The sequence below is a fragment of the Indicator indicator genome, chromosome 10 (assembly GCF_027791375.1).
Source record: "Indicator indicator isolate 239-I01 chromosome 10, UM_Iind_1.1, whole genome shotgun sequence".
Lineage (NCBI taxonomy): Eukaryota > Metazoa > Chordata > Aves > Piciformes > Indicatoridae > Indicator > Indicator indicator.
The window spans coordinates 28,227,245-28,295,746 of record NC_072019.1 but is presented as its reverse complement, the minus strand read 5'-3'; the positions used below and the strand labels follow the sequence as shown (position 1 = coordinate 28,295,746).

General features: G+C 50.6%; 2 protein-coding genes across 5 annotated transcripts; one reads left to right on the top strand and one right to left on the bottom strand.

Annotated features, from left to right (window-relative positions):
- Window positions 1-18,766: 18,766 nt before the first annotated feature.
- Window positions 18,767-39,779, top strand: SERBP1 (SERPINE1 mRNA binding protein 1). 4 transcript variants are annotated; one of them, XM_054384056.1, is made up of 9 exons: window positions 18,767-19,230; window positions 22,173-22,326; window positions 24,870-25,007; window positions 25,183-25,254; window positions 25,849-25,923; window positions 27,851-28,028; window positions 35,295-35,468; window positions 37,870-37,908; window positions 39,599-39,779. In XM_054384056.1, the coding sequence occupies exons 1-9, from the start codon at window positions 18,840-18,842 to the stop codon at window positions 39,653-39,655; spliced, it is 1,278 nt and encodes a 425-aa protein (XP_054240031.1). In that variant the 5' UTR covers window positions 18,767-18,839; the 3' UTR covers window positions 39,656-39,779. The 4 variants fall into 4 exon arrangements, with proteins under 4 accessions (XP_054240031.1, XP_054240030.1, XP_054240034.1 ...); XM_054384055.1 differs by having other exon boundaries at window positions 25,165-25,254; XM_054384059.1 differs by lacking the exon at window positions 37,870-37,908.
- Window positions 39,780-46,909: 7,130 nt separating this feature from the next.
- Window positions 46,910-65,936, bottom strand: IL12RB2 (interleukin 12 receptor subunit beta 2). The gene is made up of 15 exons (XM_054384484.1): window positions 65,879-65,936; window positions 64,578-64,910; window positions 62,642-62,756; window positions 61,819-61,994; window positions 61,175-61,314; window positions 59,043-59,187; window positions 55,086-55,165; window positions 54,052-54,268; window positions 52,814-53,014; window positions 51,802-51,903; window positions 51,584-51,730; window positions 50,420-50,554; window positions 49,408-49,495; window positions 48,169-48,268; window positions 46,910-47,401 (listed from the first exon to the last, which is right to left on the bottom strand). Exons 1-15 carry the CDS (start codon window positions 65,934-65,936, stop codon window positions 46,910-46,912), a joined length of 2,529 nt encoding a protein of 842 aa, XP_054240459.1.
- Window positions 65,937-68,502: the final 2,566 nt, after the last annotated feature.

The window sequence follows — 68,502 nt, the reverse complement described above, 5'->3', positions numbered from 1 at the left end:
CATCAGGAATGTGACATGGTGACACACTGACTGTGATGCTATCAATGCACAGGTGAGGCCACATCTCTAATACTGGGTTGAGTTTTGGGGCCCTCACTCCAAGAAGGACATTGAGGTGCTGGAGCAGGTCCTGAGAAGGGCAACAAAGCTGGTAAAGGGTCTGAAGAACAGGAGGCTGAGGGGAGACCTTCTGGTCCTCTACGATGCCCTGAAAGGAGGTTGGACACAGGTGGGGATTGATCTCTTCTCCCTAGTAACAAGTGACAGGACAAGAGGAAACGGTCTCAAGTTGCCCCAGGGGAGGTTTAGGTTGGACATGAGGAACAATTTCTTCAGCTTGGGGATTGTCAAGGGCTGGGCCAGGCTGCCCAGGGCAGTGGTGGAGTCCCCATCCCTGGAAGGGTTTCAAAGCTGTGTAGATGTGGTGCTGAGGGCTATGGTTTAGTGGTGACCTGGCAGTGCTGGGTTAGGGGTTGGAGTTGTTGATCTTAAAGGTCTCCTCCAATGCAAATGATTTGATGATGTTATCTTGGCCAGAGACCACTCTGCAGCTGGCTCTGCAGCTCAAGCTTGCTCTGCTGATGCTGACTTAGCTAAACCATGAATGTCTGAGCCTGGTGGAGGAGACCTGCTCCCCCAGCCCCTCCTGGGCCAGCTGCGTGCCGGGGGGGTTGGGCAGCACCTCACCAGGCCCTCCACAGGGTTTCCAAGTGAACTTGGTGTTTCCCCAGGAACTCAATTCTGCTGCCATATGGCCTGTCTCAGCCCAGGAGACCTCCGGGGAGGATTCCTTCTAATGGGAGCCATGTCAAAGATCACGCTTGCTCAGCTGTCACACCTAAAAGCCTCAGCAAAGTGCCAAAACCCAGCCCAGTTTGCAAGCTGGCACAGTCCCACCATGGCTCCAGGGCTGCAGACAGGACCCTTGGTGGTCCCTGATGGGGAGCTTTTGGCAGGGTGTGCTGTTAAAGTTTGCTTGTGTTGGCATTTTCCTTCTGCTCCTCAAGAGCTGCTGCCCAAGGTGATGTTTGCTGGTGAGGACAGCTGAGGGATGAGGAGCAGTCACAGAATCACAGAGTCATTTGTGCTGGAAGAGACCATCAAAATCAGTGAGTCCAAACATTAAGCCAGCACTGCAAAGTCTGCCCCTAAACCACAGAACCAGAGAATGGCAGCATAGTTTTGGCTGGAAAAAACCTTCCAGACCATGGAGTCCAACCATGCTGTAACTCTACCAAGTCTGGTGCTAAGCCGTGTCCCTCAGCACCACATCTACACCTCTTACATACCTCCAGGCACGGTCACTTCATCAGTCAGCAGAAAACAAGCTCTGGGTACAAAACCGTTTTCCAGAGTGGAATACCGGCATCAATTCCAGCAGCCCCATGGTCGTGTTGGCCACAGCAAAGAAAGCTTCCCAAAGTTTGCAGGCGTTCCTCAGCTCAGCTCTTGCTGCCCATTGTCCTGCTGCTGCAGCCCTGATAAGATCTGGCAGGACTTAACCAGCCCCACGGTGCGGGGAGGGCAGGGGGTGGGGGTGGAAAAAAAGCCTCTTTTGCAGCAGGTAGAGGGGTGGCAGATGGCAGGAGCAGGTGGGACCATTGTGTGGTGACCCTCCCAATTAAGTGCGGTTAATTTGCTGTCTCTGTTGGCAACTAAAGTCTGCGGCTCGGCTGGAGTGCTCAGATTGTATCTCGCAGCCGGTCTGGCCGCACGGCCCCATCTGCGGCCAGATCTGGCTTGGAGGCGACTGCAAAGCAGCTGAAGGCTCCTTTCTGTCTCTTCTGCAGCACCTCCTCAGCAGCAGCATTACCTTGCTAATGACAGGAGGTGATGGTCCCCCTCTGCTCTGTCCTGGTGAGGCTGCAGCTGGAGCACTGGGTCCACTTCTGGGCTCCCCAGTTCAAGAGAGACAGGGAACTGCTGGAGACAGTCCAGGGGAGGGCACAAAAACGCTGAGGGGCCTGGAGCATCTCTGTGACCTGGGGCTGTTGAGGCTGGAGAAGAGCAGCCTGAGAAGGGATCTGCTCAATGCTCAGCAAGAGCTAAAGGATCTCTATGGGGGTCAAGAGGATGGGGCCAGACTCTTCCCAGTGGTGCCCAGGGACAGGACAAGTGGCAATGGGCACAAACTGGAACCCAGGAGGTTCCATCTGAACAGGAGGAGAAACTTCTTTGTTGTGAGGGTGCTGGAGCCCTGGAGCAGGCTGCCCAGAGAGGTTATGGACTTTCCCTATCTGGAGAGCTTCCAAAGCCCCCTGGCCATTGTGATGCTGGGCAAGCTGGTGTGGGTGTCCCTGCTTTAGCAGAGGGCTCGGAGTGGATGGCCTCCAGAGGCTCCCTTCCAATCCCACCATTCTGGGATTCTATGCAAACTTCATTCTCCCCACAAATTTCCTGGCTGGGCTCAGTTTCCCATCCCTCCCTTGGCACAGAGAAGCAGCAGGGATGCTCAGGAAGCCCATGAATCTGTCCCAGAGAAGGTGGCCATGTTTGGGATGCACCATGGCTGCCATCCCAGGAAGCCTGGGATGGAGCTGGACCCACAGTTGTTCCTCTGCCAGCTCCCAGCTGGCAGCTGCTGCTAACCCTTCCTTTCATCACCTGCCAAAAGCCAACAGGGTGTTTTGTGCCCCCCTCCTCTGCCCTTTAATCCTTACTTTCATAATACACCAGGCTGATGCCTTCAACCCCCTCCATGATCAGCACCGTGGAGATGAGGAGCCCAGGAGTTACCTCAGGCTTGGGATGAGGGGGCCTGGCCCTTCCCCTCAATGCTGGCAGGGCCCCAGACATTCTCTGGGGCAGCAGGGTTTAGGTGCTTGGTGGTTCAAGGTGGCTTAGGTTAACAAAGATGGGTTTAGGAGATCCCACTCGAGTCCTGCCCGTGGTTTGGTGGGAGCTGCCACCAGGAGAGGACATTCTCTGCCAGCTGGAGACATGTTTCCTGCACCTAGGAGCACCGAGTTGTTTAGCTCAAGTGTTTGGGAAGGAGAGCAAACATCAAACGTGTCAAAGAGGTGACTAAGCCCTGTCCCTGCCAAAGGGGCTGGCAGCTGGCCAAGCCCTTTCCTGGAGGGGTGCCCACTGGGTGGTCTCAGCCACCAGTGATGCACCAGCGTGGTGCTGGGGGCCTTTCATCTCCCATTTCACTCAGATCCATGTTATCTCCGTGCTCATGTGCCTCCGTTTTCATTCTCAGACATGTCCCTGACTGCTCCCTCCATCCCCTGCCTTGCTGTTGTCCCATGTGGGACCCTCCAACAGCTCCATCAGCCCTCCTGGCCACCTTATTGCTGTGTGCAGGTCCCATGTGGGCCTGATGATCTTGAAGGTCTCTTCCAACCGAAATGATTCCATGACCCTTTGGCAGCTTCTCTGCCCCCTCAGCCATCCCATTGCTAGGTGAAGGTGCTGGGTGGGTGCCTCAGCTCAGCAGCCTCGCAGGCTCAGGCTGCCTGCAGCAGGGGGCCCCGCGGTGCTCCCAGCCCTGCCCTGCGCTCCGGGGCAGCGTTCCCACTTGGATAACGACGGCAGTGATCCCAAAGCAAACACCAGCTTGCACATTCCTGGGCTGGCCTCTGGTCCAACAGTCACCGCCTTTTCCCAGTGGCACCCAGTCCCAGGGCGCTGAGCCCACCCCAGTGCCCCAGCTGGCCCCACTGTTTCCAGCCAGCTCAGCATCCATGTTCACCTTCCTGGGTTGGGTTGTCCCTGCCTGTCCCACTCTGGATCCCTGCAGGAGCACAGCTCCAGCCTTCAATGCTCAGCAGACCAGGGTTGCTCTTCTCTGGAGAGATCCTAAAGCCAGCTGGGCATTGTGATGCTGGGCACGCTGCTGTGGGTGCCCCTGCTTTAACAGGAGGGTTGTGCTGGATGATCTCCAGAGGTCTCTTGTATGCTGGGATTCTGGGATTCTGTATGAGACAAAAAATCCATTTCTCCTCACTGGAGGAGTTTCTCCATCCAAAAGTGGGCTTCAGCTGAAGCAATCTCCTCTGACACTTGGGGTTTGGCTTTGGCTGCTGTCTGGCAGTGTGCAGGGCAGCCTGGGCTGGGTTTGGCTCTGGAGCTGGGTGCTGTGCCAATGGCTTTCCCAACCACTGAGGTCATGGGAATCCAGCTGAAAGCCCAGCTTGGTGGCACTTTGAGGGCAGCACAGAGCAGGGATGGGTCTTTCCTGGCAGGGGTGTTTGCCTTTCCCAATGGGTATGACCATCCTGGCCCAAGATAACAAACATGTCCCCTCCCCAGAGCCTGGGGGTTGGGCTCTGCAGATGCAGGTAGTGGGATCAATCGCCTCCAAAATCCCAAATCCCAACCCTAGAAGAACTTTCATCAGTAAGGTGGAAACCAGGGGCAGCAAAGAGATGACAGAGGCAAGGAGGCTTTGGGTGAGCTCTGGCTGTACCTCTGTGACCTCACCTGCATCCATGAAAGAAGTTGGGATGTAGGACCCCATGGTTGGGATAACACTGCATGGCCAGCTGCAAGCTCCTGACCTGGGGGTGCCAGGGATTTTGGGCTAGCAGGAATCCTGCAAATTGGGAAACCAAGTGGCAACCCTGGGAGTGCTTCAGCTTTATGCCACCACCCTGGGTTCCTGCTTTGATGTCTTTTTATTCCTCAGCAGAAGCCCAGCAGCCTCAGCAAGGTTCTGCTCCTGGTGCCTGTTGAACAGCTCCTGGTTTCTGGAGCATCTCTGTGAGGAGGAAAGGCTGGGGGACCTGGGGCTGTCTAGCCTGCAGAAGAGCAGCCTGAGAGGTCATCTTCTCAACAGCTGAAGGGTCAAGAGGATCAGGCCAGACGCTTCTCAGTGGGGCCCAGGGACAAGACAACAGGCACAAGCCGGAACCCAGGAGGTTCCATCTGACCAGGAAGAGAAACTTGTTTGGTGTGAGGGTGCTGGAGGCCTGGAGCAGGCTGCCCAGAGAGGTTGTGGAGTCTCCTTGTGTGGAGAGCTTCCAAAGCCATCTGGGCATTGTGATCCTGGGCAAGCTGCTGTGGGTGCCCCTGCTTTAGCAGAGGGGTTGGACTGGATGATCTCCAGGGGTCCCTTCCCACCCCACCATGCTGGGATTCTGTGTAATTCAGGGCAGCAGAAACTGGTGCTGCTCCCTGAAAGATGCTGAAGAGGCTGCTGCTGCTCCTGGCAGGGATACTCCCTCTGCCCAGTACCGGTGCCATCTCTACATCCTTTCTCTCTGGATGTGGAATTTTTTCCCCACCCTGCTTCCCACCTTCACAGATGCTCCCAGAACCTGTGTCTGTGCTGCAGCTGTGGGCCACAGCAGCCTGGGCTGTGGTGCCAGCAGCCTGTCACACGCAACAGCCTCAGCCACTTGCGTGATCTCTCCTGCCTGGCTTGGAGCCCAAGGCTGGGCAGCGCCGGGCAAAGTCCAGAAGCTGGGACACCCCCTGGCACTGCCACTCCTCTGATAAAGCTGCAGTCAAAGGCCAAGCCAAACTTTGTCCCATTTAATAACCACGTGGAGTCATAAAAAGAGCTTTTGCATGAGTAAACATTCTCCTTTCTCCACTTGGAATTCATGAAGTCATGGAATTGTTCTGGTTGGAAAAGACCTCCAAGATCATCCAGTCCAACCAGCAGCCCAACACCACCATGGCCATTAAACCATGTCCCAAAGGCCCATGTCCACACATTTCTTGAACAGCTCCAGGGATGGTGACTCCACCACCTAAGGGAAACCCTGGGAGCCATCAACTCACTGCCAATCCTGCTTCCCACTGGGATCCTTCCCTCTTCTGGGCACTTTGCTTTGCCCCTTGCCAACAGGAAAGTCCCAGAGCACCAGAAAACAGAGAACGGGGTTTATTCACCCTTGTAGGTTGCTGCTGGTGTAGGTTATGTGGGGACAGGATGGGAGTTTGGTTTCATTTCATTTAATTTTATCTGATCCACAGGGCTGGATGGGGAAAACATTGAGAAATAAGATGGAAGGGATCTTGAAGTGAAGCCCTGAGTCTGATGAAGCCCCTGCTGAGGACCATGAGATGTGTTTGGAAGCAGATATTAAAGCATAAATCCCAGTTGTCTCATCCTCCACATCAACCAGCCACTCGAAAGGATCATCAGGCACTGGAACAGGCTGCCCAGGGAGGTGGTGGAGTCACCATCCCTGGAGGGGTTCAAAAGACCTTTAGGTGAGTAGCTTAGGGACACCATGGCCAAGAATGCCTGCTCCTGTCTCCTCCTACCTGCAAACCCTGCCTATTCCTGCCTGCAAAACCTCTCTGCTCCTGCCTGCAAACCTTGCCTGTTCCTGCCTGTAAAACCTGCCTTCTCCTGCTCCTGCCTGCTCCTGGCTGCAAATCCCGTGTGCTCCTACCTGCCAGCCCTGCCTGTTCCTGCCTTCTCCTACCTGCCAGCCCTGCCTGTTCCTGCCTCCTCCTACCTGCAAACCCTGCTTGCAGCCCCTGCCCGCCTTTGCCTGGAGGCCAGACCCGGGGGCGTGGCCATGCGCGGGTGGGCGGAGCCTGGTTGGAGGCCCGTCTCTGCGGCGCCCCCTGGCGGCCCGGCGGGGCAGCGCATTGCACCGCCCCACTGCCACCAGCAGAAGGCCTCTCTGGAGCCTTCTCGTCTGCAGGCTGAACAACCTCGACTCTCTCAGCCGGGCCTCGCAGCAGAGGGCTTCCAGCCCTCCCACCACTGCGGTGGCCTCCTCCGGCCCCGCTCCAACAGGTCGATGCCTCTCCTGAGTCAGAGGGAAGGGACTTGGGCTGCAAAACCAGAGGAGAAGAAGGGGTGAGGAACCTTCCTGCGGCATGCAGGATGGAGGCAGCTGGCTGCAGGAGTGGTTGAATGGAGATGGCAACATTTCCTCCTGATGGCATCTCCCCATCAAACCTTTCCCTGGGCACAGGGAGTGGCTGCAGCCCCAACCAAGACCTGACTCAGCCCCAGAGTCTCCCTGCCCCCCAGCCCAGCAGCTCTTTAGAAGGAATGAGAAGGTATGAAACAAGTAGAAGAATGCCCTGACCACTGCTGCAGGGCATCTTCAATGAGCTGCTTCCTGGGTGGATGCGTGGAGCAACCATGTCCTGTGAGGCAGGAGCAGGGCTGGGGGCTACCAACTTGCCTGGCCACAGCCATGTCACTGGGGAACATGTGGTGCCAGTGTGGCCCTCGTTTCCCTGCCTGCAAGGGGGGACCAGGAGCTGAGTCATAGGCTCACAGAAAGGTTTGGATGGGAAGGGACCCTTAAAAGTCATCCAGTCCAACCCCCCTGCAGTCAGCAGGGACATCTGCAGTTAGAGCAGGTTGCTCAGAGCCCCAAACAATCTGACCTGCTGGGATGAGACATCTCCCACCTCTCTGGGCAGCCAAAGCCAGGGTCTCACCACCCTCAGAGTTAGGTATTTCTCCCTTCTCTCCAGTCTGAATCTTCCTCTTTGAGTTCAAACCATCACCCCTTGTCCTGTCACAACAGGCCCTGCTCAAAACTCTGTGCCCAGGTTTAAGCTCAACCTCCACTGTGAAGAGGAACCACCATGAGCAAGACCTGTGCCATCAACCCGACCTCTACCATGAACAGGACCTCAACCACTAGCCTGGGGACCTTGCTTCCTGCAGCTCCTTATCTGAGGCAGCAGCCCAGCAGCTCCCTGTCCTTTTGTCTCTTTATCTAAAGGAGCAGCTGTGGGGACCCTTTGGGATGTTAACTCTGGGGCAGTTGTGGAGCAAAGCAATGTGGACAACAAACCACAGCAGGTCAAACCCACTGCCTGGGGAGATGTTGGAGATCTTGCTACCAGGACAAGCACCTTTCATTTGCCTGAAGTGCTGGGACGTGCCCACAAGTTGCTGGTGGATAAGAGGACTACCATCACGAGAGCCAGGCAGGATAGGTGGCCAGGCAAATGTTTCACCACCAGGGAAGGAGCTGAAGGCACTCAAGGACCATCAGAAACACCTCTTGACTGATTTCATATCCTCCTTAGGCATTTTTGAGGCCTTCATGATTGTGTGATGGAGAACCAGACCTTCCATGCTCTGCTTGTGTGCAGCCTCCTGCATGCTTCTCTGCCAGCTTCACCAACCTCCTTGGATGATGTTCAGCCTCCTTCAGACCCTTCCCTGCCCCATCCATGGGAAGGGATGGGCTTCCCACCTCCATCCTGCTGTCCATATGTCAGCAGCAAGCTCACACTAGGAACAGCACAGCTCAGATGGGCTGAAGAAACCTCTCACCTCTCCTTGGCACCCCGAGGATGCAGAGCCAACCTGCCCAGGACATGCTGCAGTTGTGACACCCTTTGCAGGGCAGGGGACTTGGACAAGCTGGAGAAGTGGGAAAACCTCCAGACCTCAACATGCCACAACAGCCCCAGGGCTGAGGAGAGCTGCAGAGGTTGGGTAGCCAGCGCCACTGGTTGGCAGAGGGCTGGGGTAGCTCCTCTGCCTGTCATCACCTAATGAGCAGTTGTCTTGCCCAGCCCCAGCAGGGACAATTCCATGACCTGCTTTTGGTGCCTTTGATCTTGTTCTTCTTGCATTCCCTCACCCAGGTGAGGTATGGTCGAGTGCACATGGTCCAAGACCTCCCAGGACATGTGTGCTGACTAAAGCTGATGTCACCTGGAGCCAGGTGCCAGCACACAGCTCCTCAGACAGTGTGCCCTTCTCACCTTCTGGGAATGCAAACCTCACATGGGACTGATGGAGATGAACCTCAAGAAGTTCAAAGTGGGAAGTGCAGGGTCCTGCCCCTGGGGATCAATAACCCCCTGCACCAGTACAGATGAGGTGGTGAAAGCAGCTCCACAGAGAAGGACCTGGGAGTGCTGGGGAGACAAAAAGTTCACCACAAGCCAGAAATGTGCCCTCATGGCCAAGGCCAATGGCCTCCTGGGTGCATGGAGAAGAATGTGGCCAGCAGCTAGAGGGAGGTTCTCCTGCCCCTCTACTCTGCCCTAGTGAGGCCACATCTGGAGCACTGTGTCCAGTTCTGGGCTCCCCAGTTCAGGAGAGACAGGGAACTGATGGAGAGAGTCCAGTGGAGGCTCCAAAGATGCTGAGGGCCCTGGAGCATCTCTGTGAGGAGGAAAGGCTGAGAGCCCTGGGGCTGGTGAGCCTGCAGAAGAGCAGCCCCAGAGGGGATCTGAGCAATGCTCAGCAAGAGCTAAAGGACCTGTGGGGAGCAAGAGGATGGGGCCAGACTCTTCTCAGTGGTGCCCAGGGACAGGACAAGGGACAGTGGGCACAAAGTGGAAGGCACAGAAGGTTCCATCTGAAGATGAGGAGAAATTTGTTTGTTGTGAGGGTGCTGGAGCCCTGGAGCAGGTTGCCCAGAGAGGTTGTGGAGTCTCCTCTGGAGAGCTTCCAAAGCCAGCTGGGCATTGTGATGCTGGGCAAGCTGCTGTGGGTGCCCTGCTTTAGCAGGGCAGTTGGATTAGATGATCTCCAGAGGTCCCTTCTAACCTCCAGCATGCTGGCATTTTGGGATCCTGTGCTTCAGGACAGATCACCCCAGTACCCCACTGCAGTGCCATGAGGCTGAGAGCTCTGTCAGTGGAGTGAGGAACATGGCTGAGTGGCTAGCTCCCAGGTCTTGCTCCTGCTCCATGCTCTCCTGAAGCTGCCAGGTGGGAAGCCTTGCCCCAACCTAAACCCAGGCTCCTTCCCTGCCCTGCATTGTTCTTCATGAGGCACAGAGCCCCCTTTGATCTGTGTGATGACTGAAGTGGTGGCAGGGACGCTGAGGATGCAGAGGGTGACTCAGTGAGGTCTCACCTGCTCTAACTTCACAGCTTGTCCCACCATGTCCCTGCCAAGCTGCCCACTCAGCAGCTGGTCTAGCTGCCCTCCACACCCTGCAGCCCCTTCTGCTCTGAGACTGCTGCTCAAACAGGACAAGCTGGTTTTCAGCACAGAGTTGGGCTTGGTGCTGGCAGGCCTTGGAGGAAGCACTGCTGGGAGCAGCTTCACCCCCGTGGCCACTTCTCCAGCAGGATTAGGACCACATGAAGCTCTCCTGGACAGCCTTAAAGGCAGTGCTGCTGAAAGCAGCTTCACCTTCATGGATGCTTCTCCAGCAGGACTGGGATCAGCTGAAGCTCTCCTGCATAGCCTTGGAGGCAGCACTGCTGAGACCAGCTTCATCTCCACCAGGAGGATTCTCCAGCAGGGTCAGGGCCAGATGAAGCTCACCTGGACAGCTTTGGAGGCAGAGCTGCTGAAAGCAGCTTCATTTCCACAGCTGCTTCTCCAGCAGGATTGGGACCAGCTGAAGCTCTCCTGGACAGCCTTGAAGACAGTGTCAGTGTGGGCATGTAACAGTTGTACCTCAGGGATTTTCAGCACCCAATGGACAGTGTTGTTCCAAATTTTGATGGTCACTCTGTTCTAGATGCAGGGTGAGGAGGCAGTCTGCTGCAAAGACATGTCTTGTTTACACAGCAGGGCTTTGGACTTGGACTTTGGCCAAACCTGTAGCTTCATCATCACAGAAGGATGGAATCAAAGACGGGGTTGGGTTGGAAGGGACCTTTCAAGGTCCATCTAGTCCAATCCCCCCGCAGTCAGCAGGGACATCTGCAACTAGAGCAGGTTGCACAGAGCCCAAAAACAGCCTACCCGCAATGGTTCCAGGGATGGAGGCCCAGCTCCAACTGCCTGTGCTTCCAGGCAGGGGGCACAGGCAGGGCAGGACAAATCATGGAAGCATAGAATCATTTAGGTTAGAAAGGACTTTAAAGACCACTAAGCCCAACCTCACAAAGTTCAACGAGGGCAAGTGTAGGGTCCTGCACCTGGGGGTCAATAACCCTCTGGCATGGGTACAGGTGAGGGCTGACCTCCTGAAAAGGAGCTGTGTGAAGAAGGACCTGGTGGACAACAAGTTCCCTATCATCCAGCAATGTGCCCTTGTGGCCAAGAAGGCCAATGGTCTCCTGGGGTGCATGAGGAAGAGTGTGGCCAGCAGGTAGAGGGGGGTTCTCCCACCCCTCTGCTCTGCCCTAGGGAGGCCACATCTGGAGTACTAGGTCCCTTTCTGGGCTGCCCAGTTCAAGAGAGACAGGGAACTGCTGGAGAGAATCCAGGGGAGGCTCCAACAATGCTGAGGGCCCTGCAGCACCTCTGTGAGGAGGAAAGGCTGAGAGACCTGGGGCTGGTGAGCCTGGAGAAGAGCAGCCCCAGAGGGGATCTGCTCAGCAAGAGCTGAAGGACCTGTGGTGAGCAAGAGGATGTGGCCAGACTCTTCTCAGTGGTGCCCAGGGACAGGACAAGGGGCAATGGGCACAAACTGGAACCCAGGAGGTTCCATCTGAAGAGGAGAAGAAATTTGTTTGATGTGAGGGTGCTGGAGGCCTGGAGCAGGCTGCCCAGAGAGGTTGTGGAGTCTCCTTGTGTGGAGAGCTTCCAAAGCCAGCTGGGCATTGTGATGCTGGGCAAGCTGCTGTGGGTGCCCTGCTTTAGCAGGGCGGTTGGACTGGATGATGTCCAGAGGCCCCCTTCAGCCCCCACCATGCTGGGATCTGGTGGTGGTGCTGCTCAGCTGGGCACAGAGCACAGCTCAGGAGGTGCTCTTTCTCAGTGTTTGCTGTGGAGGAGAGCTGGCAGCAGGTGAGCAGCAGCAGAGCTGCTACGTTCCGTACGTGCAGCGCGCAGCAGGGCCAGCAGCGCGCCGGGCGCTGGAAGGCACCGCAGGGAGGAGAGGCCAAGCGTGCAGGCACACAACTGGGCTTGCAAATGAAGCTGGGCTAATTGAGCTCTGCCTCAACTCTCTTCCCCTCAGCCTTATCCAACCTGCCCAGCGAGTGGCAAGGGAAAAGATCTTTTGAGCCTGGAAAAGCAGCACTGGAACTTTCCAAAGCACAAGGGTACACCAATCACTGCTTTTACCTTCTCTGTCGGGCTGCTTTCTACCAGATCTCCTCTCCCCACCTCTCTATGGAAGGGAGGTCCTGGGACAGGCTCAAGTATGCAGGAGCCACGTTGGGGGATCAAATAGCTCCCTTGGGACCAGCCCTAGAAAAAAGAGAGCTCTGTGAAAGCCAGCTGATAAGATACAGAAGGAAGAGGGGGGAAAATATTTTTCTCTTCCCAAAAGGCTCAGAAGAACACAGGGAGACTGGGGATTGGGTGTTGCAAGAGCAAGAGGGCATCTGCACTCCAGCACCCACCACTATCAGGGGTTAAACCACAGAATGGTTTGATTGGAAGGGACCTTGAAGATCATCCAGTTCCAACCCACTTGCCATGGGCAGGGACACCTTCCACTAGACCAGGGTGCTCAAGGTCTCATCCAGCCTGGCCCTGAACACCTCCAGTGAGGGGCCATCCACAATGCTGTTAGCAACCCTGCACCAAGAACCTCAGCCCAAACATGCAGCAGGCACCCTGCTCTGGTGTCCTGTGTTTGTAGCAACTCTCACCAAGCTGCTTCAGCCACCAGCACCCACCACAGGTCTTCTCAGGGTTGTTACTGGGAGAAACTAGGGAAAAACCCAAAGTGCCTCAGTAAACTCAGAGAATCACAGGATGGTAGGGGTTGGAAGGGACCTCTGGAGATCATCAAGTTCAATTCCCCTGCCCAAGCAGGATCACCTAAAGCAGATCATCCAGGTGTGCCTTGAAAGTCTCCAGAGATGGAGACTCCACCACCTCTGTGGGCAGCCTGCTCCAGGGCTCCAGGGCTCCAGCACCCTCAAAGTAAAGAAGTTCCTTCTTATGTTTAGGTGTAACTTCTTATGCCCAAGTTCATGCCATTACCTCTTGTCCTGTCACTGGGCACCACTGAGAAAAGCCTGGCCCCATCTTCCTGCCACCCACCCCTTAGATATTTGTAAGCAAATAAGGGCCAACAGCCATGTGCAGCAGCAGAGGGAAGACTGGGACGTGCCAAAGTCAAACCCGCTGGGCCAGCTGGTAACTGTCTGGGCAGCAAACTGCTCCTCCCTGCCTGCTAAAACTGGCTCCTGCTTCCACGGGCACGTTCCCAGCTCGGCTGCCACCCTTCTGCCTGCTGCCGGCTCCCTCCCACGCTCTGCCGTCGCCGCTGCGGTGCCGGCACACCGCCCACGGGCTGCACCAGCAGCTGGAAAAAAGCAAAGATGAGGATTCCCTTCCCCCCTCCCGTTCCCCGCCCCCCTGCCCGAGCTGTTCTTTTTAAGGCCGGCTGGGTGCAGGCTGCAGCCCGGCCGTGGGCAGGAAAGGGAACACGTTAAACCAGGATTGCAGCCGAGCGCGGCTTCTCCGGCAGTGGCAGGTTGCTGTGCTGTCAGCAGCAGTGACTGTGGTGGGACCTGCCTGCGGACTTTGATCACAGAATCAACCTCCAAGAGGTTGCTGTCCAAGAAGAGACCTCCAAGATCATCAAGTCCAACCGATCACCCAACCCTCAGCCCTTGGAGCAGCTGAGAGCCTTGCACAAGGCGTGCTGCTGGCGCTGACACACAGCCATGGTCTTCGGTTCTGGGGAGTCAGGTGCCTGTGAGGTGACACCACCTCTGAGAGGCTTTGGTTTCAGTGGTTCACAGAATCACCAAATCCCAGCATGCTGGCTCAACAGCCCCAGGTCTCTCAGCTTTTCCTCCTCAGAGAGATGCTCCAGGCCCCTCAGTGTTTTTGGACCTCTCTGGACTCTCTCCACTAGTTCCCTGTCTCTCTTGAACCAGGAAGCCCAAAACTGGACACAGTCCTCCAGCTGGGTCCTGACTTGGGCAGAGCAGAGGGGCAGGAGAACCTCTCTCAACCTGCAGGCCACACTCTTCTTCATGCACCTCAGGAGATCATTTGCCTTCTAGGCCACAAGGGCCCATTGCTGGCTGATGGTGGACTTGCTGTCCACCAGCACCCCCAGGTCCTTCTCTGCAGAGCTGCTTACCAGCAGATCACCCCTCACCTGTACTGGTGCAAGGGGTTGTTCCCCACCAGGTGCAGAACTCTACACTTTCAGGGAGTTGCAGAGAGCAATGAGGTCTCCCCCCTCAGCCTCCTCTTCCCCAGACTATTGTCCGTTCTGACAGCACAGTGCCCCAGGCACCTGGAGAAAACCAGCAACGCAGATTTATAAGCATTGTAAAGTTACAAATATAGGAAAAATACAAGTTGGGATTGCAGCAGAGGAGCAAAACAAGTTCTCCTCCCTCTTCTCCTTCTTCTCCCCGTGCCCTCAACCTGCTGCATTTCCTATTCTTGCTTACTAAGCAGCCAGCCAACAGCTGCTGGCAAGGCTTGAAAATAGCTGAGGAGCGTAGCGTGTCCTCTTTTGGTCAGCGCTGCAGGCGCGGCTCCTGACGTCGGTGATCCAGAGAACAACCTCAGCCAAGGAGCTCTGCGTGTCCCAGCCAGAAATAGCAGCAGCGACCCACTCCTTTGGGTGGTGAAATGTTTGGTTTACTCCTGTGTGAAATGATAGCACAAGTGTTTGCTCTGCAGGAGAAGTGCAGCAACTTGCCCAGTCGTGGGCATGCCAGCTCCTGGAAGACTTCTGTGCATGGTTGGGTTGTCCCCACTCTGTGTGCTGGCCTCTGATGAGAGCCTTGGTTGTGCTGAGACCATCCTGTGGGGCTTCAGAGGTTTGGGGGCTCTAATATGAGTTACATCCTGGGAGTACTGAGCTGCAGTCCTTACTCGTAGAATCCCTGACTGGCTTGGGTTGGAAGGGACCTCTCAAGGTCATCCAGTCCAATCCCCTGCAGTCAGCAGGGACAGCTGCAACTAGAGCAGGTTGCTGACAGCCCCAAACTACCTGACTTGCAATGGTTTCAGGAATGGGGCTTCTACCACCTCTCTGGGTGGTACCACCAGCCTGGGACAGGTCTCACCACCCTCAGTGTCAACCATCTCTTACTTCTCTCCAGTCTGAATCTCCCTCTTTGAGTTCAACCCATCCCCCCTTGTCCTGTCACAACAGGCCCTGCTCAAAACTCTGTCCCCAGCTTTCTGATCAGCCTCTTGAAGCACTGAAAGGCCACCAGGTCTCCCTGGAGCCTTCTCTTCTCCAGGCAGAACAATTCCAACTCTCTCAGCCTGACCTCCCAGCAGAGGGCTTCCAGCCCTCCCAGCATTGCTGTGGCCTCCTCTGGCCCCATTCCAACAGCTCCATGTCTCTGCTGTGCTGAGGACTCCAGAGCTGGCCCCAGCACTGCAGGGGGGGGGTCTCAGCAGAGCACAGCAGAGGGGCAGAATCCCCTCCCTGCCCCTGCTGCCCACACTGCTGCACATCAGCCTAGGAGATGGTTGGCTTCTGGGCGGCTTGGCTCTCTTAATTCCCAGCCAATGGTCATCTGCAGTTGAGACCTTCATGATCAAGTGGAGTTCAGCTATAGGAATGTTTCTATGGTAGGAAATTTTGCCAACATTCAGTGATGTTTGTGTTTGGGTCATCAAATGTAAGTGATGCAATTATAGCCTTGGTGCTGACTGGGGTTCAAGGCTGCTTCTAAAAACATCTGCTGTCTGAAAACAAAGAGTTTTAATTATGTGGTGTGTGGTGACATTTGATTCATCCCAAGCCTTGCTTGGAGAAAATATCTGGAGTTCTGGGGATTGAATTCATGGTGATTTGCTAAGAATAACCTGAGAACAGAAAGAAAGAGAAAGAAATTCTTTACAGTGAGAGTGGTGAGACACTGGAACAGGTTGCCCAGGGAGGCTGGGAATGCTCCCTCCCTGGAGGTGTTCAAGGCCAGGCTGGATGAGGCCTTGAGCAACCTGGGCTAGTGGAAGGTGTCCCTACCCATGGCAGGGGGTTGGAACTAGATGATCTTTAAGGTCCCTTCCATCCTAAACCATTCTGTGAATCTATGAATCTGTCTTGTGAGTGTCCAATTCTTCAATCCCCCTGAGACCTGCTGGTGGTACTGCAGGAGAGGTGCCCTCCCAAATCCAGGACAGAGGTGGCAGTGGTACTGCAGGGAAAGCTGATGAACAATAAATGCAACCAAATTTTTGGCTAATCTGGAAGAAAATGATCTGTGGCCTTGCTTTTTTAAGCCCAGTTGGTTTGTGGAGTCTCCAATTTATGGACAAGGAGCATTCAAGAACTGAGCAAACATCATGAAATGACCTTCTAAAGCAATCATTTAAAGTGGTCTGACTTCTCAGAGTCAATTATTTAAAGTGGATTGACTTCTCAGAGGAGGCAAGACAAATATTTGGAGCATTATCCGTTCTGAAGATCAACTTCATTATCCTAACAGGTACCAGAAGGTTCTGACGGCTTATTTGACGATCTAAACTGGGAGTGCAGGGAAGAGTGGTGCCAGTTAAATATGGTTTTAAACTCTTGATAGAATTCCCTCTGGCTGCAACTAGAGCTGTAAAGACTAATTAATACTGCAAATATTTACCAGCTTGGCTTGATCTTGTCTTGCTAATTGTGCATATCTGCTAAGGAGATGAGTCTGAATTGTTAATGACAGCAGAAAACGTTAAGATCTGAGATCATCTGCCACTTTTATTCTGTCTTAAAAAGCTGAAGCTGCCTTCAAAGACACACATTTATCTGCATCTTAAGCTTTAAAAAGCAATGTAAGGATAGTGAGAGGTGTCAGACTGATAGGTTTTGGGTGCAAAACTGCTCTGTGTCATCAGCAGAACAATGTGTCCATGTGTTACCTCCATCTCTTGACAGCAGGGCTGTGTCCACACTCATGCTTGCCCAGCCTGCATACACAGGGTGCTCTGAGCACTCATGGTGACCATCTTCACCACCATGATTTTGGAACATGATTGAAGAATGATTTTGCTTTCAGATCCAACTCTGTGGGCACTATCACCTTTCTATCCCTCACTGTACAGCTGACAGATTCATAGATTGTGTTGGGCTGGAAGGGACCCTGAAAGGTCATCTTGTCCAACCCCCTGCAGTCAGCAGGGACACCTCCAACTAGATCAGGCTGCCCAGGGCCACATCAAGTCTGATCTTGAATGCCTCCAGGGATGGGGCCTCAACCACCTCTCTTGACAACCTGTTGCAGTGTTTCACCACTCTCATTGTGAAGAACTTCCTCCTGATGTCCAATCTAAACCTCCCCTGCTCCAGTTCCAAACCATTGCCCCTTGTCCTGTCAGCACAGGCCCTTCTGAACAGTCCCTCCCCAGCCCTCCTCTAGGTCCCAGTGACAACCATGACATTGGGTCTGGGTGTAGCACTGACTGATTCATGTGTGGCTGTGCCTTGGCTGTGTGTGACAGCCCAGCCTGGACAATTCCATGCTCTTCACATTGTTTTTAAAAGAACATTACAAGAACATGAAGAAGAAAGAAGAGCAACAAAGCTGAGGAAGGGTCTGGAGAACAGGTCTGGTGAGGAGCAGCTGAAGGAATTGCGTTTGTTCAGCATGGAGAAAAGGAGGCTGAGGGGAGACCTCCTGGCTCTCTACAACTCCCTGAAAGGAGCTTCCAGGGAGGTGGGAGTTGGTGTCTTCTCCCTAGTATCAAGTGACAAAACTAGAGGACACACCCCGAAGTTGTGCCAGGGGAGGTTTAGGTTGGACATGAGGAACAATTTCTTTCCTGCAGGAGTGGTCAGGCATTGGAACAGGCTGCCCAAGGAGGTGGTGGAGTCAGCATCCCCAGAGGTGTTCAAGTAATGTGTGGATATGGCACTTTGGGCCATGGTTTGATGGCTGTGGTGGTATTGGGATGATGGTCGGACTTGATGATCTTGGAGGTCTTTTCCAACAAAAAATTCTACGATTCTAAGCTTTTCAGATTGTTTGTGAGATGGTGCAGAACAGAGTGAGACAGTCAGTAGTTTCACACATCAGTGCATTAACCTGGCCACATGCAAGCATGAAGTGTTCCAGACCAGGCTGGACAGGGCTTGGAGCAACCTGGTCTAGTAGAAGGTGTCCCTGCCCATGGCAGGAGTTTGGAAAGAGATGATCTTTAAAGTCCCTTGCAACACAAACCAGTCTGTGATTCTGTGAAACTGGTGACAGGGTCACACTTCCACTCAGCCCTATCAGTCTCTCCGTGAAGTGTCTTTACAGCTAATTACAAAGTGGAACTTGTTCCCCAAGACTGTACCTTTTATGCAGCCACCCTGGTGGTTTGTCATGCTTTAATGGAGAGATTTGTTTTAAAAATCCCAGAATATGGCTTTCTCCCCACTTTTTTTCCTCAGTGTGTCCTTGAGAAGACCAGTCTCTGGCGAAACTTGTTTTTAAAAGCCCAGTGTATAGATTTTTTTTTCCACTTTTTTCCCTCTGTTTGAGCAGTCTCCCCACCGAAGGAGGGGCACTGGGCTGCTCGGAGCAGGCCCTCACCCCCAGCTCCCTGGCACCTGCTCGGCCAGAGGAGAGCGGGCTGGAAGGGAGGCGAATGGCGCCTGCCGCCACACGCCCGGGGTTCAGAAAGACGGTTAAAAAAGAGCCTCATGGCGTCACTTCTGATGTCACCGCTGTCACAAAACCCCTTCCAGGGCCTTCGGGTTACTCCCTGGGTGGCGGTCAGCCCTTGGCCCCCTCCCGCAGGCTGCTGTAGGGGTTTGAGAGGGGCTACAAGGGGGTCTACGAAGAGCCGTCAGGACCCGTGAGGGATCACTGAGCGCGGCGTAGCCCGGGGCCGCGGCAATGGCGGCGACAACAGGAGGCCCCGCGGCCCCCCGAGCCAGCCCCGCCCGCTGCACACAATGGTGATGCGGTGCACGCCGGGAGCCGTAGTTGGGTGGGAGAGGGCGGCGGGCGCGGGCCGCCGACCGCCTGCCGTTCCCGTCGTGCCCCGCGCGGGGTGAGGTGCCCGGATGTGCCCGGCGCCGGAAGAGAAGCGGGTCTCTTCGGAGCCGGCCATCTTGTGCGGCAGCGAGTAGGGCGCGGGGGGCCCCGGCAGCATCGGAGGAGGATCCCGCCGACGGGGGCCCATCATGCCCGGACACCTGCAGGAGGGTTTCGGCTGCGTCGTCACCAACCGCTTCGACCAGCTCTTTGATGACGAGTCTGACCCCTTCGAGGTGCTACGGGCGGCCGAGACCCGGAGGAAAGAGAGCGGCGGCGGCGGCGGGAGCCAAGGAGGCGGCGGGGCCCGCGGTGGCCCGGCGGGTTCCCAGACCAACTCCTCCGGCGGGGCCGGCGGTGGAGGCCCGGGTCAGGCGGGCGCTGGCGGCGGCGGCCCCGGCAGCGCGGCCAAGCAGCTGCGCAGGGAGTCCCAGAAGGAGCGCAAGAACCCGCTGCCCCCCTTCGCCGCCTCCGCTGGGGGCCCCGGTGACCGCCGGGAGGAGGGCAGCGGCCAGCCCGGCGCTCCGCTGCGGAAGGAGGGTGAGCGCGGCGGGGGGGAGGAAGGGAGGGAGTTGGGGGGCTGTTGGCGGGGCCGCCCCGCGTCCCGCCGCGCACAAAGAAGGCGGCGGGAAGGCAGCGGAGCGCGGCGGGAGGAGGTGAGGTGGGGTGGGGTGGGGGGGGAAGCGGGAAAGAGAGGCCCTCAGCGCAGCTCCGTGCCCGCGGCGGCCGCGCACCCACGTGGGGAAGCGCATGGCGGGAGGGCGCCCGGGGCACCTGTGTCGAAGGGAGCCACCCGTTAGCGGCGGTCCCCGGGTGGACGGAGCTCCGGGGAGGAACGAGGACCGTACCACGCCGGTGGCAGCTCGGTCACACGTGGCCGCGGGTGGTTGTGTCCCCACGGCCCGCTCAAAATGGAGTCGGGGAAGGGCGGGCGTGGGGTGCCCGGGTGGTGCCTCCGTGCTAGTGTGGAGGAGGGAGGGCTGCTCGCGGAACAGAGAATCTCATCCTGAACTTTTAATTGCTTTTATTTGTGTGCGGGGGTCCTGACATCTTTAAGAGAGTGTTTGGCTCTCCCTGTGCTTTTCGAAATTCACTTGGGTCATATTTTTGAAGGGAACAATTCACTTGGCTCAGTTGGGAGTAGCGTGGATGAGAACCATAGATGTGTTTTAATATAGCTTGCGTGAATTTCTCATGTGTATAAATCCCGTAACACATCCCCACGAGAGAAACTTTATTGAAATAAGACAGTATTAAAAGGTGAAATAAACATGTTCTGGGCAAAGCGATTAGGAGGACACAGCACCAAGAGGAGTCGATTTTGTGCCTTCGTGTCCCGTGGTGGGCAGTTGTACCACGTAGAGGCTTTGGGACACACCAAATGGGTCAGAAGCTGAATTAAATTGGAATCCTTAAAATGCATCAAGGTGTGGTGACAGCAGTTGATGTGTGGGTGAGGAGACAACTTGCCAAGTGCATTTTTAACTCTAAGGTGGTTGCTTCAGAAGAGGATGGTGCTGTCTGAAAGGATCTGACTAAAATGTTTGATGATTCTCCACCATGTTTTGTGTTATTTAAGGCAGAAAAAGTTTTATTCTGGTTGGTTGGTTAAGGGGACCTCCAAGTGTTGTGTGGAAACACCTTGTGAGGAGAGCTGTGAGGGTACTCTTTGCTTAAGGATATTTTGTGTTTCAACACCTGAGAGTTGGAGTTGTTTTCCCATATGAGGAACACAATAATTAGTCCCAAGTGACCATTTGCTAAGCCAGTGTCCTCTGGAAATACTAGTCAGAGAATGATGGTGGTGTCCCTTGTGAGGTGAACGTCAAGCATGGGCCAGCATGGGAGAACACGGAGGGGGATTTTGATGTGTTCCATGTTCACCTCCGTTTCCTACTTCAGTAGGAAAAAAGCTGTTTTGTGGCTTATAGTAGTGAAATAGAGAAAGTCAGGGCTGCTTTCATAGCAGTGTGTGGAGTGCTGTAGTGAACACTCGCTGTTCAGTTTGAAAATGGTTATTTTGGGTGTGGGACAGAAGTTCCGACATCATGAAGGTGTTTGATGCCATGATATGGTCAGGGGTTGTTTCCTGTGTGGATATGTTGCAATTAAAGTCAGTTCCAGTACTCTTAAGATGTAGGATGATTGGTGAATTAACCAGTCCAAAGCTTTTTGAGAGGAAGAAGAAACATTTTCAGTTAGGCTTCACCATTTTTTGTTCTCGGAGTGCAGACTGTTGAACTTAGAATTCCAAAGACATGGATTATCCATCGTAGTTCTTCACTGTGACCCTGGCCCATTCCCTTGCCTTCTAAACTTCACCTCCTTAGCTTGAGAGACCTTTTTGAAGCCAATATCAATGAGTTTAACCCTTTTGGCTCCTCAGGGAGAAAGGATCACTCATCCAGCGACTCATGTCATGCAAACTTCACCTGAAGTACAGCTTGTCAGGTAGGGAAGGCATTGTTCCTTTGGGTGTGTTGGCTTGGATATCATTAGCCCCACCCAAATAGGACCTTGCTCGTTAAACAGGAACTTTATTTCTTTTTGTTTTTTAAATTAAATATTGGGAGCTTTTCATTTCAATTTACAACTCTAGAGCCAGCCTTGGGACATTCTTCCTTCATCATTTTGCCCCCCAAAAGTAGCATAACAAGGGAATATAATGTGTTTGTCCAGATCCCTCTAAGAAGAGTAAACAGGGCTTGTAGATGAGTGGAGAAGAAAACAACGTTTGAAGTCTTAGTCTTAGTGAAGAAGACAATGCCCATGGGAGGTTGTTAGTTAAAGAAAACACTTTGAGAAGGCAAAGAGAGGGAAGGAAAAGCTGGAGCCAGCTTGGTGGCACAGGGTGCTCAGCTATTTTAAGTCAAGGAGCTTGTAGGACTGGGGGATTGGTGTGAATTAACACCTTGGTTAGTCACTGACTAGTTCCAAATGCACTGGAGTACAAGTGACACCCATCCAGGTGAGGGTGGTCCTACCGTGACTCACTGCTGGCCAAAAAAGCTCCTAAGAACAGCGCAAAGGGATAAAGCAAGCTTGCTGCCACAGGGACTTGATTCCAGCATGGTGACTCTGACTTCATTTTGGTGTGCATCAAAGCCAAAAAAACACTTGTTTCACCTGAAAAGCACCTTTCAAAGGGGGTAAAAAAAAATAATAAAAACCTTGCTTACCTCAACTCTTCCTTTGAAGGTTGACCTCAGCATTTTAACACAGGTTACTAATGCAGTGTGTGCTCTGACAGGTTTGGTTTCCTACAAAAGACAGTTGGATTGAGATGCTGCACAAAAAATGTGAAGGAGAAGCGTCAAGTGATCTGCAGGGACTATTTTATAAAGAGAAAGGTTCTCAGATTATTCAGCCCCAAGGCTAGTAGGACAAAACCTCCCATTCCAGCTGTTTTCTGGTGTTGAAGAGTCGGTATCTGTCCCGGTGCAGCTTTGCGTTCCGTTGATGTCTTTGGCCTGATGTTTCAGGGATAAGGCGCATTGGCAGGAGGCCTGATCAGCAGCAGCAGCAGGGTGAAGGCAAACCCATTGACAGGAGACCAGAGAGACGACCTCCTCGTGAGCGCCGCTTTGAGAAACCTGCCGATGAGAAAGCCGAAGGGGGAGAATTTTCTGTTGACAAGTAAGATTTTATTCTTCCATTCAGAGACCTTACCCAGCTTTGACAGGAAGAGGCTGTCCTGCTTTTTGACATCCAGTTAAAACCATAGAATGGTTGGGGTTGGAAGGGACCTCTGGAGATCAAGTCCACCCCCCTGCCAAGGCAGGTTCACCTAGAGGATGTCACGCAGGAACATGTACAGGTGGGGTTTGAATGTCTCCAGAGATGGGGACTCCATCAGCTCTTTGAGTAGCCTGTTCCAGTGCTCTATCAGCCTTAAATTAAAGTTCCTCCTCATTATTAGGTAGAACTTCCTATATGTAAGTTTGTGCCTGTTACCTCTTGGCCTGTCTCAGGGCAACATTGACAAAAGCCTGGTCCGATGCTCCTGACATGCACTCTTGAAGTATTGATCAGCACTGATGAGTTTCCCCCTCAGTCTGCTGTTTTCCAGCCTTAAAAGACCCAGTTGTCCAAACAAACAGCTAATTGAATCAAAATTAAATTGACTTAATATGCGTGACTTATAAAAGTTCATTATAACTTTGATTTTCCATGAATTTACTCACAAACTTGACTCAAGTTTTAGTCTGGGAGTGATCTAACATGAAAATTCCCTTGATATAACTAAACAAAGACCAGTTTAAATAATTCAGATCTGCACCATGTCTTCCTAAATGGAGATTTATGGATGTGACATTTTGTGACATGGTTTAGTGGCCATGGTGGTCGTAGGTTGATGTTTGGGTTTCATGGAGATCTTTTCCATCTGAAACAGTTCTATGAAAAATCTGTATCAGATAGCTCAGGAAAAGGAACTCAAGTGTAGTTGTTGCCTGCAGATCCTTTTGCTATTACAGCTGTTGCTTAAATCCATACAGCTGACTTGGAAGCCAATAACTTTGTCCATGTTGGTGTTTATACCTTGGCTGCAGTGGATTCAAATCTGGAAGCTGTGAAGCCATCTTGCATCTAGGCAACATTTAAAGATTTACAGATGTGGTGCTGAGGGACATGGTTTAGCATCAGACTTGGTAGAGTTAGGGAATGGTTGGACTCAATCTTCATAAAGGTCTTTTCCAACCAAAATGCTTTGGTGATTCTATGAAGGTTTGTCAGGGAGGATCGAGAATTGAAGCATTCTGAAAGTTCAGATACTAACATTGTAGTAGCCAAAGTTACAATCTTTGGAGAAATAAGTCAGGTAGATGTGAGTTTAATTGAAGTTGTAGTTCCACTTAGTTATGTAACATAATGCAAACACTAAATTAGGGAGTTTAGTGCAAAGATGCAAAAGGGCAGTGATTGTCTTGTGCATTTATTTCTAGATTCAGGGCTACAAAGGGGATAAGGGGACTGGTGAAGAGAGGCTGAGAGACCTGGGGCTGTTGAGCCTGGAGGAGAGCAGCCTCAGAGGGCGTTTTCTCAATGCTCAGCAGAAGCTAAATCATCTGTGGAGGGCAAAAGGATGGGGCCACACTCTTCTCAGTGATGCCCAGTGACAGGACAAGGGGCAGTGAGCACAAACTGGAACCCAGGAGGTTCCATCTGAAGAGGAGGAGAAAATTCTTTGGTGTGAGGGTGCTGGAGCCCTGGAGCAGGCTGCCCAGAGAGGTTGTGGAGTCTCATTGTCTGGAGAGCTTCCAAACCTTGTGGCCGTTGTGATGCAGGGCAAACTGCTGTGGGTGCCTCTGCTTTAGAGGGGGTTGGATTGGATGATCCCCAGAAATCCCTTTCAATTCCCACCATGCTGGGATTCTAAAATACAAGTGTTATGTAGGTGACATGTATTGGATGTTAGGAGGAAGGTTTATACAATGAAGGTAGTGGAATACTGAACAGGTTGCCCAGAGAGGTAGTAGAGCTTCCATCTCTGGATGTATTCAAGGTCAAACTTGGTGGGACCCTCAACAACTTGATCTAGTTGCAGATGTCCCTGCTTGCTGTGGGAGGGTTGGACAAGATAAACTCTTGAGGGTGCCTCAACACGATGCATTTTATGATTTTTTTTCAGTCTGATAATTTGGGATTGGAATTAGGTCATTGCCCCACTTAGAGTAATTACCAAAGGAAAATTCTGAAAAGGCAAAAAAGAAAACCTTAAAAAACATGATATAAAATTGTGGAGTGTGAAATAGTTACAATATCAGAATGGTTTGGGTTGGAAGAGACCTTAAGGGTCATCTAGTCCCAACCTCCTGTCGTGGGCCACCATCCACTAGCCCAGGTTGCTCAAGGCCTCATCCAGCCTGGCCTTGAACACCTCCAGGTTGGGGGCCTCCACAACCTTCCTGGGCAACCTGTTCCAGTGTCTCACCACCCTCACTGTAAAGAATTGCTAATCTCCAGTCTAAATCTCCCCTCTTCCAGCTTCAGTCCATTCCCTTTTGTCCTGTCACAACAAGCCCTTGTCAAAAGTCCTTCCCCAGCTTTCTTGTAGATGCCCTTCGGCTACCGGAAGGCCACCAGGAGGTCTCCCCACAGCCTTCTCTAGGCTGAACAACCCTAACTCTCCCAGCCTGTCCTCACAGAGAAAAACTCACCTGTTGTCTCTTCCATGCTAGACCCATCCTTGACCGACCTATGCGTGGCCGTGGTGGACTTGGAAGAGGCCGTGGCCGTGGCCGTGGCATGAGCAGGGGAGATGGCTTTGACTCTCGTGGCAAACGTGAATTTGACAGACACAGCGGCAGCGATAGATCGTAAGTCTTTACCTTTTTCTACTGCTTTTTGGCTCTTGGTTTTTATGGGTTGGTTTGTTGTTTTTTTTTTTTTTGGTTTTGTTTGTTTGTTTGTTAGATGCATTGAAAATTGCCTCGTGGATTTCTGGTCACTTTAATGTTAACTCAGTTTTGTTAGTTCTGTTTCACATTTCAGCGGCCTGAAGCACGAGGACAAGCGCGGCGGCAGCGGATCGCACAACTGGGGAACTGTCAAAGATGAGCTAACGTTAGTAATCTGATTACTCAGAAAACTATTAGCTGAATGTTAATGAATCCTCATTATTAGGGCTTGCAGAATGGAAAGCTTTAGCTGCTTGTTGCATCTTTGATCTGGATCAGTTTTGCTCTTAGAAGATTTTTGCTACGCTCTTACAAGCAGTCTTTGGAGAGTGTGGGGACCAGGCCATTTCCAGTGTAGGAAACCAGGCCTTTTCTTGTAACATCAAGGATGGTTTTGCTCTTGAAAACAGAATTTGGGAGAAGTTTGGAATGTGGTGGGGGTCTTGTGCTAGTTACTTAAAGTAGAATAATTTCATTTTGATCAGGTTAAGCACGCTTTTTACCAAGTACTGGATTAAAACCAGTGCTTTTAACACCCAAATCCCATTTTGTGTCTCATTGGGAGGCTGTCAGATGGGTTCTAGTGAGCACTGGGGAGAGCAATGAGAAAGGTGGAAGGCACAGAAAGTAAATGCACGGAAAGTAGCAATCCTTAATGAAACAGTTCTTAAAGAAGAGTGGGTTGTGGTCATCCTCTGTAGAACCTGAAATGGGGCTGAACTGTTTAAAAACCAAACCTCTCCACATGATGTAATTGCAGTGAATTGGATCAGTCAGCTGTAACTGAGGAAACGCCGGAGGGAGAGGAACATCCGCCTGCTGACTCTGAAAACAAGTGAGTGCCACCTCTCTTGGTGTCTTTGACTGCTTCAAAGATACTTTTATTTTACCTTTAACCTTCCTACTTCTGCTTTACCAAACTCAGATTATATTTTCTTTAGCAATGCTGCTGAAACAGTCTTTTGAGAACTTCATCTCTGTCACGGAACTCTTCCTGTCACATAGGGTTTGAGTCGCTTTCTGCTTTAGTTTATTAACAATCAATTTTAATAGGCTTAGACTCTTGGTGTTGCAACTCCTAAGCACCAAATCCAGAAGCATCTGTGCTCCTAACTACCTGGAACCAGCAAATAAAACAACAAAATGTTCTTTTGCCAGTGGAAGGCAACTTGTTTTAAACTTAGTTTTTTCAGAACAACTGTTGAGTCTGTGTGACCAGCCCTAGAAGAAAGATTTTATCTCTTCTCCATCAGCTTCTGGTATGTGGGCAGAGGTTCACATGATTGCTTCTTACTCCACTTTGAAATAGTTACAGGAGAAACCTAGGATTGGAGGGATGAAATACAGTAACTAGGAAAACAGAACAAGCAGAAGGAGCAGTAGTGCTGCTTAGAGTTGATGTAAAAAACATGATACAGGTTTCTATGGTAGCATAGCACAATAAAATGTTGCATTTTAATGAGGAATGTGGTTTATGGTGGCTTCAGAAGAAAACGGCATTGGTCACAACTTGTGTTCCCCAGGCTCAGTACTGGGGCCAGTTCAGTATCTTTATCAATGATCTGGATGAGGGAAGTGATGCAGATGACGCTAAGCTAGGAGGGAGTGTTGATCTGCTGGGGGTTTGGAAGGTTCTACAGAGGGACATGGACAGGCTGGATTTATGGCCTGAGGTCATATGGTGCTGGGAACTGCACTTGGGTCATGACAACCCCATGAATGCTCCAGGCTGGGGGCAGAGTGGCTGGAAACTGCCCAGCAGAAAGGGACCTGAGGATGTTGATCAACAGTGATTGAAGATGAGCCAGTGTGGGCCCAGGAGGTCAAGAAGGCCGCTGACATCCTGGCTTGGATAACCAATAGTGTAGCCAGCAGGATGAGGGAAGCGATTGTTTCCCTGTATTTGGAACTGGTGAAGCCACACCTTGAGTTCTGGGTTCGGTTTTGGGCACACTCCCAGAAGGAGATTGAGGTTCTGGAGCAGGTCCAGAGAAGGGCAACAAAGCTAGTGAAGGGCCTGGAGAGGGGCAGCTGAGAGACCTGGAGTTGTTGATCCTAGAGAAAAGGAGAGGCTGAGGGGAGACCTAGCTTTCTACAACTCCCTGAAAGGAGGTTGGAAACCAGGTTGGGGTTGGTCTCATCTCCCAAGGAACAAGTGAGAGGACAAAAGGAAATGGCCTAAAGTTGCCCCAAGGAAGGTTTAGGTTGAAAGTTGGGAGTGTTGTGTTCGCTTCAGGCTTTCATGATCTTTTTGCTGCACATACATGCACCATGCTGAGTTTCTCTGGTGAAGGAAGCAGACTATCCAAATCTGGTTACATTCTGGCTTTTTAAAAAGTGAACAAGCTCAAAAATGGTGTTGAGAACAAATTCTCCCTCAGTGTCTTAACTTGAGTCTTTGGGAGAGAGGTATCTCAGAAAGGAGAAGTTGGGCTTTCATATTTGTGAAGAAAATGGTCATTAAAGTGGAGAATAGATGGCATGAATCAGTATAAATATATTTTATATATCATAATATTTAGTTGTGCTCACCTCTTGGTTGTTTAAAGGTTGGCTGTGATTTGAGTTTTTTTTTTATTGGTGCTCTGGCTAAAGGAGTTGAGATTCCTTTGTGTTTTCTGAGCGGTGGTATTGAAGGGGGTTTTACATACACCTCCAAACTGCTAACCACTCAACAAATCTGCTTTTTAACAACATTTTGAATTTGTGTCTAGAACGTGAGTTTAAAGGTCTTGTAATAATATTCCCTAAATTCACTACAGAGAGAATGAGGTTGAAGAAGTAAAGGAAGAAGGCCCTAAGGAAATGACCCTGGATGAGTGGAAAGCTATTCAAAGTAAGGATCGTGCAAAAGTGGAGTTCAACATCCGTAAACCAAATGAGGGTGCTGATGGGCAATGGAAAAAGGGATTTGTCCTTCACAAGTCAAAGAGTGAGGAGGTAAAACTTTTTTCATCATTTCTAGTATCTAGGTTGTGTAGTTTTGTTTTATTGATGCATTGATTCTATTCTATTGAGCTTGAGGAGGAAGCTCCATTCTACAGCTACCTAAAACAGGTTAGAGTGAGGTGTGGCTTGGTGTCTTCTCCCTAGTATCAGGTGATTGAGTGAGAGGAAGTGTGCCAGGGGAGGTTTAGGTTGGATGGTAGGAACAATTTCTTTCCTGCAGGAGTGCTCAGGCATTGGAACAGGCTGCCCAGGGAGGTGGTGGAGTCACCATCCCTGGAGGTGTTCAAGAAACCTGTGGATATGGTTTAATGACTGTGGTGATACTGGGTTGATGATTGCACTCTATGATCTTAGAGGTCTTTTCCAACCAAAGCAGTGCTATGATTCCTTGAGATGCTGACTCATAGCTAGGTCTGCGAAGTGAGAATAACATTTCTGTGCTAAAACTGAAGTTAAAAGTAGCTATTCTTAGCTTAGCAGTTGAGCTGTACCTCTAGGTTGGTGTATACTGTGATACCACCTGGAGCTTAGACTGGAGTGCTTGTAGGGGTTGTGTCTTGGTGAGCATTTCGGAAGAGGTTTGGTGATAGCATGTTTATTTGCCCGTTATTAAAGGCAGCTTAAATAACTTGTTGATGACACTGAGCTGTGTGGTGCTGTTGACACGCTGGAGGTAAGGGATCTGGACAGGCTGGAGAGGTGGGCCAGTGCCAGTCTCATGAAGTTGAACAAAGCCAAGTGCAAAGTCCTGCACCTGGTTGGGGCAATCCCAAGCACTAATCCAGGCCTGGGAGGTGAAGGGCTGGAGATCAGCCCTGAGGATAAGGACTTGGGGGTTCTGTTCCCCAGCACAGTGGGCAGCAGGTGCAAGGAGAGGATTCTGTCCTGCTGCTGCGCTCTGCTGAGACCCCACCTGCAGTGCTGGGGCAGCTCTGGAGTCCTCAGCACAGCAGACATGGACCTGTTGGAGTAGGGCCAGAGGAAGGCACAGCAATGCTGGGAGGGCTGGAAGCCCTTTGCTGTGAGGCCAGGCTGAGAGAGTTTGGGTTGTTCATCCTGAAGACTCCAGAGGCACCTTAGAGCAGCCTTCCAGGATTTGAAGCTGGCTACAGGAAATCTGGAGAAGGACTTGTTACAAAGGGCAGGGATGAGGGGTGATGGCTTCAAACTGGAAGAAGATGGATTTAGATGAGACATTAGGGAGAAATTCTTATCCATAAGGATGGTGCAATACTGGAACAGGTTGCCCAGAGAAGCTATGGAGGCTCCAATCCTGGCTGGATGGCACCTTGAACGAGCTGATTTAGTAGGAGGTGTCCCTTCCCATGGCAGAGGGGTTGGAACTAGATGATATTTATGGTCCCTTCTAACCCAAACCATTTGATGATTCTATTTCACTCTGTCCTTTGAGTGGGAGTCCCAAAACTGTGCCCCCAGTACTTGAGGTGTGGACAGCTGAGATCCATCTGTGTGAAGTTGTTTTTTCTCAAGTGTACTCATTTCAGTCACTGCAAAATCTTAATTAATTCTGTTCCAAGCTAGTGAGAGTGGGAAGGAGACTGGTCAGAACGGGAGGGAGATGCTGAGAGCTCTGTTCTGGGTTAATCTTTGGGTTTAATCTCTTCCTTTCCCCACTCTAATGCCTTTAGCAGCTTGCTCTTAATCAGTGGCCTACAACTTTGTGTGCCAGATGGTTGTGACTCCCTTTGAAACAACTAGATACCATGGCATACACTGTTTAGTCTTTCTCTGACCTTTATCTATTTCTGCTTGTTGTTTTTTCTCTTGTAAACTGGAGACCTAATACAGCTGGGGAGGCACCGGGCAGTGAAAATTCCCATTTCTAATCTCACTCAATTTGGGATGAGTTTGACTTTGTGCTGGTTTTGTGCTGTTTTCTTTCCTTGCTGTGTGAGGCAATTCTGTTCTTTAAAGGATTTGAGCGTTGGTTGGTTGGTTTGTTTTTATGTGCAGTGTGTGTTCATTAAATGCTGCTTTCTGTGGCTGGATATTAGGAAGAAATTCTTTCCAGTGAGGGTGGTGAGACACTGGGACAGGTTGGCCAGGGAGGTTGTGGATGACCCCTCCCTGGAGGTGTTCAAGACCAAGCGGATGAGGCCTTGAGCACCCTGGTCTAGTGGAAGGTGTCCCTGCCCACGGAACTAGATGATCTTTAGGGTCTCTTCTAACCTAAACCATTTTGTGAATCCATGAATCACTGTGTATTAAGAGTATATTAAAAGACAAATACTGATGTGCTTTACCAAGCTTTACTAAAGATGTACTTTCTTCCAAGATTTACTTCAAGTCCTTCAAGTTCTCAAGCCCTAATTTTTCCCAAATCATCTAGACTTATTTGCCATTTAATCATCTGAACACAGTCATTTTACCTGTGTCTGTGATAAGTTGGTGCTGCTCTGAAGTGATTTAAAAGCTAGGAAGTTCCATGCTGTGTATTCCAGTTGAAAGATGAATCACAAACCCCCAAATAAAAACAGTGAGAATAAATAATCCAAGTATTTTCTTGGGAAAAAATGATGTAGTGAGTAGATTATTCTATTTGAGAGATGTATTTATTTAACTTCTCCAAGAAATGAGTTGGGTCTAAGAAGTTAACATCTCCTTGCTCGCAGAAATGATGAAATTAACAAAACTGCCTTGAAATCTAGCTGCTTTTACCCTGCTTTTTATTCTGTGGCCAGCAGATGTCTGTCTCCTCATTTCACTTATTAATTGTTCCTTGGGAAGCATCAGCATGGGGGTTATTTTTGCTCAGTGGTACAGCAGAACAGCTCAAAAATACAGGCACTGGGGAAGCTTTCAGTGTACCTCCTTTGCCAGCAGGTTCAGAAAATGGAGTATTTAGAAGTCAGGAACAAAACTTAACCAATCACTTGCTGTTCTTTTTTGTGTTTGCCCTTTTGCATGTACTTCATGAGTCATGAAATTAAGGATTCTGTAATTCCTGTTGAGTTGATGTGTGGAAGAGACTTGGGTTATAGGTCAATTCTGGGACTTGGCCCCAGATCCCTTACTCTTATAGCTGAAAAATCACAGTTTGAAGGGAAATGCCTAGCATTTGACACGAGATCTCTACTCTTAAACCTGAAAAATCACAATATGCCTCAGCAGGCTTTCTCAGGAGCTTGCATGGAAGCTTTATGATGCCCACCCTTGTTCCGTAGCTTGAGAACTACTGGAAGAATGCCCTAGGAGTCTGGGAAAAGGGAGTGTGGACATCTAGTCCTGCCATCTGCCTTAGTCTTGTGAAAGAGTTCTCTTTTGTGTGCTCTTTGAGGGGTAAACCACTTGGCCCTGCCTGGGGTCTTTCTCTTGTTTACATTTCCTATGCAATGACTAGAAAAGGATAACAAACTCTGAATCCTGTTCCAGATTCCTGCTGGTTTAACATCAAATCTATGTGTATTGGCAGCCTTAGTCTTGTGAGACTCTTTCTAGGAGTAGATTGGGTTATGCCATTGAATAGAGACACTCTTTTTTCCTTCTTTGCATCTGATTTAGAGACTTGATCCCAGGGAAGGGTCACATTGTGGAGAGATCTTAAAATTTGATCCAAAAGTTGGATGCAATTCTCCTGGAAAGATCAATGCTGAAGGAGGTCAGCTCCTCCTCTGTGTATCTGTGGTGTTGTGCCTCATCCCTGTGCCTTCAAGCTTTCTTGCTCATCTAATCCCTTTTTTAGAGGAGGTTGCAACAGGAGAATAGGAAAGGTTCCTCTTAAAACATGGAGGAATAACTCTTGAAGCAAGAGTGTGCAGGATCTTTTCTCTTCAACAGTCATTTTAAACATCCCACTCTCTTCTCTCTGAGCTGGAGATCAGCCTGCATGCCTGGTCTCTGCTGAGCTTCCAGCAGCTTGTGTTAAACCTTTTTTTTTAGTGTCCATCTGCATTTTTTAATCTCGTTTCTACTCTTGTGATCCCAGACCATCTTCTAATCCTTCTGGATGTTCCCTCTGCTTGTTGATCTCATCCTTTCTTCTGCTTCCTGCACTCAGTGCCATCTGTACCCAGCCAGTTCATGTTGACCTTACTACCTGTTGTTTCTGTATGTAGTTGAGTCTCATTTCTTCCTTTTGTTTTCTCCCTTTGTTCCTTTTTGTCACTTTGGTGTGGACACGCAACTTTCATCAGACAAAGGCGATGACAGAAATGCAGGGGAGTCTGCTGGAGTCAAATGAGGTACTGATCCTTTCTGTCTACCTGTGTGTTCATGGCAGCCCCTTCTGAAAGCAAGGGCTGGATGTTAAGAAGCCACAAAACCAGAGAATTCCAGTAGATACTTGGAGCTCTTCTGTCCATGCCTATTGTCTAACCATGCAGAACCCTTCATTGTTAGTATCCTCTCTCCTAACTTGAGCTGATCCACAGCTCATCATTAGTGCTTCTATCATGAGTCTTTATTTTCTGGGGTTGCTCTTTTTCCACATCTCAATGCCTACTTTGATTCTCTTTGCCTTAGCAGCTTGGTCTTGATTTCCTAGATCCATAAAAGGTTTTGTGTTGGAAGGGACCTTAAAGATCATCTAGTTCCATGGGCAGGGACACCTCCCACTAGACCAGGTTGCTGGTCACAGCCTTCCCCAAGACCCCCAAGCACTGATTGCCTCTCAGAGGCAATCAGTTTTTAGATCAGAGCACTGCTGAGAGCTGCCAATAGACATGAAATGCTTCCCAAAAATTGTTCAGAATAAGCAATTTGTACAATACTTCCATGTCTGTTGTCACCTAAATGATAGAAGAAGTTGAGGAGAACATGCTGAGTCTTTTACTGGTGTTTTGGGTGAAGATGACATTGGGTTACAGGTGGAATTTGCTATTTATTGGCTTAGTGGTTGATAAATTGTGAGAACAGAATGGTTTGTGTGGGTTGTAGTGTTTCTGTTTGAAGCAGTAACAGTGTAGGGGAAGGAATGCACAGAATTCTTGTAGAAAGCCACTGACAGCACCTCTCAGAATGTTCTGTGTGGACATTCAATGAGCTGGAGGTGGAATTCATGAGGTGGAGGTAGAATCTCTGTACCCTGCAGTGATCCAAACTGTAGCTTAAATAGTAAGAAAGGAAAGAAAACCATGTTCTGGTTTGCAGCTGGTTGAGGTGCTTAGATTTGAGTAGTGCTGTGTCAGGCTGAGATGTGGAATGGCTTTTCCCTGAAAAATAACTTTCAGCTCACTTCTCAAATTTGGAAAAGGGATTCCTGAGGAAAGAGTGTGCGATTCCCTTCACCATGAGAGGGGAGACCCTGGCGCAGGTTGCCCAGAGGTGGTAGATGTTCCATCCCTGAAACCAGTGCAGGTCAGGTTGTTTGGGGATCTGAGCAACCTGCTCTGGTTGTAGATGTCCCTGCTGACTGCATTGGGGGTTTGGACTGGATGACCTTGAGCGGTCTCTTCCCATTCTATGATTAGATGTGGTGCTAAGGAAACTGTTTTAGCAGCAGCCTTGGTAGAGTTAGACAATGGTTGGACTTGATCTTGACGGTCTTTGCCAGCCAAAATGATTTGATAATTCTGTGATCTGTTGGATTTTGCTGTCTGGCTCTAGGCAATAAATGTCTTTAACATCTCCTGGGTAGGGCCTCAACAGGGTAACTTAAACCCTTGCTCTTTCCAGGATTCTGCTTACAGTCCTTGAGTGAGTTGAAACCTTTGATGTGTTGGATGCACCTCCCCAAATAACACTCCAGCCCAGACCTGTCTGTGATTCCTTCAGGTTTGGTTTCTGGTGGTTCAATCCTAGAAGCTAAAGCACTCTAAATCCCTGATGTAAAACTTGTCTGTATGAAAAAATGTTGTTAAACTGGAAGGTGGGTTGAGGACCAAGTTACATGCGTGACCCAGAGAGGTTTCCTCCTACCCTAACCAGTTCTATGAGTTAAAGCTTGTAAAATCAGGAGTGGGATGGGGATCAGTCGAATTCATCCCAGTGGAATAGTCTTGAGATGAAGCAGTGTGGGAAGAAGGGTGTTCGGCATTGTGCCAGATTAAATCATGGTGTCCTCCACTGTAGGACATTGTGGAGGCCATATGTAGAGCTGGGCACTGGAATGGGTATATAGATGGGGGAGAAGTAGTTAGTTAAATTTGTAGGGAAGAAGTAGGGGGTAGTTAATGAGTTAAATTGGTGGTGTATAGAAGGCTCTTCATGGCTCTGTGTATCATGAGGCTTGTCACTGACTTGGAAGAACCTCTGGAAGCAACTTTCAGCCTCTTGACTGCAAACTCTGTCAATGCATTAGCTGCCCTATGAAGGATCCACAAAAGGTAATTAAAAGGTCTGGGGTGTTTGATTGCACAATCTGTGTCTTTGAAGTCTGTATGTTGTCCAGTTACACCACGAGAAAAGTTAGTCAGCAGGTTTCAGCATGCATTTCTGGAGGAAGACCTGAGCCAGAAGTTCAGGGTTCAGGGCTTGTGTATCTACCTTGCTCCTCAAGGTTCTGGTTTCTCACTGGAAACAACCATCTATGAGAAAAGGGTTGAGAGTCATCTTTTTCAGCATAATTGGTGAGACTTCTAGCATTAATGTTTTGGCTTCTTCAGTTAGGTAGTGGTTGAGCTGTTGATGACTCCTTGGCTGGTTGTTACAGCTCATGCAAACCAAGAAAGATTTCTTATCACTTCCCTACTTTCATTGAGCAAAAATAAAGATGGGTTACCAAGTAAATGGTTACAAAGAATGAAATGTGTCAATAGATCATGAAGATTTCTTAGGATGATAGAGAGCAGCCCTGTGGAAGAGGACTTGGGGAGTACTGGTGCATGAGAAGCTGGACATGAGCCAGCAGTGGGCACTTGCAGCCCAGAAGGCTAGTGGCATCCTGAGTTGCATCAAAAGAATCATGGTGGTTCTGCCACTCTGCTCTGGTGAGACCTCACCTGGAGCACTCTGCCCAGCTCTGGGGCCCTCAATACAAGGAGATGGACCTGCTGGAGTGGTAGAACTTAATTTCTAGTGATTCCTGTGCTGGTTTTGAGTTTGAATCTATCAACTGTCAGTTGAGGAGCGATTTAGAGGTGAAGGTGCTTTGGTGATAAGAGCAAATCTACAAATGGAGAGGTCTTCACAGAATCATAGAGTGGTTTGGGTTGGAAGGGGCCTTGAAGTTGCAACCCCCCTGCTGTGGGCAGGGTCACCTTCCACTAGCCCAGGTTGCTGAAGGCCTTGAACACCCGCAGGGAGGGGGTGATTTGTTGGTGACTGTTTTCCTTGCTCACAGACAAACTCTGATTTCAGGCTCATGCTGAGGACTCTGTAATGGATCATCACTTCCGCAAGCCAGCAAATGACATCACATCCCAGCTGGAGATCAACTTCGGAGACCTGGGCCGCCCCGGGCGCGGCGGCAGAGGGGGACGAGGTGGCCGAGGGCGTGGTGGCAGGGCCAGCCGTGGTGGCAGAACCGACAAGGTGAGGAGCTACAGCTTCCATCTGCAACAGGCTTTAGCTCTAGTTGTTGTCAGGGTTTTCGTGCGTGGTTTTAGGTGGCAGGAAGATGGGGCCAGGCTCTTCTCAGTGGTGCCCAGTGACAGGGCAAGGAGTAATGGGCATAAGCTTGGACATGGGAAGTTCCATCTAAACATGATAAGAAACTTCTTTACTTTGAGGGTGCTGGAGCCCTGGAGCAGGCTGCCCAGAGAGGTTGTGGAGTTTCCATCTCTGGAGGCATGCAAAACCTGCCTGGACACATTCCTGTGTGTTCTCAAGGTGATGCTTCTCTGGCAGAGGGGTTGGACTCAGTCTCCAGAGGTCCCTTCCAACCCTTAACCATTCTGTGTCTTCCTTATTTCTGGGGGAGTTACTCTGACAGGAAACACCACATGTAAAACTCAAGGTTGAGTAAACCTATACTTACAGGTTTATTTTCAACTGAGTTATTAGCACAGCTTCACCTCTGGATTCACCAACATGAAGCTCTTAGAGGGGGGCCACAAAAATGGTCAGGGGCCTGGAGCATCTCTCCTATGAAGGCAGGCTGAGAAGGTTGGGGTTGTTTAGCCTGGAGAAGAGAAGGTTTCAGAGACCTTAGAGCAGCCTTCCAGTACTTGAAGGAGGCTACAGGAGAGCTGGAGAGGGCCTTGTTACAAAGGCATGGAGTGACAGGACGAGGGGTGATGGCATCAAACTGCAAGAAGCTGGATTTAGATTAGACATTGGGAAGAAATTCTTCCTGGTGAGGGTGGTGAGGCACTGGAACAAGTTGTCCAGAGAAGTTGTGGAGACTCCAAGCCTGGAAATGTGCAAAGCTAGATTAGATGGGGCTTGCAGCAACCTGGTCTGGTGGGAGATAGCCCTGCCCATGTCAGGAGGTTGGAACTAGATGATCTTTAAAGTCTCTTCCAACTCAACCCAGTCTGTGATTCTATGACAAAAGGCTGCATGTTTTAGTAGGGTTTATTAAACACAAAAAAACAGGGTGGGGAGTAGGTTTGATTAAAAAGTACTGCCCATTTTTATATCTAAACTCAAAAATTTACTTCAGAAGGACAGATGTATAAAACACTTCAGATTGTGCCAGAGCAGCAGAACCCCAAATACTAGAGGGTTATTTTCAGACACAGGTTGATGTATCTGCATCATTATGACCTGTTGTGGTGAAAGGCTGATTTTACAGCTGCACATTAGATCTTCACTCTGAGGAACTCAGAGTTTGCATGTGGAATTGAGACTCTTAATGTTAGGACTGCTTTCCCAATCCACATGAATTTTTTTACCTCTTATAGTCTTAAAGCCCTAAGACAATACTCAGGAGAAGTTCTGAATGGGCTTGAGGAGAGAAGGTGTGAAGTTGAAGTACTGTAGTATGAAATCACAGACTGGGTTGGGTTGGAAGGGACCTTTCAGGATCATCCAGTCCAATACCCCTGCAGTCAGCAGGGACAGCTGCAACTGGAGCAGCTTGCTCAGAGCCCCAAACAACCTGACCTGCAATGCTTCCAGGGATGGGGCAGCTCCCACCTCTCTGGGCAACGTGGGCCAGGTTCTCACCACCCTCAGTGTCAAACATTTCTCCCTTCTCTCTTACAGTCTGAATCTTCCTTTTTTAGTTCAAACCATCACCACTCAAAAGACCCCTTTTTTGGGCAGCTCCAGTGTGAAAAAAGACCAACCCAAAGCACTTTGTTCTTAGCTCCACATTTCTTGCTTCCTCCTACTTTAGTTCTTTTAGTTAAAAACAACCCAAACAAACATCAGTTTAAAAACCTGCTTCTAGAGGATTAATCATAGAATCACAAACTGATGGTTAGGGTGGGAAGGGATCTTTAAAGGTCTGTCCAGCCCAACCTCCTGCAGTCAGCAGGGACAGCTGCAACTGGAGCAGCTTGCTCAGAGCCCCAAACAACCTGACCTGCAGTGGTTCCAGGGCTGGGGCAGCTCCCACCTCTCTGGGCAGCCTGGGCCAGGCTCTCACCACCCTCGGTGTCAAACATTTCTTCTGTCTTTCCAGTCCAAAATTCTTTCAGTTTATAACTCTACAGTAAAGATATGTTTTGGGTTGCTTACTTAGCTTAAAAAATACATCTCATGAAATTGTTACTCACTAGGAAATGAACTCAGAGACCAGATCTGCTCATTTTTGTCTGTTTTAGGACACTTTTCTTTTTAACATTGGAATTTTTTAGGCTTATTAGTTGGAAAACTCTACTGATATGAATATAAAACCTTTAAAGTGTTTGAACTGAAATGGTGGTGGTTTTCTTGGAGCTGTTTCACTAATTTGACTTCCTGCTTCCTCAAGAATGCTTAAGAAAAGTTAAATAAGCTGCAGAAAAGTTTTTTGATGTTAATTCTTTTGTTTGTTTCCTTCCAGTTGGTTAAGGAGTTTGATGTGATCCACACACCCAACCAGGTTGGTGATTTCTTTTTACTTGTAACTTCCTTCCTGCAGTGGAGCAGTGGCTTTTTGGGCTTGATTCTCTACTTGTTTTTTGTAATGAGAGATACTAATCTTTTTTTACCTCTTTTTTACTGCTTTTTTACCTCTTAATATGTGGGCTGGCTACTGCTCCAGTGTCTTGGTCACTTCTAGATTATCGTTTATGGATTATTTCTCTCATATTTATTTACACTCCACTATCCCACCTCTCCCCACTCTCCTCCTCTTCCACATCCCTCATGGATGAAGTGAAGATAATTCCAAAATACTTAATTTTTGCATTTTCTTTTTTTTTTTTTTTAAGATGTGGTACAGAGTCTTTAAAACCCTCTGTTGGGAAGCAGTGAGGTGATTCTTGGTTAATGTATGGATTTCTAGAGCTAAAATGGCACCAGAATTCTTTTTTTTTTTTTCTTCTGAAGAGTTTATTTGGGAGAAAAATTTCATGTGTGAAACTCAAATTTGGCCTTTTTTGTAACACTTCACTTGTGTCCTTCTGTTAAGAATCAGTGGTTTTGTGCAAATCCACATGGAAAAAGAGCCATAACCTTTTCTGATAATCATGTGTGATTATGATATGTTTGCCTATAAAGCTTCCTCAGATGGTTTGGATTCAAAAAGTACTACAGGAGACTTTCTCATCCTTGGGACAAAAAACAAAAAGTGTTGCTTGTCATGGGGGGAAAAGTTGATCCTGTAGTGGTTTGTCCAGCATTAGACTGCTTATTCCACTGTGCTCTTTGAATCCATGTATTTCCCTATTGGACCCTCTCAGGTTAAAATAGTTTTAAAGAGGAAGAATTGCCTCTTTCCCTTTTGGGGTGCAGGGAAATCCCCCTGTCCTATCCAAGTGTTGCCCAGCCTGTCTGCACTGGGACAGAGGCTTGACCTTGTCATGTAGAATTGCAGATCAGACAGAAATGATGTTTGGAGGGACCTCTGGAGATCATCCAGTCCAACCCCCCTGCTTAAAGCAGGGGCACCCACAGCAGCTTGCCCAGCATCACAATGGCCAGCTGGGTTTGGAAGCTCCCCAGAGAAGGAGACTCCACAACCTCTCTGGGCAGCCTGCTCCAGGACTCTAACACCCTCACAACAAAGAAGCTTTTCCTCCTCTTCAGATGGAACCTCCTGGCTTTTGCTGCAGCACCTGTCTGCCCGCTTTGGGGAAGCAGTTCCCTGGGCAGTTGCTATCTTCAGTCCTTCTGAAGAAAGTTTGGGCTAGATGATCCTTGAGGCTCCTTTCAGCTTTGTATTCTACAATTCTTGTGTTCCACTTTGTGCCCATTGCACTTTGTGCTATTGCTGGGCACCACTGGCAAGAGTCTGGCCCCATCTTCTTGCTCCCCACCCCTTAGCTTTGAGCAGATCCCCTCTCAGGCTGCCCTTCTGCAGGCTCACCAGCCCCAGGGCTCTCAGCCTTTCCTCCTCACAGAGATGCTGCAGGCCCCCTCAGCATCTTTAGAGCCTCCCATTGGCCTCACTCCAGTAGTTCCCTGTCTCTTGAACTGGGAAGCACAGAACTGGACACAATACTCCAGCTTAGGCCTCTCTTGGGCAGAGTAAAGAGGGAAAGGAGAACCTCCAGTCCCTGTTGATCTAGAAATTTCCTAGGCTTTGGTTCTGCTGAAGCTGTAATAACTCTGTGCTGTTTCTCTTTCAGTCAAGTGCTTCTGCTCCTGATGTAGATGACCCAGAGGCTTTCCCAGCTCTGTCCTAAACTGGATGTCATAAAGCCAACCCTGCCCTCGTTGGGCCTTCCTCTCCGAGGCTTGCATGCTTAAAGGATCCTAAACAACTTAAGAAATGTAAAGGAAAAAAAAAAAAAAGAAAAATACCACACACAGAGGAAAAAAAAAAAAAAGAAAAAAAAAAAGAGGAGACTGTCATTCATACCATTCACACCTAAAGACTGAATTTTACCTGTTTTGAAAATGAACTTCTCTCGCTACACAAGAAGCAACAAATATGGTAGTCAGTTTTGTATTTAGAAATGTAATGGTAGCAGGGATGTTTTCATAATTTTTTCAGAGATTATGCATTCTTCATGGATACTTTTTTGTATTGCTGCTTGAAAATATGCGTTTCCAAACTTGAAAAAGAAAAAAAAAAAACAAAACAACAACAAAAAATATAGGTGTGAACAGTGTGTACCAGTTCAGAGCTTTCACTTCGTTTTTGGGGTTGGTTTTTGGTTTGGGAAGTTTGTTTCTTTCTTTCTTTGTTTTTTATCTTTTCATTCAGAAGTTAAAAATCTGTTTGTTTTTTTTTTTTTTTCCCCTCCTCCTTAAAACTAGGGCTGGAATAATTGCACCTTGAGCAAGTTTTTAGTGGGTGTTCAGAAGATGATGTTTGCATTTGCCAGCCTTGTTTTCCTCTCCCTTCAAAAAATGGGTTTTAGTTATTGCACCTCCTATTTAGTAGGTTTTTAGTGGCTGTTTGAGAGATGCTTGCATTTGGCAGCCTTCTCCCCCCCCCCCCCCCAAACAAAACCTGGGGTTTAATTATTGCACCTCCTCTTTTTAGTAGTTTTTTTAGTGAGTGTTTGGAAGATGATTTGCATTTGGCAGCCTTTCCCCCCTCCCCCTCCCTCAAAAACTGGATGTTAATTATTTCACCTCTTTCAAGCGGGTTTTTAGTGGCTGTTTGGAAGATGATGTTTGCATTTGCCAACCTTGTTTCCCCCTCCCCTCAAAAACTGGGATTTAATTATTTTACCTCCTCTTTTTAGCAGGAATCTAGTGAGTGTTTGGAAGATTTTTTTTTTTTTTCCATTGGGCAGCCTTTTTTCCCCCCTCCCCTCAAAAACTGGGTTTTAATTATTGTACCTCTATTTAGTAGGTTTTTAGTGGATGTTTGAGAGGTGTTTGCATTTGGCAGCCTTTTTTTCCCCCCCCATTTCCTCAACTGGGGTTTAATTATTTCACCTCCTCTTTCAAGCAGTCTTGTAGTGGCTGTTTGAGAGATGTTTGCATTTGGCAGCCTTGGTTTTTTTCCCCTCAAAAACTGGGGTTTTAATTATTGCACCTCCTTTTTAAAGCAGATTGTTAGTAGGTGTTTGCGAGAGGTTTGCATTTGGCAGCCTTTTTTCCCCCCTCCCCTCAAAACCTGGGGTTTAATCATTGCACCTCCTCTTTTGAGCAGGTTTTTGGTGGCTGTTTGAGAGGTGTTTGCATTTGGCAAGCTTGGTAGAGCTGTGTTGGGATATTAACTCCTGGAATAATTTAGTTTTAATGGTTTCAGCCTGAAAAAAAACCAACTCATTTCTGGGTGATTGATGCAAAATCTTCCTACAAAATACAGTGAGGAACAGGTTGCCCAGGGAGGTTGTGGATGCCCCTTCTCTGGAGGTGTTGAAGGCCAGGTTGGATGAGGCCTTGAGCATCCTGCTCTAGTGGAAGGTGTCCTTGCCTGTGACAGGGGGGTTGGAAGTAGATGACCTTCAAAGTCCCTCCAGCCCAAACCATTCTATAAATCTATGGATTCTACACTCAAAGCCAGGTTGGACAAGACCTTGAGCAACCTGCTCTAGTGGAAGGTGTCCCTGCTCATGGCAGGGGGGTTGGAACTAGATGATCATTAAGCTCCCTTCCAACCCAAACTGTTCTATGAATCTATAGTTGCTACCAGATACTTGAAACAAAATTCAAAGCACATTGATTTGGAGCTAAGTCCTCCTGGATCCATCCAGTGACCTGTGGATAGTTGGTTCTTAAACATTAATGTGTTACCCCTTTCCCTCACTCTTTTTACCTTTATTCCCTCCTCCCCCCTTCAGAACAAAAGGTGTTCAAGGCCAGGTGGGATGAGGCCTTGAGGCTTAGTCTATTGGAAGGTGTCCCTGCCCATGGCAGGGGGGTTGGAACTAGGTGATCTTGAAGGTCCCTTCCAACCCAATTCTATGATTCTATGAATTTGTTGGCCAAAAGAAAAACTTTTTAATTATCTCCTGCTTTTTTTTTTTTTTTTTCCTTCTTTGTGGGTTCCCTGTCAATGGGAGTAACTTTTCCTCATGTTGGAGCTGGGAGGTGGAGGAAGGTGATAGCTTGATCTGGTGTCCAACAGGGTTCCTTAGTGTCAGTATGGGTACAGCAGTAGCTGACTGTTGTGAGCGTACCCACAGTGCTGCTACACCAGCAGCAGGGCCTCTGAGGAGCCACAGGAGGGAGTTCCACCTCCAGACTGAGACACTGCATCTCTGTGAGACACCACAAAGAGAAGCAAGAGGAAGCAGCCTCTGCTTGCACCAGGGGAAGTTTAGGTTGGATGTTAGAAGAAACTTCATGACTGAAAGGGTTCTCAAACACTGGAACAGGCTCTTAGAGAGGCAGCTGAATCCCCAACCCTGGAGGTGTTGAAAAGAGGCAGAGATGTGGTGCTGAGGGACATGTTTTAGCACCAGCCTTGATAGAGTTAGTGAATGATTGGACTTCATGACCTTAAAGGTCTTTTCCAACCAAACCTGGTGGAAGATGTCCCTGCTCATGGCAGGGGGGTTGGAACTAGATGATTTTTAAGGTCCCTTCCCCCCCAAACCATTTTATTTTATGATCCTTGAAGTCCCCTTCCAGCCTGGTGGTGTATGAAAACTCTGCTGTGGTTCTGTGCATTGTCAGCTCTGCTTGCCAGCTGACAAGCTGAATGTTTTTCAGAGGGTGACAGGCAAAAACCCTTCCCACACCTCCAAAACCCCACTTTAGATTTAATTTAACCCCTGTGTTGCAGGAACATGAGCACTTGAGGACATAAAAGAAGTTGAGGGAATGGCTGACAAAGGGGGTTTTGGTCAGGAGACTAGAAACAGGTTTCTTGTCTTTAAAGTTTGACACTTTGGACAGCTTAGAAGATAGTTGTAGTTTCTTAATGAGGTAGATAGAAGACAAAAGGCAATGCCCTATTTTTTTATAGCTGTACAGGACAGGCAAAAAAAAAAAGTTACTGGAGACCTTTGAGCTATCAAACTCTTGGACTGTGGTGTTGAGTTCCTTCATCTGAACTCTTCTATAGAAGTTTCTGTTGTTTCCACTGTTTCTACCATTGGAGGTTGGGCACTCACCTCTAGCTGGAGGCACCATGCTGGCAGAAGGAGACAACTTTCCTACCAGTGGGTGGTAAAACCTTTTGGTTTGTTTCTCCAAACCCTTAGCAGATCATTCAGAGGTCCTAGCACTGAGTTGTTCCTCTTCCTGACTGTTTTGTGGTTTGGTAGGCACTGTGGCAGGTCCAGCATTAGGGCCACCATACTTGATACCATTAAACACCTGGATGTGCAGAGCCACACTTAAGGAGAAGCAAGATAAACCTGCCTCCCCCTAGCCAAGCTGTCTGCTTGCTCTTCCAGTTGCCACAGCTTCCATTCCAGATGACTTCTGGGCCAGGCAGTGAGTCATGTGGATTCCTACTACTAGCTGGGCATGGTCAGAAGCTTTCCCTTAAGTAGCATCACTTGGATTCCTGTTAGCTGGACATGGTCAGCAGCTTTTCTTTCTGTAGAACCATGTGGGTTCCTGCTAGCTGGGACATGGTCAGAAGCTTTTCTTTCTGTGGAACCATTTGGATTCCTGCTAGCTGGACATGGTCAGAAGCTTTTCTTTCTGTAGAACCATGTGGGTTCCTGCTAGCTGGGACATGGTCAGAAGCTTTTCTTTCTGTGGAACCATTTGGATTCCTGCTAGCTGGACATGGTCAGAAGCTTTCCCTCTGTTAAAATCATTTGGGTTCCTGCTAGCTGGGACATGGTCAGAAGCTTTTCTTTCTGTGGAACCATTTGGATTCCTGCTAGCTGGACATGGTCAGAAGCTTTCCCTCTGTTAAAATCATTTGGGTTCCTGCTAGCTGGGACATGGTCAGAAGCTTTTCTTTCTGTAGAACCATTTGGGTTCCTGCTAGCTGGACATGGTCAGAAGCTTTCCCTCTGTTAAAATCATTTGGGTTCCTGCTAGCTGGGACATGGTCAGAAGCTTTTCTTTCTGTAGAACCATTTGGGTTCCTGCTAGCTGGACATGGTCAGAAGCTTTCCCTCTGTTAAAATCATTTGGGTTCCTGCTAGATGGACATGGTCAGAAGCTTTTCTTTCTGTGGAACCATTTGGATTCCTGCTAGCTGGACATGGTCAGCAAGCTTGACTTTCTGCTGTAGAGCAGATGCCTGATGGCGTCACCTATGCTTCCCAAGACAGCTTGCACTCCAAACCTGTCTATCTGCTGTTCTGGTAGATGTAAATTTGCCTCTTTTCAGTCCCTTTGTGTCAAGAACTCAAACTGTGAACGTGTTCTCTTGGATCTTGGTGGGTGTTCACTGAAATAAAGGTTTATTTTCGTGCTCTTTAACAAATGTCATGGAAAAAAACCCAAACCAACAGGTGGAGATGGAACCACTTGGGTTAGTAGCATCTCATCTAGGCTCTGCCCCAAGAGGGCCTGTGCTTATGGTGCCCATGTGCTGCTGAGACTTGGCCTTGGGAAGATGTTTCCTGAGGAGCTTCCTGAGAAAGGAGCTTCCAGAGAAGTTGTGGAGGCTCCAAGCACTGGAAGTGTTCAGAACCACCTTGGATGGGGCCTTGGGCAGCCTGGTTTGGTAGGAGGTGTCTCTGCCCATGGCAGGGGTTTGGAAATAGATGATCTTGAAGGTGCCTTCCCACCCAACCCATTATATGAATTTTTGAACTTCTGGTAGCTAACATGAGAGAGGCTTCATTGCTGAGCTGATGCAGACTCCTCATGTGGTTTGTTGGGAGCCCGGAGACCAAAGTTCTGCCTGTTCCAAGTGTGGGTGGAAGGTGGGCTGTGGACATCACTTGGTGTGCCCTGCCTTCAGGAGGAGCTGCACCTCGTGTGCAAGAGGCTGTTGTGTGCCTTCACTGGCACATCTGGGAAGGGCTGTTGAAGTTCCTGGTGAGACACTGCTTCAGGTTGCCCAGAGAAGTTGTAGATGCCTCATCCCTGGAAGTGTTTAAGAGCAGGCTGGACAAGGCTTTGAGCAACCTGGCTTAGTGAAAAGTGTCCCTGCCCATGGCAGGGGGTTGGAACCAGATGGTCTTTAAGGTCCCATCCAACCCAACCCATTCTGTGATTCTGTTCTGTGATTTTCTGCTGTGAACATGGTGAGCTCACACCAAGCATTTGGGCAGTAAGGGTGAGGATTCTTGTCCTCCAGTGACTGGTGAGTTACCTGGTGGGAAGAAGACACTTTGCTGTAGCTGTGGTAAGAGGAGAAACTTTGGTGTGAGGGTGCTGGAGCCCAGGAGCAGGCTGCCCAGAGAGGTTGTGGAGTCTTGTCTGGAGAGCTTCCAAACCCAGCTGGGGCAAGCCCCTGCTTTAGCAGGGGGCTTGAACTGGGTGATCTCCAGAGCTCCCTTCCAACCCCGCCATGATTCTATGACTCAAGCCAAAGGTGGTGAGAAAGCCATGGAGGTAGCATCCTCATGATGCAAGGAGACCTCTGTGGGGCTGCTGAGAGCTGTTTCCTCACCAAGCTGGATGCCAGCTGTTCAGGGAGGTGCTCTTGAGATGGTGATACCACAGCAGGGTTTCATTACCAGCTTGTGCCTACTGCTCAGCAGCAGTCCTGGGGAGGAGAATGCTCCAGGTAAGTTCAGATCTGAACAACTTCATCTCTAGGAGCAACATCTCTGTAAGGACAATTTTGAGGACATTTTATTCTGCTCAGAGCTGCAGGTAAAACCTGAGCTGGACTTAGAGGAAGCAAGAAGCCAAGTCCAGGTTTCCAACACTTGATGGATGGATGGATGTATCTACACATGGTGTAAACAAAGTCATTACAGGTGCAACTCATCCTTCAGGCCTGTCATTAGGAGACTTCAATAAATGCTTTGGATTCTTCTCACCAGTCCAGGTGACTTCTGTATGGAGGCACTGCCTGTTGCTCTGCTTTCTGGTGAGGACTCCTCCTTCCCTTAACTGAACCCTGAAGGGCTCAGCCCTGTCCCTTGGTGCCCCCCTGTGCTGGAGCACTGGTGTGACTGGCAGCACCATGACTTTGTGGCATGCTGGGGCTGCAGGGAGGAATACAACCTGTGGAGACAGAGGTCATTGTGTGTGTCTCTAATGTGGACAGCTGGAGGAGATGATGGGCTGTAGCCATGGTCCTCCTGGGATGTTGAGTTCTGAGCATGGAATCATCACAGTTGGAAAAGACCTCTAAGAATATCAAGTCCAACCTGCTACCCAACACCTCTGTGGCACAAATCCTTGCTCTTGGGTAAGCAGTGGTGGGAAATGATGGTTGGTACTGCTCTGGTTCCTGTGGTGGACCAAGCCAGGCTGAGCCACTCATGGTCAGGCAGTGGGAGAGGGGCTTGAGGTAGCTTAGGCTTCATGAAGGCATCCAGAAACACAGCCTGGTTTGGGTTGGAAGGGACCTTTAAAGGTCAGTCAGCAGGGACATCAGCAACTAGAGCAGCTTGCTCAGAGCCCCAAATAACCTGAGCTGCAATGGTTCCAGGGATAGGATGTCTCCCACCTCTCCGGGCAACCTGGGCCAGGCTCTCACCACCCTCCGTGTCATACGTTTCTCCCTTCTCTCCAGTCTGAATCTCCCCCATTGAGTTCCAACCATCCCCCCTTGTCCTGTCACAACAGGCCCTGCTCAAAAGTCTGTCCCCAGCTTGCTGATCCGCTCCTAAAAGGTCACCGAAAGGTCTCCCTGGAGCCTTCTCTTCTGCAGGCTGAGCAACCCCAACTCTCAGCCTTTCTACATCTCCAGAATCCAGGTGGGGCAGGGGTGACAATTCCAGTCTCCTCTTGGATTCTTCCTGAGCCTGATGGCTGGGTGAGGAGCTGCTGGACTGCAGTTGAGGTGTGACTTGCACTGCTGGAAGTGTTTGTGAGTTGAGGTTTTGATGACTTCAAGGTGCCACTGGACAAGTTCCTGGGCTGGTTGTGCTGAAACACACCAAAATACTTCAGTAGAGTGCAAAAAGGTAGACCAGGCTTCCATCACCCTCACCTCCTGCCTACCTTCTTACAGAGCTGCAGTTGATTTTCACCTGATCCAAGGTAAGGTTCCCTCCATAGGAAGGCATCAAAGAAGCTGTTGGGAAGATGGAGAGTGGCTCACACTCAAGTTCAGGGAGCTCTTCAGGAGTGCCTGGGACTAGGGGTAGGTATGTGGTGGCCATGTCAGTGATGGGGTTGGTGATGTACTCAGAAACAGTCTGTGCTGGCTCCATCACCTCCACCACCATCCTCTTGTAGAGGTGAGGAAGCTGCTGCTCATCAACCTCCCCATCTGTTGTGCCAGGGAGAGTCAGGTACCCAGGTTCCTCCTGCCCTGAGCCACTCTCTGCTGGCCAATCACCATTGCCACTCCTGCCAGTGGTGCCCAAGAGCAGCTTGTCCTGGAGGTTGATCTTCAGGAAGGTTTCCTCCTCCACTTGGATTGTTTCAGGCTCTTCATAGCTGCTGGTGTCTGGGAGGAAGAGGCTGGAAGGAAACATCAGCTCAGCCTGTGGAGGGGGACAATGTGGCAGTGATAATTATTTAGTTGATACCCTGCAGCCTCCCATCCCAAAAAGGCAAAAATCCTGCCCTCAGCAGCTAATCAAGGATCATTGTGGCTGGAGAAGACCTACAAGATCATGGAGTTCCAACCATTACCCCAGCACTGCCAGCTCACCACTAAACCATGGCCCTCAGCACCACACCTTCACAACTCTGAACCCCTTCCAGGGATGGGGACTCCACCACTGCCCTGGGCAGCCTGGTCCCTGCCTGAGAAGGCTTCAGGGAGACATGGTGGCCTTTCAGTGCTTGAAGAGGCCAAGAAGAAGGCTGGGGACAGACTTTTGAGCAGGGCCTGTTGTGGCAGGACAAGGAGTGATGGTTTGAACTGAAAGAGGGAGATTCAGTCTGGAGAGAAGGGAGAAATATTCGACACTGAGGGTGGTGAGAACCTGGGTTTGGTTTCCCAGAGAAGCTGTGGTGGGTGCCCTATCCCTAGAACCATTTCAGCTCAGGTTGTTTGGGGCTCTGAGCAACCTGCTGTAGTTGCAGCTGTCCCTGCTAGCTGCAGGGGGCTTGGGCTGGATGACCTTGAAATGTCTCCCATCCCACCCAAGCTTCGGCACACCCTGCAGCCTCTCACCTCAGGAGGTTTGTCCACTCTTGAAGATCTCTGGATTTGCCACATTAGGACATCACTGACTTGTATGGCTCCAATGACTTTCTTAAGGAACATGTTGGGATTAGAAGGGGGGGGAAAGCTGCACTTTACCTTCATAGCTGTGTGGTTCTTCACCCACGTGGCGTTAGCTGGATCTGGAATGGCTTTGCTCTGCCCCTGGGGCAGCATCCTGGAGAGGAGCTGGTGTAACCTGCAGGTGGGGTAAGCTCAGTGAGAAGTGTGAACCATAGCATCATGGAATGGTTTGAGCTGGAAGGGAGCTTCAAGGTCATCCAATTCCAACCCTGCTGCCATGGGCAGGGACACCTTCCACTAGAGCAGGTTGCTCAAGGCCTCATCCAACCTGGTCTTGAACACCTTCAGGGAGGAGGCATCCCAGCTTCTGTGGCTGACCTGTTCCACTGTCTCACCACCCTCACTGTCAAGAATTTCTTCCAAATCTCCAGTCTCAATCTCCCCTTTTCCAGCTCAAAGCCATTCCCTACAAGCCCTTGTAAAAGTCCTTCCCCAGATCTCCTGTAGCCTCCTTCAAATACTGGCAGGCTGCTCTGAAGCATTCTCCTCTCCAGGCTGGACAAGCCCAATTCTCACAGCCTGTCCCTCTAGGAGAGGTTCTTCAGCCCTCTGATCATCTTTGTGACCTCCTCTGGACCCTCTCCAGCAGTTCCATGTTGTCCTTCTGTTGGAGGCATCAGAACTGGCTGCAGTGCTCCAGGTGGAGTCTCACCAGAGCAGAAGGGCAGATTCACCTCCCTGGACCTGCTGGCCACCCTTCTTTTGATGTCATGCTGATACCTGAAGCATAACCTGGGGCAGCACCCAGAAGCTTGATGCAATCATCAATCTGCCTTAGCAGAGCCCTGCTGACACCTGGGCTGGGTGTCAGGAGCAGGTCAGGGCTGGTCAAGCAACTCCTGGGCAGGGGTAGATGCTTCTCAGCACCATCCTCCTGCCAGATGTTTGCCTGCAATGACTGACCACAGCCCTGTGGGAAAATCTTGCTGGGTATGACCATGAGTCCCACCAGACTAGGGACAATTTTGTGTTGCTCTAAAGATTTTAATCCAAGGGTTGATCTTCTCTCCCAGGCTAACAGCTAAAGGTTGGGGGCCTTCAATTGTGCCTTGGTGGAAAGAGACCTTCAGAACTAGGTTAAAATTCATGACAGGTATGAGACAAAGCTGGACTTTAAGTCCAGTGTGTGTCCTCCTCACTGTTCATCTACTCTGGAACCTTCATTCACAGCAACATTGCCCTGCAATGAGATGATCATCCCTTCCAGCAACAATTCCATCATCTCTTGGAGCATTAACAGATGGATCTACTCACGCTTTCCTCACTGGAGGCACAGAGCAAGCACAGGCTAAGAGGATGAAGAGGCTGCAGGTGAGCACAAGAGTCAACCAGTCCCCAGCACCTGAAACAGGGAACACTCCTCATTCATCTTCATTAGATCAAACCATCCAAGTCAATGTGTTAGTCCAAGCTGGAGACCAGTTGTGGCCTGGCAGCTGCCTGCCTACCAACATAGCAACTCCTTCTGGGTGTGCAATCAGGAATCTGGATGGGCTGCTGGGGACAACAGGACCTTGGAACTAAAGAAATCTCTCTGTGTCTTCTGAGGTATGCAGTCTGGGACCCAAACCACCCAATTAGAATCATGGAATGTGTTTTGGTTTCAGATTTGGTTTGGCTTTGGTTGGGAAAAGACCTTGGAAGATCATCAGCTCCAACCATTAGCCCAGCACTGCCAGCTCACCACTAAGCCATGGCCCTCAGCACCACTGCTCCACAGCTTTGCAACCTCTCCAGGGATGGGCATTCCCCCACTGCCCTGGGCAGCCTGGGACAGGTCTTGACAACCCTTTTGGGGAAGAAATTCTTACTCATGTCCAACATAATCCTCCCCTGTTGCAATTTGAGGCAATCTCCTCTGTTCTGTCACTTCTCCCTTGGGAGAAGAGACCAACCTCCACCTCACTCCAACCACCTTTTGGGGAGTAGCAGAGAGCCAGAAGGTCTTTCCTCAGCCTCCTCCAAGCTGAACACCCCCAGTTCCCTCAGCTGCTCCTCCCCAGCCCTGTTCTCCAGACCCTTCCCCAGCTTTGTGGTCCTTCTCTGGACCTGCTCTAACACCTCAATGCCCTTCTTGGAGTGAAGGGCCCAAAAACGAACCCAGTATTGGAGCTGTGGCCTCACCAGTGCTGAGATCGACTCAAGAATTAAAGATCAGAGATCTTCAGGAATTCAAGAGGAACAGGAAAATCATTTCTGGTCTGTGGCAATGGAAGGCCAAGGGTTAGGACCTCTCCTTGCCCCCACCCCAGCAGAGGTTCATTACTTTCCAAGCAGAGGAGCTCACTGTTGCCTGAGGGCCTCTCACCAGCAGCTGTTGGTGCTGTCACCCACAGGATGTAGTTGCCAGGCTGCAGGTCAGGGATGTCCAGGGAGGGCTGGCCACTCGTGTTGGAAATGGCTGGAAGGAAAAGCAGGAGAAGCAAATGAAGCCCCCAGACCCACTGTAATACTGGGGCTTACTCCAAAGAATGGTGATGGTTTAATGCCATGGTGGTGGTGGGTTGATTGTTGGACTTGATCTTGGAGGTCTTCTCCAGCCCCAGCTGTTCCATGATTCTATGAACTCGGTTTTCAGGGCATGGAGAGGTGCTGCATGCTTCAAAAGGTAAGAGGAAAGAGGATAGAAATCATAGAATCATGGAATCACCCAGGTTGGGAGAGACCTCCAAGATCACCCAGTCCAACCTAGCACCCAGCCCTATCCAATCAACCAGACCCTGGCACCAAGTGCCTCACCCAGGCTTCTCTTGAACATCTCCAGGGATGGTGACTCCACCACCTCCCTGGGCAGCCCATTCCAATGGGCAATCTCTCTCTGTGAAGAACTTCCTCCTAACATCCAGCCTGGACCTCCCCTGGCACAGCTTGAGACTTGTGTCCTCTTGTTCTGCTGCTGGTTGCCTGGGAGAAGAGACCAACCCCCTCCTGGCTACAACCTCCCCTCAGGTAGTTGTAGACAGCAATGAGGTCTCCCCTGAGCCTCCTCTTCTCCAGGCTAAACACCCCCAGCTCCCTCAGCCTCTCCTCACAGGCCTGTGCTCCAGACCCCTCCCCAGCTTCGTTGCCCTTCTCTGGACGTGTTCAAGCATCTCAACATCTCTCTTGAATTGAGGAGCCCAGAACTGGACACAGCACTCAAGGTATGGCCTGATCAGTGCTAAGTGCAGGGCAGGATGACTTCCCTGCTCCTGCTGGCCACACTATTCCTGCTGCCAGCCCTCATGGCAGACCACTTCCCTGTGGCTACCATGAGCTCTCTGAAGGCATCTCCTTTTCCTTCCCCTTTCCAGAGAAGGACAATCCACAGCCTCTCTTGGCAGCCAGCTCCACTGCTCTATCCCTCTCAATGCACAGAAGTTCCTCCTGGTGTTTAGATGGAAGTTTCTGTGTTCCTCTGGTGTCTTCACCAGACACCCACCACAGACACCTAGGGCTCCTGGCCCATCCCTGCTCCCTAGGTTTGTTTGGTACCCTGTGCTGCAGCCCCTCTGCTGGTGGGCAGGGATGGCTTCCCATGACACCAAGAGTCCCTCTGCCTGTGGTGGTGTGTAGATCTGAAGCCCAGCTGATGGTGCTCTGAGACACAAGGTTGGCTTTTGATCTGAACTTGAGTTAGCTTGCTGGAGGAGTGTGACTGTGGTTTACCTTCTGCTGTTGAGATTCCCGTGACTGATGCCACTTGTCCAGCTCTGGCCTGATAGAGGGCAAACACCTTGATGTGGTAGCACACCTTCTCTGTTATCTGCTCTAAAGACATCAAAGGGGGACAGTTAAACATTGACAGTCCTGGCTGAAGGACTTACATCAGCTGCTTCAGTCTGAGGTGGATCTTCTTTCACAGAATCCCAGCATGGTAGGGCTTGGAAGGGACCTCTGGACATCATCCAACCCAACCCCCCTGCTAAACCAGGATCACCCACAGCAGCTTGCCCAGCATCACAATGCCCAGCTGGCTTTGGAAGCTCTCCACACAAGGAGACTCCACAACCTCTCTGGGCAGCCTGCTCCAGAGCTCCAGCACCCTCACAACAAAGAAGTTTCTCCTCCTGTTCAGGTGGAACCTCCTGGGTTCCAGTTTGTGTCCCTTGCCCCTTATCCTGTCCCTGAGCAGAGTTTGTCCCCATTCTCTTGCCCCCTAAACTTTAGCTCTTGCTCTTGAGAGCCTCTCAGACTGCCATGATCTTAAGGTTTGGCCATAAGAGCAAATCTACAGATGGAAAGGGACTTCATAGAATCATGGAGTGGTTTGGGTTGGAAGGGACCTTAAAGATCATCTAGTTCCAACCCTCCTGCCATAGGCATGGACAGCTTCCTCTAGCTAGGGCTGCTCAGGGCTTCATCCAGCCTGGCCATGAGCATCTCTAGGGAGGGGCATCCACAGCCTCCTTGGGCCACCTGTTCCAGTGTCTCAGCTCCCTCACTGGAAAGAATCATCATAAAAGACCTTGGAGTCCAACCACAATCAAGCCTCTCCCTCTGATGGCCCAGAGCAGCCATGGGTTATTTGTCTTCTCCTACACAGGAAGTGGTCAATACTCTCTTTTTTTTTTTTTTTTCTTATGCTGAATGAGTAAAATTTGCCATCTGACTTCTTCCTTAACAAGCTGTCAAGACAAGATAGTTCCTCAGTCCTGACCTGACCCAAGGTGGCAGTTACCTGTCAGCAGTGTGGAGAGGTTGGATGCTGGAAGCTTCACCCAGGCTGGAGGTGGCTCTGTGTGTGTGTCCCTCTCTGTGCCTGCCCACTCCACCACGTATCCACTGATGGGCACAGCTGATCCAGTGGGTGGCTTCCAACTGACCAAGATGCTTCTCTTTCCCATGGCTATGGCAGAGACCTTCTGAGGAGGAGGTAGGTCTTCCAACATAACCAAACACAGAAGACATGATCAGCACCAACTTAAGCTCAACTGGACTCAGGAAGTTTGATGTCTTGATTTTACTGTGATCCTCTCCAGTTTGGCACCATGTGAGGTAGGCCAGGTTGGGGGTGAGGGTTTGAGCAGCCTGGTCCTAGTGGAGGGTGTCCCTGCTAATGGCAGGGGGATTGGAACTGGATGATCTTCAAGGTCCCTTCCAACCCAAACCTTTCTGTGACTCCATGAAGCAATGAAAATTAACTGCAAGTGAAAGGAAAGGTCCTCATGGGGAGGGCATCTCTATGCTGGTAGGAATAGAATGGAATCACAGAAAGATTTGGGTTGGAAGAGACCTTCAAGATCATCAGGTTCAACCTTTAACCCACCCACTAGCAAGTTCACTTCTGACCCATGTCCCTCAGCACCACATCTACACAACTTTGAAACCCCTCTACGGATTTATTAAATACCCCCTCAAGGATCCACCCCCCCTGCCAGAGCAGCAGCACTCAGGGGAGTCTGCACAGGAATGCAGCCAGCTGGGGTTGGAAAGTCTCCAGAGAAGGAGACTCCACAACCCCCCTGGGCAGCCTGCTCCAGGGCTCTGCTTTGATTTCCTCTGCCCCACTCCAACAGCTCTCTGTCTCTGCTGAGGACTCCAGAGCTGGCCCCAGCACTGCAGGTGGGGTCTCAGCAGAGGAGCAGAATCCCCTCCCTGCCCCTGCTGCCTGTGGTGCTGGGGATCAGCCCAGGGCAGGGCTGGCTCTGGGCTGGCACTGCACAGTGCTGGCTCATGTTCAGCTTCTCACCCACCAGCACCCCAAGTCCTTCTCCACAGGGCTACCCTCCAGCCTTTCATCCTCTTCCTGGCTTGATAGCAGGGTTTGCCCTAGCTGAGGTTCAGGACCTCCCACTTGGCCTTGTTGAACCTCCTGAGGTTCATATGGGATCACTTCCTAAACCTATCCATTGTCTGTAGCACAAAGCAGAACTCTGGGGTCACCCCCAGTGGTCCAGACCCAGCAGAAGTCTTTACCCTGGGTGCCCAGGTTGGTCATGATGGTTGCAGGGGGAGAGCTGCCCCTTGAGTTCTCAGCAGTGACAGTTATCTTGTAGTCCACCCTTGGCATGGCCCTGGTGTAGCTGGTTTGGGTGATGACATGTGCTTCTTTGGAGGAGTTCCATGGGTCCAGGGCCTCAAAGGTCACTGTGTACTGCAGGATCCTTCCTCTTGCCTCTGACTTGCTCAAAGCCTGTGAGGAAAGAGCACTTCTTATTCTCTTCTTCTGATGAGTGAAGCATGCAGAAAGCTGATGGCACCAAGCTGAGGTGCCCCAGGAAGGTTTCAGACCTTCACATGGAGGAAGGGTTCAAACTAGAACAGAGAAGATTTCAGCTCAACAGGAGGAGAAACTTCTTTGCAGTGAGGGTGCCAGAGCCCTGGAGCAGGCTGCCCAGGGGGGTTGTGGAGTCTCCTTCTCTGGAGCCTTTCCAACCCCCCCCGGCTGCATTCCTGTGCAGACTACCCTAAGTGCTGCTGCTCTGGCAGGGGGTTGGACCTGATGATCTCTGGAGGTCCCTTCCAGCCTCTGATACACTGTGAGACTGTGAGGGTGTGGGTGGCCATTTGTGGCCCCAGTCCATGGGGACAGTCACTTCCCTGCTCCTGCTGGCCACCCTCTTGCTGATCCAGGCCAGGATGCTGGTGGCCCTCTTGGTCAGCTGGGCACATGCTGGCTCCTCTTCAGCCAGTTGTTGACCAATACCCCCAGGTCTTTTCCTGCTGGGCAGTGTCCAGCCACTCTGCCCCAGGCCTGGAACATTTATGGAGGTTGTTGTGGCCCAAGATCAGGACCTGACTTCCACCTCAACAGAAAATGTAGGGAATTGTTAAGGAGAAATTGTAGGTGGAAAAGAGTTGATAAACCAACCTGGGGAGCGGAGCCTTGGGTGGCAGGAGTGGTTCATGTCCCTGTCACTGGGCACTGGTAAAGGCTCTGTGCTCTCCCTGAGCAGCTCTTGAGAGCACAGAACCCAGAGTTCCCCTTGCTTGCTGAGGTTTCCCCTTACCTTCCAAAACAAGGAGATGTTCTGTCTGTGGCTGTCCACATCCTGCTGTCGGTACCAGACATCCAGGAGCCCAGCTGGCACTGGTATGGAAGGAGAAGTTGAGCAACATTGTTTTGAAGCAAAGCAACAAGATGTTGAGCAGGTGAAGGAGGTCAAAACCCTGAGACAAGTAACATGAAGACTGAACACGTCCCTGAAATGATGCAATGTGTATCAGCCCATGGTGTTTGTTGCAACTCAAGTTCAGAGATGTGGTTGAGGACCCATCCCTGGAGATGTTCAAGGGCAAACTCAGTGTGACCCTGAGCAACCTGATCTAGTTGGAGAAGTCCCTGCTGACTGCAGGGGGATTGGACAAGATGACCTTTGAGAGCCCCTTCCAACCCAATGCATTCTGTGAGGCTGTGACCCAGCTGGGTTGATGATGAACTCATGAGGAACACAAGCCACCAACCCAGCAGAGGGTTCTGTTATGCTTGAGGACTTTATCCTGTGGTTGCTAATCAGGATGGCTCCCGAGGAAGCAACCAAACTGACAGCATCAGCTCCTTGCATGAAACCTGAGGTTAGTTAAGGTTCTGGAGGGTGACTCCACCAGTCCTAAAAGGACAGCCAGCCTCAGGTGGTATGATTGGTAGGATAGGAAGAAAGATTTGCTTGGAGAAGAGAAGGCTCCAAGAAGAGCTGGTGGCCTTTCAGTGCTTCAAGGGCTGAGCAGAAAGCTGGGGACAGACTTTTGAGCAGGGCCTGTTGTGACAGGACAAGGGGGGATGGTTTGAACTAAAAGAGAGAGATTCAGAGTGGAGAGAAAGAAAAACATTTGGTGGTGATGGTGGTGTGGTGAGAGCCTCTTCCAGGTTGCCCAGAGAGGTGGTAGATGTCCCATCCCTGGAACCATTCCGGGTCAGGATGTTTGGGGATCTGAGCAACCTGCTCTAGTTGTAGGTGTCCCTGCTGACTGCATTGGGGGTTGGACTGGATGACCTTTGAAGGTCTCTTCCCATTCTATGATAAGGCTCTGGCCAGCCTGACCTAGTGTGAGGTGTCCCTGCCCATGGCAGGGGGGTTGGAACTGGATGATCCTTGTGGTCCCTTCCAACCCTGACTGATTCTAGGATTCTATTCTATGATTAGATGTGGTGCTAAGGAAACTGTTTTAGCAGCAGCCTTGGTAGAGTTAGACAATGGTTGGACTTGGTCTTGAAGGTCTTTGCCAGCCAAAATGATTTGATAATTCTGTGATCTGTTGGATTTTGCTGTCTGGCTCTAGGCAATAAATGTCTTTAACATCTCCTGGGTAGGGCCTCAACAGGGTAACTTAAACCCTTGCTCTTTCCAGGATTCTGCTTACAGTCCTTGAGTGAGTTGAAACCTTTGATGTGTTGGATGCACCTCCCCAAATAACACTAAAGCAAACTTCTGGCTGGAGAAATTGGTGAGCAATGTTCAAAAACACATAAAGAAAGCTTGGAGGGGTTTGAAAGCCATGGAGATGTGGTGCTGAAGGGCCATGGTTCAGTGGTGACCTGGCAGTGCTAGGTTAAGGGTTGGACTGGGTGATCTGATGGTCACAGCTTGGTCAGAGTTGGACTTCATGATCTGGAAGATCTCTTCCAACCAGATTGAATCTATGATGATTTTATAACCCTATGAATTTGCACATTTGTGTGTAGAACTTCAGAGAAGGGCAACCATGATGTGGTCACAGCTTGGTCAGAGTTGGACACCATGACCTTAAAGATCTTTTCCAACCCAAGCATTTTGATGATGTAATGATTGTAAAGCTGATGTGACAAAAGGTCACCCAGCTTGGTTCCTCCAGGCCTCTGACCAAACCACACCCATCAAATTCAAACCTTAATTGGTGCTAATAACCTAAGCAGCAGGCAGCTGTTGCACAACCCCAGCTAGGAGAGGGCTTCCTGCTGGTTCCTCTGTTCCCAGGCAGAAGAAACCCTCAGTGGCAGCAGTTTGAGGAGTTATTTGTCCTCTATTAACTGCCAAGAGTGACAGGAATGGAAACAAGAAGCAGGAGCAAGAGAACAAAGAGCAGCAGAGCAGAGTGGCTGTGAGTGAAGGAGGAAGGGCAGAGCTCAGAGCAGGAGAAAGTGAAACATGGGCTTGCATCTGGGGAACTCCAGCCTGGATTTTAGACTTCATTTCACATGTGGACCACAAGAATTAATCCCAGAATGGTAGGGGTTGGGAGGAACCTCTGGAGGTTGAGGCCAACCCTCCTGCCAAGGCAGGTTCACCTAGAGAAGGTTACACAGGAAGACATTCAGATGGGATCTGAATGACTCCAGAGATGGAGATGGGGAAAAAAAAAGCTCCCTGTTGAAGAGTGGTTAATGAAAGCAAGTCCAGGGCAGGGCAGGCTTGGAGGAACAGGACAAAAATGAAGTCATTCAGAAGGTACATTGCTGAATGCTACCTGAAGGGAGGTTGGAGCTAAGTGGGGTTAGGTCTCTTCTCCCAGGGAACAAAGGACAGTACGAGAGGGAAGAGCCTCAAGGGAGGTTTAGGTTGGACAGGAGGAACAATTTCTTCCCCTTGAGGGTTGCCAAGGCCTGGCCCAGGCTGCCCAGGGCAGTGGTGTAGTCCCATCCCTGGAGGAGACTCAAAGCCCATGTAGATGTGGTGCTGAGGGACATGGTTTAGTGGTGAGCTGGCAGTGCTGGGCTAATGGTTGGAATGGATGATCTTAAAGGTCTCTTCCAACCTAAATGACTCTGTGATGATTTTAGTCTATTTTAGGATCATTTTGTAACTCTCTGAATTTGCAAACTTGTGCAGAACTCCAGCACTTTCAAAGAAGGGCAACCATGACCTGCTCAGAACATCTCACCTGTAGCCTCTCCTTGATGCCCCTCAGCCTGGGGGACATGAAATGCTCCTTGACTGGCTGAAAAGCTTCTCATTTGGCAGGGCAGGAGGGTTGGTGACCACAGATGTTGTAGCAAGCCAAACTGCGTGCGGAAGGCTGAGCAAAGCGCAGAGAGGAAGGTGGGGGAGGGAAGGAGCAGTTCACACCTTCTGCATCAATCAATTCTCCTTACAGCAACTGCTGCTGTCAGTCCTGGTGGGGAGGATGAGTAAGAGCAGAACCAGCCTGAGGAGCTGATAGTAATTCACAAAAGAGAACAAGAGGAGCCAAGGAGGAGATGAAAGGAGGGGGTGCCAAGGCAGCTGGCACGTCTTGGTCGAAACAAACTTCTGAGAAGCTTTCTTGTCGTTGAAGCACCAAAAGTTGGGCAGCTTGGGAGTTTATGCAGCTGAGGGTGAAGGCAGGCAGGTATGGGAGTGTATGGCCAGCCCAAGGCAGAGCTGACAGAAACTAGCAGAAGTGTCCCCAGACTGGTGCTATGTGTCCCCTGGCATCTGCTGTGCCCCACTCGGGGGCAGGAGCGCTCTTACTCACCGAATTCCTGGTGGCATCTCTCTTGAACACCTGGTAGGGGTCACAGAATCACAGCCTGGTTTAGCTTGGAAGGATCTTTAAAGGTCCATCCAGTCCAACCCCCCTGCAGTCAGCAGGGACAGCTGCAGCTAGAGCAGGATGCTCAGAGCCCCCAAACAACCTGAGCTGCAATGGTTCCAGGGATGGGGCTCCTACCACCCCTCTGGGCAACCACAGCCAGGCTCTTACCACCCTCAGTGTCAAACATTGCTCCCTTCTGTCCAGTCTGAATCTTCTGCCTTTAGTTCAACCCATCCCCCCTTGTCCTGTCACAACAGGCTCTGCTCAGAAGTCTGTCCCCAGCTTTCTCATCAGCCCCTTGAAGCACTGAAAGGCCACCAGAAGGTCTCCCTGGAGCCTTCTCTTCTCCAGGCTCAACAACCCCAACTCTCAGCATGATCTCACAGCAGAGGGCTTCCAGCCCTCCCAGCATTGCTGTGACCTCCTCTATCCCTGCTCCCACAGGTCCCTGTCTGTGCTGAGGCCTCCTGTGTTACCTGCTTCTGGAGGCCAGGCTTGGTAGCTGTGCCAGTTGCTCCACAGTCCTCGCTCGGGGTGGATTTTACAGCTGAGCTGAAACTCGTAGGCTGTGTGAGGCTCCAGCCCACACAGACTCCAGTTCACACTGCCCAAGCTCTCAACCTTTAATGGAGATAAAGGACATAGAAGATTAAACTCACAAAGAGGGAGATTCAGACTGGAGTGAAAGAAAAATGTTTGATGGTGATGGTGGTGAGAGCCTGTTCCAGGTTGCCCAGAGGTGGTGGATGCCTCATCCTTGGAACCATTCCAGGTCAGGTTGTTTGGGGATCTGAGCAACCTGCTCTGGTTGTAGATGTCCCTGCTGACTGCATTGGGGGTTTGGACTGAATGACCTTGAGCGGTCTCTTCCCATTCTATGATTAGATGTGGTGCTAAGGAAACTGTTTTAGCAGCAGCCTTGGTAGAGTTAGACAATGGTTGGACTTGATCTTGAAGGTCTTTGCCAGCCAAAATGATTTGATGACATGGAAGATGAAACTCACAAAGGAAGAAAGATTGAAGGTAGTGAGAGGCTGAGCCACCAATGCCTTGGCTACGAAGCCCCTGCAGCAGCACAGCTGAGGGCTGACCTGCTGGAAAGCAGTTCCATGGAGATGGATCTGGCAGTGCTGGTGGAAAACTTCACCATGAGCCAGCAATGTGCCCTTGTGGCCAAGAAGGCAAATGGTCTCCCACAGAACATGAGGAAGAGTGTGGCCAGAGGGTCAAGCAAGGTGATGGGCTTCCCCCTCGGGAGACCATGTCTGCACTGCTGGTCCACTTCTGGACTCCCCTGATTAAGAGAGGCAGGGAACTGCTGGAGAGAGTTCAAGGGAGGTTACAAAGATGCTGAGGGGCCTGGAGCATCTCTGTGAGGAGGAAAGGCTGAGAGCCCTGGGGCTGGTGAGCCTGCAGAAGAGCAGCCCCAGAGGGGAGCTGAGCAATGCTCAGCAAGAGCTAAAGGACCTGTGGGGGGCAAGAGGCTGGGGCCAGACTCTTGTCAGTGGTGCCCAGGGACAGGACAAGGGGTAGTGGGCACAAACTGGAACCCAGGAGTTGAAAATTGTTTGGTGTGAGGGTGCTGGAGGCCTGGAGCAGGCTGCCCAGAGAGGTTGTGGAGTCTCCTTGTCTGGAGAGCTTCCAGACCCAGCTGGGCATTGTGATCCTGGGCAAGCTGCTGTTGGTGCCCCTGCTTTAGCAGGGGGTTGGAGCGGATGATCTCCAGAGGTCCCTTCCAACTTTCACCGTGCTGGGACTGTGAAAACACATCTTTAAAAACCAGTGCAGAAAACTCTGAGCTGAGGCAACTTTAATAACTCAAAGAATGATCCACTGAATGATCCATTTCTGTGGTTCTTCCCCTCAAAGATCTCTCAGGTATGTGAATGTGAGAAGTTTTCTTTTTATGTTCTTCACTCAGCCTCATGCAGTTCATTTCTTTCAGTGTTGAAAAGCAAAGGCTTTGAGGTGAGACTGGGTAAGGCCAAACTGTTTGGAAGTTGCCTGCCTGTAGCTCTGAGCTCTGGTCGGGAGGTACGGCCATAGAATCATAGACTGGTCTGGGTTGGAAGGGACCTCCAAAGGTCATCCAGTCCAACCCCTTCTGCAGTAAGCATCCTCAACTGGATCAGCTACACCATCTTCCAATGAATCATAGAGTCACAGAATTATTTCAGCTGGAAGAGAACTCCAAGATCATTTTGTCCAACCATCAACCCAACACCACCATGGCCATTAAACCATGTCCTCAAGTGCCATGCCCACATGCTTCTTGAACACCATCAGAGATGGTGACTCCAGAACCTCCCTGGGCAGCCTGTTCCAGTGCCTCAATCTTGGGTCAAACATAAGCTCTCATTCCTCAGAGCATCACCCAGACACTGCCATCAGGAAAACTCTTCATGCATAGAATCCTAGAATCAGTCAGGGTTGGAAGGGAGCACAAGGATCATCCAGTTCCAACCCCCCTGCCATGGGCAGGGACACCTCACACTACAGCAGGCTGGCCAGAGCCAGCATGTGTTTTACCTTCAGCCATGGACCGTTTTTGACCCCCCAATCAACTCCCAAGGCTCACAATTCCCTTCACTCTTCCAAGGAGGCTTACCATGCTCCAGGAGTGCTTGCTGAGTGGTCGGTATCTCAGCCTGCAGTGTCTCTCTTGGGTTTCATTGGACCAAATGGAGGTGCAGCTGGCCTCAGAAGAATTCTCAAATTCCACCCAAAATTTGGGAGGATGTGGTTTCACTAGCAGCAAGAACAGGAAGAGGTAAGTGATGCTCAGAGACCTGGTACAGCTTGGAAACTAAATGGGGGTGAGGTGAGAGTGGGAGGTACTGGCTTAGACTGGATGGATGCTTTTTCTGAGAGGTTTGAACCAGAAAGTGCTTCAGCTCTGGGGTCCTCAGCACAAGAAGGACATGAACCTGCTGCAGCAGGGCCAGAGGAGGTCAGTTAAAGTTGATCTGAAGGCTGGAGCTCCTCTGCTCTGAAGCCAGGCTGAGAGACTTGGTGCTGTTCAGCCTGGAGAAGAGAAGGCTCCAGGGAGACCTTCTGGTGTCCTTTCAGTGCTTAAAGGGCTCTGAGCAACCTGCTCTAGCTGGGGATATCCCTCCTAGGGATCCCCCCCTGCAGGGGGATTGGACCAGGTGACCTTTGAAGGTCCCTGCCCACCAACACCACTCTGTGGTTCTGTGTTTCCCCTTCTCTACAGGGTTGGGAGGAACTGGAAGGCAGAAGTCTGGCACTTACCAATGTCTATTGGCATGAAGAGAAGGGGCTCTGAACGAGCACTTCCGAGCTTGTTGGAGGCCACAACCACAACCTTGTACCAAGAGTCAAAGCTCAGCTTGCTGAGAGCCAGGGAGCTGCCCTCCTGAGCCACACCTTCTTCTGAAAAACACAGGACATCTGTCCTGTTTGACAGCCTGCAAAGAAGGCAGAGGCTTGGTCAGTGCTCCTCTTGGTGCACCAAGAATGTTGAACATCAGGGTATGGCTCACAGAGGAGGTCCCCCATGGGAAAGCAGCTCCAAGGTAGGGTTTCTAGGTACTGGAGCACCTCCATCCCTACATTGCTTACTGTACAGAGGAGATTCACCAAGGGAAAGATGATCTAAGGTATGGTTCTAGGTACTGGAGGACCTTCATCCCTACATTAATTTCTGTACAGAGGAGGTCCATCATGGAAAAGATGATCTAAGGTGTGGTTCTAGGTACTGGAGCACCTTCATCCCTACATTAATTACCATACAGAGGATGTCCACCACAGAAAAGATCATCTAAGGTATGGTTACAGGTATGGAGCACCTCCATCTCTACATTACTTACTGTACAGAGGAGGTGCACCACAGAGAAGATCTAAGGTAGGGTTCTAGGTACTGGAGTGCCTCCATCTCTACATTACTTGCTGAACAGAGGAGGTCCACCATGGAAAAGCAGCTCCAAGGTAGAGTTCTAAGTACTGGAACACCTTCATCCCTACATTACTTCCTGTACAGAGGAGGTCCCCCACAGAGAAGAAGGTCTAAGGTATGGCTCCAGGATTGGAGCTCCTCCATCCCTGCATTACTCACTGTAGCAGGTAGGTTGTGCTGAGGTAGGTGAGCCTCCCTTTGTCCCAGGTGCAGGTGGGGTGGCCATTTGTCCCATACTGGATACATGACACATTCTGTGGCTCATCTGGAGGGTCTTAAGCAGACACTCTGATCAGTTTCCTCCTTAAGGGTGTTGAGAGGAGACATTTCAGGAAATACTCTTTTTTTTTTATTATTGTTTTGGGGTTTTTAAAGACAAAATGTTCAGAATCATGGAATGGTGAGAGTTGGAAGGGACCTCTGGAGATCATACAATCATAGAGTGGTTTGGGTTGGAAGGGACCTTAAAGATCATCTAGTTCCAAACTCCTGCCATGGGCAGGGACACCTTCCACTAGCCCAGGTTGATCAAGGCTTCATCCAGCCTGGCCCTGAGCACCTCCAGGGAGGGGACACCCACAACCTGCCTGGGCAACCTGAGGTCATCCAGTCCAACCCCTCTGCTAAGGGTCACCCACAGCAGCTTGCCAAGAATCACAATGTCCAGGTGGGTTTGGAATCTCTCCAGAGGAGACTCCTGAGCCTGTGATCTCTGTAGCCTGTTGTGACCTCTGACACTTCAGAGAATCCTCAAATGGGTTGGGATGAAAAAGAGCTCAAAGATCATCTCATCCAACCCCAACCTGAGTGGCTTCCCAAGGCTGTCAGATGAACACAGCTCTGCAGCTTGGCCACCACGAGGTGTGCTTGAAGCCAATCAACCATGACTCTTGTTCAAAACATAGACCTCCATAACTGACACAGCAGATGATGGCTGCAGCAGCAGCTCAGGCTAGAAGAAAATATGGAGTACCCTTAGAAACTTTTCTTGCACGTCCCCTGTGTCCTGGAGCAACTGGTGGTTGTCCAAGGTGGAACAGGAGAGTGTGGTATTTGCTGTGAGCAGGCTGTTTCATATAGGTGTTGCAAGTTCCCATCCAGGAATCTTTAAATACAAAATTCAGGGGAGTTGGGGGAGTCAACCATCCTTGGAGGTGCTCAAAAAACCCTCTAGCCATTGCTCTTTGGCACATGGTTTAATGGCCAGGCTGGTCAGGTTGGGCAGGGACTGGCTGGAGAGCAGCCCTGAGGAGAGGGACTTGGGGGTGCTGGGGGATGAGAAGCTCACCAGGAGCTGTCAGTGTGCACTTGCAGCCCAGAAAGCCAAGCAGAGCCTGGGCTGCATCAGGAGAAGTGTGGCCAGCAGGGCAAGGGAGGGGATTCTCCCCCTCTGCTCAGCTCTGCTGAGACCCCACCTGGAGTACTGCATCCAGGTCTGGAGCCTCTATTCCAAGAGGGATCTGGAGATGCTGGAAGGTGTCCAGAGAAGGGCCACCAGGATGAGCAGAGGGCTGGAGCTGCTCTGCTATGAGGAGAGACTGAGAGAGTTGGGGCTGTTCAGTCTGGAGAAGAGAAGGCTCTGAGGTGACCTTCTTGTGGCCTTCCAGGATCTGAAGGGGGCTCCAAGAAAGCTGGGGAGGGACTTTTTAGGCTCTCAGGGAGTGCCAGGACTGGGGGGAATGGAATCAAGCTGGAAGTGGGGAGATTGAGAGTGGAGGTGAGGAAGAAGTTCTTCCCCAGGAGAGTGGTGAGAGCCTGCAATGGGTTGTGCAGGGAGGTGGTTGAGGCCCCAGCCCTGGAGGTGTTTGCAGCCAGGCTGGATGAGGCTCTGGCCAGCCTGCTGTAGTGTGAGGTGTCCCTGGGCATGACAGGGGGGTTGGAACTGGATGATCCTTGAGGTCCCTTCCAACCCTGACTGATTCTAGGATTCTCTGGTGTTGGGTCCATGGCTGGACCTGATGACCTTAAAAGGTCTTTTCCACCCTGAATGATTCTATGAACCAGTCCCCACAAGGCAACTCCTCTTCTGGTAGAGGCCACCCCCTGCTGCTTCCTGAGCACCTCAGAGCATGGGCTCAGGACCCACCCTCCTTACTTCCAGCTTCAACATCCAGTCCACAGCGGAGTTTGGAGGCGGGGTGGCAGAGCTGCTTGCAGGTGAAGGTGTGCCTGCCGTAGGCGCGCACCACGAAGGAGGCGCGGGAGGAGCGGCCAGGGCTCAGGCTCAGCTGCGAGCCGTTGACGAAGATGGCTGTGCTGCACTGCTGAGGGGATGGCACAGCCTGCAGCTGGCAGGAGAGGCTGATGCTGGCTCCAGGCTGCACCTGAGGAGCTGTGTTGGTGGTCATATTCCCTTTGTCACAGACTTCTGCTGCGGTGGTGCTGAGGGGAGGTTGGTCGGAGGACAGGGTCCCCTTGCGGCAGGGTTCTGCAACGGGACGGGAAAACAAACATGGGGAGGTCGCTTCTCTGCTCCAGCACTCTGTGCTCAAGGGAAATGCTTCCTAGATTTACCTTGCCAGAGTTCCTGCTTCTCTGTGGTAAATTCATGGTGTACTGGTGTGCCCAGTCCTGCCCAGTCTGACTAACTGGGGTCAGAAACCATGGGTGAGCTGCCAGGCACTGTACAGAACAGCCCAGCCCCAAACAATATCCAGCAGGAGGAGTTTTTCCTAGAATCCCAGCATGGGGGGGATTGGGAGGGACCTCTGGAGACCATCCAGTCCAAGCCCTCTGCTAAAGCAGGGGCACCCACAGCAGCTTGCCCAGGATCACAATGGCCAGACAAGGAGATTCCACAACCTCTCTGGGCAGCCTGCTCCAGGGCTCAAGCACCCTCATAGCAAAGAATTTTCTCCTCCTGTTCAGGAGTTCCAGTTTTGAGTTCCAGTTTGTGTCCCTTGTTCCATCCCTGGGCACCACTGAGCAGAGTCTGGCCCCATCCTCTTGCCCCCCACAGGTCCTTCAGCTCTTGCTGAGCATTGCTCAGCTCCCCTCTGGGGCTGCTCTTCTGCAGGCTCACCAGCCCCAGGGCTCTCAGCCTTTCCTCCTCACAGGGATGCTCCAGGCCCCTCAGCATCTTTGTAACCTCCACTGGACTCTCTGCAGTAGTTCCCTGTGTCCCTTGAACTGGGGAGCCCAGAAGTGGACCCAGTGCTCCAGATGTGGCCTCCCTAGGGCAGAGTAGTTGGGGGAAAAGCACCTCCCTGGACTTGCTGGCCACACTCTTCTTCATGCCCCCCAGGAGACCATTGGCCTTCTTGGCCATGAGGACACATTGCTGGGTGATAGGGAACTTGTTGTCCACCAGCATTCCCAGGTCCTTCTCTGCAGAGCTACTTTACTCTCTCCACACCTCATCAGCATTATTTGCTCTCCACCACCTTCAGCTCTTACCTGCTTTGAGGTTCACCAGCAGCCCAACTGCTGTGAGTACAATCCATGCCTGTAGCATTTTGCTCCCTGGAGAGAGAAGAAGATCTTTTACCAGCTCCTCAAAAGTGGGGCAACCATTCACAGAAGACAAGAACAAACCCTCAGGACAGAGGAAATGACCTCAAGTTGCACCAGGGGAGGCTTAGGTTGGATATTAGGAACAATTTCTTTCCTGCCAGAGTGGTCAGGCATTGAAACAGGCTGCCCAGGGAGGTGGTGGAGTCACCATCCCTGGAGGTGTTCAAGAAATGTGTGGCCATGGCACTTTGGGACATGGTTTAATGGCCATGGTGGTGTTGGGCTGATGGTTGGAGTGGATGATCTTAGAGGTTTTTTCCAACCTTAGTGGTTCTCTGATTCAGTTCCCCTCATGCTATTTCTCCCCAAGCCACTGTTTTCATGCCCTGCTCCAGCACATCCCTCACTCTCCTGAAGTCCCAACTGGATGGAGCATCCTCATTTACGGACCCCCTGAGGAGCTTCATGTGCCCCTCAGCCTCTCTGGGCTCAGATGTTGTGCAGATGACTCCAAGTCCAAGTGAAATGATCTCAGCCCAGGTGACTAACATGGTCTGGAGATTCCCAGACCTGAGTATTACACAAACCTTTGAACAAGGCCTTGTGAAGCAGCAATCCTCTGACTGCTTCCCAAGAGGAACCCTCCCACACAGCTTCTTTGGGACTGTTGAACTCTACCCTGATGGACAGATGCCTCCCTGAGGGCACTCAAGCAAATGAAACCGGTTTTGGAATGTTTTAACACTCCACAAGATGGCTCAAAACTTCTGTCCAGATGCAAACCTGCATGTTCAGACCCACCAGATGAAACCCACAGCCCACTCATGGAAGGTGATGAACACAAGATACTCAAGGTCAGCCTGGACAAAGCTCAATTTTTTTCACATAATGTTTTGCAGCCACAGTTTTGTGACTTTCCCTTTTTGTCCTTCCCCTGCAGGTCTACAGCAGCAGTGAGAATGTCTCAGGTACTCCAGAAGTGACCACCCCAGGAAGCACTTCCCATAACTTCTGACTCATCACAGAGGTGCAGCTATGAAGGGTTGTGATGAAGTGAAAATTTGCATCCTGACTTTTCTTCACAGACTCATAGCATGATTACAGAATCCCATCAGGGTGTGGATTGGAAGGGACCTCTGGAGATCATCCAGCCCAAGCGCCCTGCTAAAGCCAGGGGCACCCACAGCAGCTTGCCCAGCATCACAATGCCCACCTGGGTTTGGAAGCTCTCCAGAGAAGACTTCACAATCTCTGTGGGCAGCCTGCTCCCCCTGTTCAGGTGGAACCTCCTGGGTTCCAGTCTGTTGCAGTCTGTTGCAGGGCACCACTGAGAAGAGTCTGACTCCCTCCTCTTGCCCCCCCATAGGTCTTTTAGCTCTTGCTGAGCATTGCTCAGCTGCCCTCTGGGGCTGCTCTTCTGCAGGCTCACCAGCCCCAGGGCTCTCAGCCCTTCCTCCTCACAGAGATGCTCCAGGCCTCCACTGGACTCTCTCCAGTACTTCCCTGTCTCTCTTGACCTGGGGAGTGCAGAAGTGGAACCAGTTCTCCTCCTGTGTCCTCCCTAGGGCAGAATAGAATGGAAGGAGAACCTCTCCTGACCTTCTGCCCACGCTTCCTCATGCCCTTTAGGAGACCATTTGCCTTCCTGGCCACGAGGGCACCCTGCTGGCTCATGGGCTTGTCCACCAGCACTGCCAGGTCCTTCTCCGGGGAACTGCTCTCCAGCAGGTCACCCCTCAGCTGTACTGCTGCAGGGGGTGGTTCCTCCCCAGGTGCAGGACCCTCCACTTGCCCTTGTTGAACTTCATGAGGTTCTCCTAATTCTTTGCTTGGTTGCCATGAAGCTGCTCTTTGCGCAGCCAGGTCCAGCTCTGCTGCAGAGCCTGCCGCAGGCCAGGCGTGACTGGGAGGATGAGCAAGCACAGCACCAAGGTTCTTCAAGTAAATGCTGCTGCCTTCCAATAAACTGAAATTGCCCCATGACTGTGTAAACATCCTTCAGAGAGAGGTTTGCTGACAGCAAAACTGCACCCCAGCCACTTGAGTCAACAGAGAAAGTCTCACTTCGAACCATGGAGTCAGAGACTTGTTTGGATTGGAAAGAACCTTAAAGATCATCCAGTGCCAACCTCCCCCTGCCATGGGCAGGGACACTTCCCACTGGAGCAGGGTGCTCAAGGCCTCATCCAGCCTGGCCTTGAACACCTCCAGGGAGGCAGCACCCACAATCTCTCTGGGCAACCAAATCATTTCAATCAGTTGTTAACTTAGGTGTGAGACAACTTGTGCAGCATCGTAGGAGGGCAGCACAATGTGTAAGCTGCCAGCAGAGGAAGGTGTGAGGAAGGAGTGAGCAAAGCCTTCAGATTAAAGCAAAAATGTGTGGGGAAAAAAAGATCAGAAGAAAACCTCCAGATCTCACATCAATGAGGGAAAATGTTATCACTGTGCACAGGTTAAAGACAATTAAAGGACCTTGTCTTGGGACATACAAGGTGGAGAAAGTTCTGAAGGTGTTCACAGAGAATGAGATCATGTCTGTGCACACTTATCTCCACAGAATCCCA

What these genes read in the sequence shown, in the direction of transcription:
- SERBP1 (XM_054384055.1), top strand. Translation starts at nt 18,840, where the DNA reads ATGCCCGGACACCTGCAGGAGGGTTTCGGCTGCGTCGTCACCAACCGC. An exon ending in CCTGCTGACTCTGAAAACAA is followed by an intron (nt 25,924 to 27,850) that starts GTGAGTGCCACC and finishes AATTCACTACAG; the next exon opens with AGAGAATGAGGTTGAAGAAG. An exon ending in TGATCCACACACCCAACCAG is followed by an intron (nt 37,909 to 39,598) that starts GTTGGTGATTTC and finishes TTTCTCTTTCAG; the next exon opens with TCAAGTGCTTCTGCTCCTGA.
- IL12RB2 (XM_054384484.1), bottom strand. Translation starts at nt 65,936, where the DNA reads ATGCTACAGGCATGGATTGTACTCACAGCAGTTGGGCTGCTGGTGAAC. An exon ending in AGCACAACCTACCTGCTACA is followed by an intron (nt 61,995 to 62,641) that starts GTGAGTAATGCA and finishes CCTTCTTTGCAG; the next exon opens with GCTGTCAAACAGGACAGATG. An exon ending in GGATGGGCCAGGAGCCCTAG is followed by an intron (nt 50,555 to 51,583) that starts GTGTCTGTGGTG and finishes TTTTCCTTCCAG; the next exon opens with CCATTTCCAACACGAGTGGC.